Source organism: Rutidosis leptorrhynchoides, chromosome 6 (assembly GCF_046630445.1).
Source record: "Rutidosis leptorrhynchoides isolate AG116_Rl617_1_P2 chromosome 6, CSIRO_AGI_Rlap_v1, whole genome shotgun sequence".
In the NCBI taxonomy this organism is placed as follows: Eukaryota; Viridiplantae; Streptophyta; class Magnoliopsida; order Asterales; family Asteraceae; genus Rutidosis; species Rutidosis leptorrhynchoides.
The window spans coordinates 437,971,643-438,036,704 of record NC_092338.1 but is presented as its reverse complement, the minus strand read 5'-3'; the positions used below and the strand labels follow the sequence as shown (position 1 = coordinate 438,036,704).

At 31.9% G+C, this 65,062-nt stretch overlaps 1 long non-coding RNA gene and 1 pseudogene across 2 annotated transcripts; one reads left to right on the top strand and one right to left on the bottom strand.

The window, feature by feature from the left end:
• Window positions 1-8,955: 8,955 nt before the first annotated feature.
• LOC139855305 (uncharacterized) lies at window positions 8,956-57,881 on the bottom strand (annotated as a pseudogene).
• A 4,033-nt stretch (window positions 57,882-61,914) lies between these two features.
• On the top strand, window positions 61,915-64,790 carry LOC139855394 (uncharacterized). 2 transcript variants are annotated; one of them, XR_011761429.1, is made up of 8 exons: window positions 61,915-62,032; window positions 62,113-62,368; window positions 62,447-62,613; window positions 62,961-63,018; window positions 63,649-63,735; window positions 63,906-63,971; window positions 64,076-64,140; window positions 64,297-64,790. It is a non-coding gene; the product is annotated as an uncharacterized lncRNA (long non-coding RNA). The 2 variants fall into 2 exon arrangements; XR_011761430.1 differs by having other exon boundaries at window positions 63,893-63,971.
• Window positions 64,791-65,062: the final 272 nt, after the last annotated feature.

The window sequence follows — 65,062 nt, the reverse complement described above, 5'->3', positions numbered from 1 at the left end:
GTAACAGGATGATTTAAACAGCAGTTAACCGTGGTTATTGGTGGTGGTTATCTTTAGGTATTGAATAGTAATAGCATTTGAGCAATAGTAAAACCACAAATGGGTTTTGTTTTGTGTTGCAGATCGAATAACAAAGATAGAAGAGGGTTTGGATAACGCATAATGTAAAAACGAAAGACGGGCAATAATAACACCCAATAGTAACAACAATCGAGCAGTAGCAAGTAATCAACAATGTTTTTCAAAGTGGTAGTTTACGAAAGTGATGGTGATCGATGGGTGTTATCACAACTGAAACGAAGACATAGTTGCAGGTGGTTTGATTCGAGTTGGGTTCACAAAGGATTAAGAAACAAGAGAGATAAACAGCCATTCGAAAGTAGTAGCAGTGATGTTCGTTATTCATCTTTGAATATGGTGAAGGTGGTGGGTGAATGATGGTTAAATTGGTGTTCGAAGATGGTGGGTTGTGGTGATGATATGATTATGCATAACCGAAGGTAAGTGATGTGTTGCAAGATTCAAGTACACAACGATCTTGTAAGGGTTTGATTTAAAATGGGTGTTGGATGAATGGTCGATGCTTGACTCTCGAGATGGTTAGGGATCAGTGAGGCCAAATGATGGTAGTAGAAACAGAAAACATTAATTATTTAAAATTGTGATTTGGTAATCACATGAAGTAGTAGTCAAGTATGGGTTCTTGGTTATTGGTTCTTGATTCTTTGTTGATAGTATATATGTGTTGGTGTGGTTGCAGAAAAAGAAAATCAAATAGCAGTGCATGAGCAGGTTTGTGGTGGTGATATAGTGAAGGTGATGGCGGGCTGACGAGGTGGTAGTGGTTCTTGGTGATGGGTGTTCTTGAATAAGGAGTGAAGCAAGGAACTATGGTGTTTTATGTTAGTGTATATGTGCCTGACTATGTATATGTAATTTATATGTCTATATATATAATATGCTCTTGTTTGAGTAAATCAACAACAGTACAACCATATCACTTTACGGATGAATTAATTGACACAAGTGGATGTTTATTAATAATATTAATTAATAATAACTTTACTTTCACATGTCTAATGAAAATGAAATGAAACAGAACACACAATAAAGCAGCCTCATATTTGTAATCTTCTACCGACAGTTTTCACGGATTAAATTTCGTACTCCGTTGGTAATTAGTGGCGGATAAAAGTGTTCAGAAAAATTTCATATTTTTAAATTAACTATATTTACTTATTTTGGTCATTATGGTATAAAATTCGATCATTAAATATTAAATAAAAATTACATTAATTATTCACTCACAATCCCAAGTAAAATATAGTTAGTGTTAAAATTTATCAAATAACTTCTAAATATATTATTAATAAGCCTATAATTTATAAAACTCATTTTCGGATCACCGTTTATTTTAAAATCACATAAATTCCTTTTTAACTTGTTTACTATCAATCAAATGACACTTGAGCGTTACCGTCATTTACTAAATAGATTCGAAATTACAAAATATGTATTTAATATACTTTATTTATAGATATGTTTTAAATAATATTTATTATATATTTATTTTATTTTACATAATTAATTTTACTATCAACAACATATAACATTTCAAATTTTATTTTCAATTATTATTATTATATATATATATATATATATATATATATACACACATATTTATTTACAATTAATTGTTCGTGAATCGTCGAAAATGATCGAAGGGTAATTGAATATATGAAACAGTTCAAAAATTTTAAGACTCAACCTAACAGACATTTCTTATCGAGTCGAAAATATTACATCGTATCGAGAGTTTGGTTTAAAATTAGTCGAAATTTTCCGGGTCGTCACAATTGTCGGCTTTTAAAAGTTTAACGCAAAATCAACGTGTATGAAAAGCACCCCAAATATTTAGCATTTTTTAAAAAGCGTCTGTTTTGTGTATAGCTAGTGACATTGTGTTCCTAAAATTATTTCGAGTTTAACGATGATTTCATAAAAATTTATCTCGTTGCGAGCGAGAAGATATGACCCGTTAAAGATTTGGGTGGAGTTTATTTAAGATTTTTTTATGAGAATGGTTATTTGACACTTTAACTACCTGTTTGGGGGTCGATTTGATTTTTTCAAAAAATCGTGGGGGGCTTTGTTGGTAGAATGAAATTTAGATAAAATTAAAAAAAAAATGAAAAGTCAAAAATGCCCCTAGTTACTATTCATAACTTTTGTCTATTAGAAAATATGGTAATAACCATAATAATAATAATAATAATAATAATAATAATAATAATAATAATAATAATAATAATAATAATAGTAATAGTTATTAGATAGTAAAAATTATGTGGTCGATTATAAAGAGTGGGGAGTTTTATTGTTAAATTATTAAGTGTGAAAGGTTTGGGGTAAGTTTATAAAAGTTATAAAGTTAACTATTATGTAGGGTGGAGTTGAATTATAAAAAATTAAAAGTTTTGTGTAAATTTGTGAAGGTTATGAAGTATACTATTCATTTCAACTTTGTCAATAATAATAATAATAATAATAATAATAATAATAATAATAATAATAATAATAATAATAATAATAATAATAATAATAATGATGATAGTTATTAGATTGTAAAAATTAGGTTGTCGATTTATAAAGAGTGAGGAGTTTTATTGTTAAATTATTAAGTGTGAACGGTTTGAGATAAGTTTATAAAAATTATAAAGTTAACTATTATGTAGGGTGAGGTTGAATTATAAATAGGTAAAAGTTTGGTGTGAATTTGTGAAGGTTATGATGTTTACCATTCATTTCAACTTTGTCATTTAGATATATAGATAAATAAATATCTATCTAAAAATAATGAACATTCATGTTTATCTTATAAGTAGATACGATCTTAATTAAAGGTGTGAACAATAAAAAATTATGTTAGTTGATAATGATCATAGGTACAAGTAGTTAATAATGATCATAGGTACAAGTAGATAATCTTGACCTTAGGTTCGACCAAGAGGTTTTGATTATGATTGTGATTATTAAATGTTAAATAATTAAAACTTAAAGTCATATTATATTAACATTAATGGATAAAATATGAGTTCTTATTATATTTAAGTTATTTTTGGGATTTATTTTTATTTAATTCAGTTTAATTAAAAAAATGACACGTGAAATTATTTTAATTCAGTTTAATTGAGAAAATGACACGTATGATTATTTAATTTAGTTTAATTGAGAAATTGACACGTAGGCTTATTGACACGCGCTTTATAATAATGTATAGATGTATAGATGTATAGATATAAGTACTTAATGCATGATAACAAGTATGAATGGACTAATCAATTAAATAAGTGAAAATATCATTACCTCTTAATTACCATTTGTAATATAAAAATAAATAATAGGACATCAAATTTGATATTTGCATGACTTTAAAATGCTAAAAAGATAAAAATAAAAAAATAAAAATAAAAATCACTTTTATTGTTGTTTTGAAATAATTAAAGCACTGACAACCCAAACTTTATCTTATCTTAATCTTACTATGCATTACAAAAAGTTGCCGTGTTAAGCCAGTCTTATAACGCAATTAACACATACTTGTGTTGATCCATAGTTGATTTTACTTACGGCTAAAGTAAATATAAAGCACCATCGAGCTTTGGCTTGAGTGGTACCCCATGAGTTTACTCATGAGCTCGTGGAGTTGGCTTGTGTCCTTTTCAAGAGGTGTATGTTAGATTCCAAAAAATATTTTCTCATAGGAAAGTTGCACTCCTGCCCTCAGATGGATGCGTGGCCACTTAAGTTCATGTCTAACGCATGTGTATCGTGTGCCAAATGATCGAGAAGGTGGTTAATTCCCTTCTAGGTAATGCCGAATCGCCGTTAAAAAAAATAAATACAGAACTTCATTAATATACATGGAAATTAATATATTTTGGATTTAAACAATGTAACAAAAAACGGTGTTTGTGTACATCGTTTTGATGTGTAATGTAATGTTATGGTATCCTTTAACTAGAAATTATGACCGATAAATGAGACAAATACGATATTATAAACCTTACAAACAATCAATACGTTGTAAACGAATGAAATTTAAGAAGTATAATAATTCGACAGTAGGATTGTAATGTTCGTCTCAAAAAATGATCGGGTGGGTGAGTTTTCGAACCCCGTCAGTAACTTCTAACTGTCGTTAAAATAAAATAAGCAAAATAAAATTATTAATATTGACTTGCTTTTTTTAGAAAGAAAAAAGGTAAAAGAATGAAATTTAAGAAGTAAACAAAACTAAAATAAAGACCCCTTTATAACAAAAGAATGAAGAACAGAGTTGATGATCTTCTGTGATGTTGATTATTTTAAAAACATATGTTGCTTTAACCTTTGTGTCTACTTTATTTTCTTGAGAAATTAACAATCACCACCACCACCACCACCACCAATAATAACAATAACAATAACAATAATAAAAACAATAGTAATAAACTTTCAGTTATCTTACTCGACTAGAGGACCTAAAAAAACTTTATCAAGATAATGAAACCCCAAATTACAAACTGAATTCAACCAAAAGAACTTTCGAGCTCAACTAACATACATACTACTAAAATCAGTTCATGACCCAAAGAAGGAAAAAGGTGAAAACGAGAGGCGAAGCTATAATTTAAGAATAAGAGAGGCAACTTACACGATAAATAACCACACAGGCTTGCTTGAGCGGTCACCGAGTTGCCCAATGAAGCACACCATCCGGGTTCAATTCTTGGCTATGCCAAATTGTTCAAAAATGGAGTGTGACTAGAGGGTGCGCATAATGAGCAATTCACCCGGTACCAGGTCTTGCGCTCGGGGGGCTTGGTTACCCGAGGTTTTACCTTCTACGGGGGAGCCAATGTAATCGTTCATAGGAGAGTTTCCTCGCTTAAAAAAAAAAACTTACACGATAAATCGATAATTAAATATCAATAATAAATATTTCATATACACATCGTAACAGTTTATTTTTAGTGATGCTATCAGATAATTAATATCAGATAATTAATGGGTAGCTCATATATTATTAATTGATTGATAAAACTATTGTGAATACACTGTAAATGGTCCACTTGAGGGTATGAATGCGTTCACATGCCCTATCTCTACCTCTTGAAAACAACCTACAAACCAAAGACAGCATGAACGAACAAACAGCAACATGGAGGCAAAAAAGAGGGTGTTTGGAACAAGACTCCAAGGAACGATTAGAAATCATCTTCACGGTCTTTGATATTGCTCGGTTTATACATTTATATCTTCACAATATTGGGTTCCATTCGTGTTATTTTCGAGTTATAATTGAAGACTTATTGAAGATTTATAGTGAAGATAACGCCTTGTATGTTGAGGTGATGTTTGAGTTGCTACTTGAGGTAATTAAGGTGATTTAGAGGAGTTTGAAGCTAAAATTTCAAGAAAATCGATTTCCGTTCAAGCTACAAGTTCAAGACTTTTCTAGGCCAAAAACTAATGAAAAGGGCCTCCCTTTCGCGAGATCTATAGGGTAGTTTTCCTCCCTTTCGCGAGCTACTGATCAAGCCTTACTCATGTCGCGAAATAATTTAAAACAAACGCGACTTGTTGGATAGGGTATCCTCGCGGACGCGAGGCTCACAGGGCAAACACTCTCGTGAATGGGAGATAGGTCGGGGCAAGCCTTTTTTGCTGATTAAATCTGGATTTTGTTCATTATTAGGGGATTACGAATTTAGGCCGTTTGAAAGCAATACTTGAACGCTTTTGGAGCTTCAAAGACCAATCTTCACCGTATTGAAAGGGGATAAACATAAAGCATTGATATTTAGTTATCATTCATCATTGGTACTCTATTTTTCACTAGTTTTTGTGAGATTGTTATGGATTTTGTTATTTAAGGTGATTTAGAGGTAATTAAGGTGATTTAGAGGAGTTTGAAGTTAAAATTTCAAGAAAATCGATTTCCGTTCAAGCTACAAGTTCAAGACTTTTCTAGGCCAAAAACTAATGAAAAGGGCCTCCCTTTCGCGAGATCTATAGGGTAGTTTTCCTCCCTTTCGCGAGCTACTGATCAAGCCTTACTCATGTCGCGAAATAATTTAAAACAAACGCGACTTGTTGGATAGGGTATCCTCGCGAACGCGAGGCTCACAGGGCAAACACTCTCGTGAATGGGAGATAGGTCGGGGCAAGCCTTTTTTGCTGATTAAATCTGAATTTTGTTCATTATTAGGGGATTACGAATTTAGGCCGTTTGAAAGCAATACTTGAACGCTTTTGGAGCTTCAAAGACCAATCTTCACCGTATTGAAAGGGGATAAACATAAAGCATTGATATTTAGTTATCATTCATCATTGGTACTCTATTTTTCACTAGTTTTTGTGAGATTGTTATGGATTTTGTTATTTAAATTTTTTGAATGTTCTATCTATGAGTATGATAGGCTATAATCCTAGTATTTGCTTTGATGTGAAACATATAGTTCATGGATTGTTTTTTTATTCTATGAATTTAATTGTTTGATAGATTGAATTGTTATTGAGTTTGATCATAGAACCATTGTTGTGCTTGTTTATTACTCTAATTCAATTATACAATTTGTTGACTAGTTTATGTGAGTTTAATAGTGATAAACAACTTGTACTTCAATACTTAGGTGATCTAGATGATTACATGTGAGTGTAATTGGTAATTGAATGGTACATTGAACATCAGAGTCGTGTAATTGCATTGAGTGTCTCTGTAATTAGGATTTTATGTAAATTTAATCTAGGTTAAATTTCAACAGCTCAATAATAATACTCCGTACAGTTTAATCTTTTAAAGGAAATCAACGTGAGTTAATTAACTTTGATTGATCAATACTTTGTGAGGAGTATACGTTTATATTTTCAGATAATTAATCGGTTTTAAATGTTAAAGAGCAATCCACGTCATTTGTGAATCATCTGAGTGAACACTGTTTTGTCCATTGATTGTTATTCGTTTGTTTACTTTATTCTGCAATTTAGTATAATTATAAACCAACCAATCGAATCTTTTTATTAGAACAATTATTAGTTAATAAAATTCTGAACAACTACTCTCTATAGACAAACATGTACTTGCTTAAACTGAATATTATCGTTAATAAAAGATTTTTGCATTGTAATTGTATTATACATATTAGTAAAATATCAATACTAACGTTATCGAATACTAATTTGTACTAGAATATCATAAAATTAGGCTTCGTTTGGCTCACACAATTCAATGGGATTCTTGCGGAATTGGAATTGAATTTAGACACGACGCACGTCTAGATTCCATTCCAATTCTGCCGGAATCCCATTGGATTCCGTGAACCAAACGGGGCTTTAGTGTTATAAAGATAGATCTTACCAAATTCATTTATTTATATACTTTTAAGGAAAGTCTATTTGTCAAATCAACTCAATTATTTCCGTTGATATTTGGGAATTGTCTACCGTAGGGAAAAAATAAGTCAATTCTATGGGACGAGAACTACTAAAAAAATATTGACTATTGACCAATAACAGCAATTTCTTTAGGGGACTAAATGCGTACACACACTCTTTAATAACAAATTCGGATTCGGATATATATCATTCTCAAAGACTATATCATACTTTTTGTTGTATTGACAAATGATTTAAACAAGCACGTGATTAGTCGCGCATTGCAACGGCTTCTCATATGTTATTTACGGGAAAAAGTTAACAATAAACTATATATTTTTAATAAAAATATTTTAAAGTTAATGCCTTTAACGTAAATCAAAGAGACAATAACTCATTTTAACATACTAAACAATTATTACAACGTAAAAAAGCGTCCTATTATTTTCATTTTTCTCTTTTTAATTATATACTAACTAACTATTTATAAACAATACTGTATATAATGGGTAGTGTAAAATGTCCAAAAAGCACTTGCGACTGTTCATTCAGCTTGGCTGATATACTTATTTAAAATGGGTGATATGTTGGGATACACATACACAATTCCTTGGTTTATTGCATTATTTGCTCCTATAAATCTTGCATACCAACTGTAGTGATGGTAACGAATCGGATGAACCTATATATCCATATCAATATCATTTACTTTTTAAAATCCATATCTATATCTATATCTATATTCATTTAAAAATAATTTATCCATCCATATCCGTTAAATGAAGCGGGTAAACGAATATCCGTTGAATGTTAAGTTTTGCTAAAAAAAAATATTCCTATTATGAAATAGAATCATCAAATTATTGTTAACATATATATTGTTAACAAATATATGTATTATATGTACGAATTTAATGCTATTCACGTAGTTTTATCTTCATAACCTATATTTTTTAATAATACTTGAATAGGTTATAGTGTGTGTGTGTGTGTATATATATATATATATATATATACCAACGACAAAATCCAATCTCACAAAAGTGGGGTATGGGGGAGGTAAGATATAGACAAGCTTTCCTCAATCATAGAACAAAGAGAAGTCATTTCTTCACCCAAAGTGATACATCACAAGTGTAAAGAAGGTCTCATCTCTCAATGTTTAATGGATAGAGAGATTGCTTCTGAATGGACCTCCGGCCAATAAGAAGGTTAAAAAATAAAAAATAAGTGTGAGACGCCACGAAGATGGTAGAATCAAATTTTTTTCATGAGTTTTAAACATGCCCGAAGTTCAATTTAGGCTCTAAGCGGCAGTCAAGTCGCCAATAAATTGACGCTTGTTGTTGACTCGATTAATAGAGACATACAACATATATTTAAGTAAATGCATTTCGGGTGGTAAATGGATATATCATTGGATGAGAAATTATCATCCATATCCGTTCCACTACTTTTTCACAACATCCATATCCATATCCACTTATCAGCTATTTAGATCGTCCATATCATTTAAATGGATCCGATCGATGGATATCAGATAAATTGGACATCCATTGCCATCCTTAAATTACCAAGCGGCACATTTGTCATATAAACATCCTCAATAGTCAAAATGCAAACACTTGAGACACTGTAGACCTTTTTTAATATACAAACATTTATGAAGTCATTTCAGCTGATAAGCATCTCTTCTATATCCAATACTATAACTTATCTGCAGCATTTTTAAACTGTATGACACCAGGGTATATTAATCTTTTCACACACAGGGAGATCTGAAGAAGAAATAATAACTAGAAATTTCAAGTGGATGCAAAAAGAATAACATCTTACATCTACAACTTAAAAGACAAATAATTGGAGACCATATTTTTTACTCATACCACATCAGTAGAAATTATTAGTCAGTTTGCATCAAAAGAGAAACAACTTATGTTGGAACAAGTAGGAGCTTTGAAAATTTTAATCAATAGTTAACTGCAACCAAACATTAATAATTTAGTCATTTGATAGGTGACTAGTGTTGCTTACTAATATGAACAAGGAAAAGGCCTAAATGGTAGAAAAATAGACAAGTTAGGTCAAAAAAAATGTGTAAGTTTGACAGAGACACCCCGAATTTGTGTTTTCTATGGGAACCCACCAGCCCACCCCAAAAGGTTTGAATACCAGAAAATTGGCTCCACGGGGTCCCACACATGTGACGGGAGCAACCATCATCCCAATGCCACAAGAGTTGTAAATTTTTACCGCGAGTGGGGATCGAACCTGCTCTATCATTAGGTCCAAGCTTCCACATGTTGGGTCCCAGGCTCCCAACTTCAAAGGTATCGAGTACCACTGAGCTATTGCCAAAGGTGTAGACAATTTGGTACACTGATTTGGGATGATAAGAGCAATGGCCAATCCTTCATATAATTTACGCATATTCAATACAATTTGGGCTAGTTTTGACCCTTTCAACCTGTTTCATTTAATTTTTTACAAATGGAACATGTGATGGCAGGAAAAAAATGTTACTAGTATCAACCAACTCTGTGTAAATGGGTCAAATTTGATACCTCTAACTATAAAAACGGACACTTACTTAAGTCAATGGCCAGTCCTCCATATAATCTTTCAAAGACAGCAGTACGACCCGCCTCCAACTCTTGACCAACTACATTATGGCCCACGCGGTTTCAGCTAACCAAATCGGCTCGAGTGGCTAAAAGAAACTCACTTGTCAACGAGCAATCTAAACTTGATCCGTTTCTTAACAGTACCCATCCTCTCATACCCAATCCCGATTTTACTATGCATCAATTTCATCGCCATTTCTGAATTCCCCGCTTTCCTCAACGTATTAATCAAAACTGTACGAACCCTCCCAGGTACCTATCGTCCTCTATCAATAATCCCGTCCGCTAATTTACACGCTTGGTCAACACGCCCTGCTTTGACCAAAACATTAATCATATCTTACACGCTCGTGACACTTTACCCGACAAACAAACCCCAGTTGACAGAACGCAAAACGAAGCAGGTGTCGGAGTTATACCTTTATCGATCATCAAATCTCAAATCTTTAACGCTTCTTCATTTCTATGTTCGTTAAATAACCCGTTCATTATGATTGTGTATGTACAAACCGTTGCATCACAACCATCATTTTCCATTCGATTAAAAAGAGTCAAAGCTTGGTCAACCTTTTCATGTTTCACCAATGCATCGATCAACGCATTGTAACAATACGAATCACGACTACAAACATCATTAACCATTTCCTCAAACAACTTTTCGGCTTCATCTAATTTCCCACCTTTCCTAAATCCATCTATAAGACTTGAATAAAATTGCGTTAACCGCCACTTTATTCTCTTTACACAACTCAAAATACTTAATCGCCTCCTCTAATCTCCCTGTTTTGCATAAAACATTCACAATTACACCTTACGTGACCTCATCGGGCTTTAACCCGTCAATATTCGTCCTTTCGAAAAGCCTAATCACTTCATATATATGCCCGCTTTTAGCATACGCGTCCATTAAAGCCGTATACAATGAAATGTTACCTTTACGACCTGTTTGAATCATTTTTTAAACAATGTGTATCCTTCCATTGGCTTAGCATCTTTACAAAGACCACTAATCACTAAACTATAAGCATGTGGTGGGATTTCAACATTGTTAAAACTAATGCAGTTCTTGATGGGCTTAAATGATGAATATCAACCAATCAGAAGTAACCTATTAACTAGGGATCCTCTTCCTGATGTTAAGACTGCTTATGCAATCTTATCAAGGGAAGAGTCTCATAGGGGATTAGTTACTTCTGATATTCAAAAAGGAAGTCAAACTTCAAATTATTTGGCTAAAACTGTTAATAATAGTTTTAATAATAATTCTGGTTTAAAAAGAGGTACAAGAGGACCTAATACAATGTAACAACCCAACCCGTCGTATTTCCGGCCCATAATTTTTTTTTTTCCTTTTTATCATAATAATATATGCAATATGCAACATTAGTCCATTTACGTTTCTGAAAACATCATCATTACAATGTTAAGTTTAAACATCTTTAAAACATACAATATATAAATTAAGTTTACAAAACGGGAATACAACCCGGGACCCATTTGACGTATCCAAAATATAGGTCATGACCCGACTAGTTCACTTTACAACCAAAACTGAGCATGGTGATTGGGAACGCTATCCAATCCTAATCAAAAGTATAAAGCAATCCGTAAAGCCGCCACTTGCAACCTATAAAAATGTAAACAACGAGAGGGTAAACTAATTGCTTAGTGAGTAAAACATTTATACACATACATATATAGTTTACCTACACGCATACCCAACACACAACATGTATTCACGTATAAGCAATCTAGCATTACTACATACAACAATCAACAACATTAGTATATAAACCGCCACAATAATATACTAAATCATAACAATGCATAAACATACCAAACCATTCCCCGCTATGGCACTACCGACTTGTAGACGACCAATAACGTCGAGTCTCACTCGTATGATGTCACCGACTTGTGAATCATCATAAGGTGTCATCGACTTGTGAATCACCAAAGGGTGTCACCGACTTGTGAATCCCCCACCAATACATATGGGTCACTGACTTGTGAACGCCATGTAGTGTCACCGCCTTGTGAAGCACCACTAAGTGTCACCGGCTTGTGAAACACTATGAAGTGTCACCGACTTGTGAATCACTTCCCGGCATATGGTTTCACCGACTTGTGAATCACCATTAGGTGTCACCGACTTGTGAATCCCCTACCGAGACATTATCGACTCGTAGTTCTCATCCCATCATACCAACAAATAAGTCACCGACTTGTGACACATACCAACATAATACTCACGATGTGGCACCGAGGACCCACATCGCACACGAGTAAATAAACTACATACATACATGTATAAATATTTCACTCACCTCGATTACTTGAAGAAGCGCATCCCGCACTTGAACTTCTTCCACCAACTTCACGTAATTCACCTACGCAAATCATTCAAGCAAATAAGCTACAACTCAAGCTTACTCGACTTAAGACATCACAAGTGTAATTTCGACTATTACACTTGACCAACTTTGACTAAGTCAAATCTCGCCCGAACCACCCATAATCACAATCGAATAGTGATTATGTTCCACTAATACATTTTACACAAGGTTTGATCAACCGATCCCCCATTCGGACTCACGACCCGCCCAAATTGACATAAAGTGCAATATACTCCTTTTTGCACTTTTAACGATACTCGAACGTCCAAAACTAACGAGACCACTTCCCGCATTCCCGAAATACCAAAATACACCCATTTTAGGCTTTAAACGCATTTTAGATCAACATTTACACAAAAAATCCATTTTGACCTAAAAACTAGTCAAATCACCAAATTTGCATACTTACACCTCAAATCACTTTTAACACAAACTAACTAGCGATTTAAACTCTTAAACAAGATTATAAACTCACTAATTTCACCATCCAACCCTAAACCCACCAAAGTGGCCTTCCACACCATCTACTAGTTTAAGTCTTCAATTTAACAACTTGTGGGGTTTTGTTCAAGAACATACAATCAAAAGCCCTAAATATAACCATGAACACAAAAACGAAATTCGGAGTTAGGACTTATTGAATCACAAATCTTCACCTCAAATCTCACTTTGAATCTAAGAGGGTTTTGGGATTTGAGAGAAAAGAGAGAAAGAAAAAATAAAAGAAATGAAGAAAAAGAGATAAGTGGCTGGGATTTAGAGCCACAATCTCGCAAAAAGACAAAAATACCCTCGACCTACCCTTTTTAAAACTGAAAATCGAATCTGACCTGCAGGCAGGTCGTGGCGCGACCGCACTGAACCGCGGCACGGTTTTTGAGGTAAAACTTCGAACTGATTAAGTGCCCTCCTGATCTTGATTTGCTTGCATTCTCGCGGCGCGACCCCACAGGTCCACGACGCGACTAACAAGGTATTTTGTCCAATTTTCAGTTAACTAAGTCCAAGACTCGTAGCATGACTTGTACCCTTCATACTCGCTTCGTATATATACTTAAACACAACTACAATAACATGTTCGGTCCTATATCTTACATACATTACGCACGCCTTCATACCATGCATACATTTCCATACATAAATAACTCCATGCACATGTATATATATATACATACATATATATACGAACATGCTACATTCTTTTATCTCACACGTCGTACCAACCTTCTATCTACATATATATATATATATATATATATATATATATATATATATATATATATATATATATATATATATATATATATATATATAATGTATATATATATACATATATATCAATATATACATCTATTAACTTCGTGTACATATTTACATATATAAATATACTCGCTACGTGCACTTTACACCCGAGATAATTATTTGAAATATCCTGGTCTTACAACTCTCCCCCACTTAAACTCGATCACGTCCTTGTGATCTTCGTCACTTACCCAACCGGACCTACACTCCACGGTCCTTCAACTTACTTCCAACTTCGAAGTCTAACTAATTTTCCAAGAATCAGAAAATTTTACACAACTCCCTTGGCGACTTCACCCACTAAGTTGCCATTTCAAATTAAATCGCCACCCACGATCTGCCAACACTACAAATCCGAGCATTACGCCTCGCATCTTACCTTCCAATTTGTAAAAGTTCGACTAAAATCTCACACATAGCGACTCTTAGAGAGAATTTGGCACACTTATCTCTCATCTAGGGGACTTCATCCCGCTCGTCGGACTCAACCATTCGAATCTTAATGAATTCTTACCACATCCCTACCTCTAGTAGCAATTTAAATTCTCATAATCATGAAATTCAGTTCGAAACGGACTCTACATCAACCGATCAAATCTAGATCTCGACACAAATTTCCAAATCTATTACGAGCATCATCCGAAATCTTCAAACGTACACACTTCAGAGCGGGAGTGTAACTCCCCCACTTGGAACTTCGTTCCATAAATTCGCCTCCAAGATATCACCATATTGCGAAAATCACGTCATATAACACTACCGACCAATCTCTCCATCGGTCATTGTCTCCAGTTGTAACTACCCAGATTTTTCCGACTACTTGATTATACTATTTATATGATTTAATTATTCTGACTTGATAAGCAATGAATTTTAATAATTCTTAAACCTCCGAAAAGAGTTTTACATAAGCTTTTGGTCACCCTTTTATTCCGACGATTCACGAACGTCATAACTTGATTTAATTGTTTAATTGTTTAATTATTGTGTATATATATGGATTTATATATATTTAACTTGAAAATATGATAATTAAATATCTCATTAAGTATATTAAAAAAATATTTTATATATATTTTCATAATACTAATTTAAAGAGTTTTTGAACAATATATATGTTACTATTTAAACGACGTAATTAACTTATGTTAAAATGTATTTACATATATTATATTACGAGTGTAAATATATCCTTACAAGTATTAAATACACTTTATAATATACCAATACATATAAAGGATAGCTATACTCGTATTTCCGTTCAATTTCCTCAAGAATTCTACTCGCATTCGTATGGTATTTTTACCCGAATTATACACAGCTTCTAGAAGTATTTACTATTGGTATATACCAATAGAAATCTACAATTATTTATGTAATATGTCATCCATGACATAATTAATTTAATATTTCATCCATGACTTAATACATTTTGACTTATACTAGATGTTTTCACTAAAAACCAAATTTTCAAGCCTATAAATAAGCACCATTTCTAACTCATTTTTACACATTCATTTTCCAAATTTTACTTCCAATTTTCACACACAATTGCAAGAACTCTCTCAAGTTTTGTTCTACTACTTCTTTCTAGCAACTTTACATTCTAAATTTGAGGTAAAAACTCTACTTCAACTCTTGTTCAATTCATATGTATATAGCTATCTATATAAGAGTTTATAAACTAGAACATAGTTTAGTTAATTCTAAACTTGTTCACAAACAAAGTTAATCCTTCTAACTTGACTTTTAAAAACAACTTAATACATGTTTTATATCTATATGATATACTAACTTAATGAGTTAAAACTTGGAAACACGGAAGAACACCGTAAAACCGGACATACGTCGTCATAGTAAGACCGGGGGCTGTTTTGGGTTGGATAATTAAAAACTATCATAATCTTTGATTTAAAAGTTGTTCTTCTGGGAAAATGATATTTCATATTAACATGATACTATATCCAAAAATCATGGTTAAACTCAAAATTGAAGTATGTTTTTCAAAAATGGTCATCAAGATGTCGTTCTTTCGACGAAAATAACTACCTCTTTCAAATATGGATTTTAACTTGTAACTCCGACTATAAACCACCAATTTTTCAGTTTAATTTCACAATTTACATTTCGTTATGAAACCATAGCAATTTGATTCACTAAAAATGGATTTATAACGAAGAAATTATGGGCAAAACAATATTAGTTAGAAATAGATAATTTGATTACGGGATTAATTCGTTAAAATCTATACTAACCATATCCTATCTAACTTTTATTGTATTATACATGTATTCTAATATGTCATGGTTACACAATACATCAGATAAATTAAAAGACACCACATACACAATACGTGTAACTACAATAGCGGTATTGTGGGTCATGATTGAGTCTTATACAACACGTGTATACTATGTACTACTAACTGTGGACTACTAATTGTGGACTATTAACGTTGGACTACTAACTTGACAACTTAAACAATCACACGTGATTGAAAATATAAACTTAAATAATCACACGTGATTGAAAATATAAACTTAAACAATCACACGTGATTGAAAGTATGAACTTAAACAATCACATGTGATTGAATATATGATATAAACTTGCTATATATTAATTTTGTTCACATGTATTATTATCTGAATCGTTATTATCGTTATAGGTTCGTGAATCCAAGGACGACAGCCATATTTTTAATAAGTTGAAAACTTATTATTAATATACTTTTACTACCGTGAGTATATAGTCCCATTTTTAAACTCTAAAAATATTTTGGGATGAGAATACATGCATTTTATTTTTTACGCCATGGACACAAGTACTTAAAATATATTCTACGTTGAGTTGTACCACATTGCATATCTTCCCTAATAGCTTGGTAACTAATATTTACATGTTGTAAGAACATGTAAGCGCGAATCCTATTGATAGATCTATTGGGTTTGACAACCCCAACCGGGCTAGTCGCTCTAGTATCGTAAACGGTTGCATAGTACTTCGTTTTTACTACACTTGGTACAGTGTAGGGAGATTTCATAATAAAGGGAATATGCTACATTAATGGTTAAGTATGGTTACCGAAGCGCTCAACAACTTATAGAATACTTTTATACACTTGCGAGTGTACATATATTTATAACTATGAAATCTTGTAGTCTATATTTATATCGATGCTAAACCTATATATCTCACTAACCTTTGTGTTGACTGTTTAATTATGTTTATTCTCAGGTCCTTAAGAAAGTCTTCCGCTATTGCATTATCTGAGCAAGCTGTGCATGGAGTCTCATGTTTTTGTTTAAATGAAGTGTTGCATTCAATAAAACCTTTGTCATGTATTATATTCGACTTTTATGTCACGTGTGTAGTATTTGGAAACCGATGTATTATGTGGATTATTTCTTAAATAATCGACCACTTGTTTAAAACATGCATTATGTATAATAATGGCGTGCTTTTTATGAAACGAATGCAATATTTTCTAAAACGTATCATATAGAGGTCAAATACCTCGCTATGTGACCAATGAATAACGTACTGCGTTTATAGTGATATGAATGGGTTGTTTCAGTTGGTATCAGAGCGGTGGTCTTAGCGAACCAGGTCTTGCATTAGTGTGTCTAACTGATAGTTGTTAGGATGCATTAGTGAGTCTGGACTTCGGCCATGTCTACATGTCAAAAGTTTTGCTTATCATTTCTTGTCGAAAAATACCTGTATATCATCTTAAGTCTTGACGTGTCTTACTGCAATTATTGCATAGATAGTGTATAGACAAAATTCATATCTTAGTATATCTGCTAAATCATATCTTAGCGTATCTGTTACTGTAAACTTTGCCTGACATATTCCGTAAATTCTTCCGTAATCTACGAAATCTTTTGTTCTATATATATATATATAGATATTCTATGTAATTAGAATACCATCCAATAGCCAAAAATTATTTCATATCGAAAAATCCTTTATTCAATCGTACGAAATAGAACTCGCCGCTAGTTCAAGTCCCTCGAATTCCGATATGGAGTTTCACTCGAGCTCCGAAACCAGTGTGACTGGAATGGATCAACCAATTAACCATCATCTATTCTGGATGAATTGGGGATGTGTTCGCAGCCTACTTAATCATTGGAGACAAGAAGAAGGTGATCCCTTCCATCCACCACATTTCCCTCTTGGCGAAGAACCTGAAGCACTTACCGGCGAACCTGTCCGAAACACCATTTTCTCTCTCATTTCCAGAGTATCTCGTCACGATTATATACTATCTCACATTCTAGATCTTATTCATCCGCTCGTCCGAACCGACAATCATCCCGGTGTAATAGAAGAAGTCAACGAGCTTCGCACTCGGGTAGTGGCTTTGGAGAATATGGTGCAAAGGTTATAAGCACCAGCAGCATCACCAGCATCAACAGTACCACCATCAGCAACATCAACAGTACCATTACCACCATCAACAACAACATCAGCATCCCACACCTCAATGTCATAATCTGTACCTCGAGCATCAACGTCATACGCACCATAGATACCAAGGAGTACTAATAAAAATCAACGATGAAGTATTGATTCATAACTTCACTGGAGAAAAATTCTGCAGCGATTATGTAATCTCTAAAGTCTTAGAGATTATCTATTCCAACCTTAACCATAAATCAGATGAGTGGACCGAAATGATAGAAGAAAGAGCAGAAACCCTGCCAAGAATGGTGCGTGGTTTACAAGCTAGACTTATTATACAAGCACCACCGGTAGTACCACCAGCATCACCATCAGTATCATCAACACCGGCAAAATCTGTAGCACTACGAGCTCCGCCAATTCCATAATCATCAACATCATCACAAATCAACAACGCGTATATTGTATCAACGAGTTATGAAGTATTAACTCATTCCCCCTGAAGAAATTATATGTATATTTTATATATATATATATATGAATTTTGAGATCAAAATAAATCTTTTCGTACTAAGCTATTATGTATGAATTGAAAAAGGGTAGATACTACTCGGTTAAATTCATATTAATATGCTATGATGTACATCCGTCGTTAACAACTTAACCATCGTTAACTACAATCTTGTTTCAATTCAATGAATTCCATTTCATAATAAACCAAGTGTATTATTCAATTACATGTTTGATTTTACACTTTCATCTTCGATGTACTCGAAACTTTCTGGAAAATATCATTCGTGCTTTACAAAATTCACAAGAACTCCACAAACATCAACATCATTCACCGAAGAAATGTCAATAAGAATAAATAATGAAGTATTGACTACATTAGTGAAATACTCCGCGAATATTATGTAATCTCTAATGTTTTAGAGATTATTCATTCCTAGTTCCAGCCGAAAATCAAATGAGTTTAATATTATATTAACTCATTAAATCTATGTTACATCTGCAGAAAATATACATATATATATTTTCATAAAGGCTGTAATAAAATTTCTCTTGTACAAAATATTACTTGTGAAACTTTTAACGGGTAGGTAATACCCGAGAAATATATAAATTAACAATTAATATGTTACATTCTTCGATTCTGATTCAGCAAATCATCAACTATACTCACTACTTTCACAATGATATACATTCTTTTATAGAAATCAAAACAACCATTCTCATCCAAATTTGATTACATATTCTGCTTTTGACAAATCAAAATTTAAGTCAAGATTTAACAGAAGACATCACTCTTAGATCCCTACAGTTTTCAAAGCTATACTTTGACTACAAAACTGTGATAGAACATCACTTCTATTTATAAAACTCAGAAAAATAGTCATGTCGTCCAAAACTCTAGAATATTATATGTATATTAACGATTACAATCTGCGTTTAAACCCTTCATGAGTCTTGAAAACACCTCAATTAAGAAACAATCGAGAAGATGATCCAACCACACGTTATCTATGAAAAGAAGAACTTATGCATACAGTCATACACCTGGAAAACTCCTGAAACCCAAGTAGAAGTTTAACACGTATCCTTGTCAGATCCTTTGGCATTTATTACCAAAAATAACTTTTCAATTCCTTTTCAAAGTAGACAGTTTTGTCACAGCTCTAGCAAATCAACTATAATTTTTCATTCGAATAAGCCTTATTATAACGATTACCCCTTCATCATTGTTACCGGGGAACCTTTTATATCTCGCCACATTAGCAGTAAACTTACCAACAACTTCATTGATCTTTGACCTTCCGAAAAATCATTATACTCATTGAAACTGTATCATGTACTCATCCACATCTTGTAACAATAATTGCCATACCAAATACCAGGAATTAACAATCAGTATTTCGAATCTCACAACGTTTCTACATCAACAGTTATATGCATACCTATAACAATTATCTCTTAGAATTATGATCTTCCATTCTGAAATTCTTAAAAGCGCCTAACCTGTGAATCAGTTCTCGAAATTTTGAAAAATGCTGATGAAGCAGCAAAAACTGTAAACGACCTTAACAGCCAAAAGTTTGATGATAAAGAATAGTGCGTTGGCAAAGCTCAGTAAAGAGAAGGTTTGAAACTGGAAAACGGATTGAGCAAACCATGAAGGAGGCTGTGGACAAATCACAAAGACTAAACCTGCCTTCAAAGAATCCAAATGATTCAGTGTCTGCTGAAGTCAATAACGAATACCTTGCTCCTGACTCTAAACCTTTGCAGACAAATCTTCTTCATCACCTTTCGATCTTAGAAATTCTAAGATATCATCGTATCTTTCATTATAAATATCCTCGATATTTCTGAAGATATTTTCGTAACTATTATTATCTGAAATTATTCATTTCTGCACGCTATCTGTGTTATATCATAAAAGAAACTGTTTTTGTTTCTAAATTCTGAAGAAAAAAATTCGAATTTAAAATATGAATATTTTTGAAGTAGTGTTGGGGACTGAAGCATGAGTTAGTATAATATAATGACACTTGATCAATGTGATTATATTACAGTAAGTCATGCTGAGTTTCTAATGGAACATGATGATTCATAGGCTATACCGTCATCATGTGCCATGTTACATAACTTTTTCATTCTATTTAACCTCTAGAATTATCAAGAAAATATTTTTCTTGATGATTCGGTTTTTTTCCGTAATTTTTTGGTAATTTAACAAGTCAGATCGTGCTATTACCATTTCTTTCTTAGAATATTAGTATTGTTCATCCGAAGCTTCATACCTACGAATTCTGGACCATTACTCGCTTGACTAAAAGTCGGGAAGAGGAGACAAAAGCATGGAACTCTTAAATATAAAAGAAAATATAAAGCCCGACAACAATACATAAATTACAAACCGTGCATATCAATACGTATTGCAACGTAAAGGCACGGGAGAATTAAAAATACTATAACCCCAAGGTAATAGTAAAAGTAAATAAATTCCTCCGGTGGTAGATGAAAAAGAAGAATGAAAGATATGAAAATTAGGAGTATATCAAGAATCAGAACTGGATGGAGCATATTGACGAATGTTTTGGAAGTATGAATTAAGGAAGAAAGTATAGAAGATGAGAGATGTGGAAATAAGGAAACGAAGGGGGGGTGTTAATTTATAGCGAAATATTAGACATAGTAATCAAGGCAGATTACGCACTAATCGAAGAAAATTCTAATTTCCTTAATTACCGAAGAATCAAATCTTATTAAGATTACAAAGATTTTCTTTAATCCGAAAATCAACCGTGACGACGTCAAAAGTTAAGACGAATCTTTACTTTCCTCATTTCAATATTTTGCGATAGCTTCACTCATACACTTCACATAATCGAATTGTTTTATCCATATTACTCACTGATGATAAAACTCTAAATTTTCAACTCGTAATCGTCATGAAAACATACTTATGGTCAGCCATGACGATCTCGATCAAATTTCGGGACGAAATTTCTTTAACGGGTAGGTACTGTAACGACCCGGATTTTTCCGACTACTTGATTATACTATTTATATGATTTAATAATTCTGACTTGATAAGAAATGAATTTTAATAAGTCTTGAACCTCTGAAAAGAGTTTTACATAAGCTTTTGGTCACCCTTTTATTCCGATGATTCACGAACGTCATAACTTGATTTAATTATTTAATTATTGTGTATATATATGGATTTATATATATTTAACTTGAAAATATGATAATTAAATATCTCATTAAGTATATTAATAAAGTATTATATATATATAAAGTATTATATATATATTTTCATACTACTAATTTAAAGAGTTTTTGAACAATATATATGTTACTATTTAAACGACGTAATTAACTTATGCTAAAATGTATTTACATATAATGTATTACGAGTGTAAATACATCCTTACAAGTATTAAATACACTTTATAATATACCAATACATATAAAGGATAGCTATACTCGTATTTGCGTTCAATTTCTTCAAGAATTCTACTCGCATTCATATGGTATTTTTACCCGTATTATACACAGCTTCTAGAAGTATTTACTATTGGTATATATACTAATAGAAATCTGCAATTATTTGTGTAATATGTCATCCATGACCTAATCAATTTAATATGTCATCCATGACTTAATACATTTTAACTTATACTATATATTTTCACTAAAAACCAAATTTTCAAGCCTATAAATAAGCACCATTTCTAACTCATTTTTACACATTCATTTTCCAAATTTTACTTCCAATTTTCACACACACTTGCAAGAACTCTCTCAAGTTTTGTTCTACTACTTATTTCCAGCAATTTTACATTCTAAACTTGAGGTAAAAACTCTACTTCAACTCTTGTTCAATTCATATGTCTATAGCTATCTATATAAGAGTTTATAAACTAGAACATAGTTTAGTTAATTCTAAACTTGTTCACAAAAAAAGTTAATTCTTCTAACTTGACTTTTAAAAACAACTTAATACATATTTTATATCTATATGATATACTAACTTAATGAGTTAAAACTTGAAAACACGAAGAACACCATAAAACCGGACATACGCCGTCATAGTAAGACCGGGGGCTGTTTTGGGTTGGATAATTAAAAACTATCATAATCTTTGATTTAAAAGTTATTCTTCTGGGAAAATTATATTTCATATGAACATGATACTATATCCAAAAATCATGGTTAAACTCAAAATTGAAGTATGTTTTTCAAAATGGTCATCAAGATGTCGTTCTTTCGACGGAAATAACTACCTCTTTCAAATATGGATTATAACTTGTAACTCCGACTATAAACCACCACTTTTTCAGTTTAGTTTCACAATTTACATTTCGTTATGAAACCACAGTAATTTGATTCACTAAAAACGGATTTATAACGAAGAAATTATGGGCAAAACAATATTAGTTAGAAATGGATAATTTGATTACGGGATTAATTCATTAAAATCTATACTAACCATATCCTAACTAACTTTTATTGTATTATACATGTATTCTAACATGTCATGGTTACACAATACGTCGGATAAATCAAAAGACACCACATACACAATACGTGTAACTACAATAGCGGTATTGTGGGTCATGATTGAGTCTTATACAACACGTGTATACTATGTACTACTAACTGTGGACTACTAATTGTGGACTACTAACGTTGGACTACTAACTTGACAACTTAAACAATCACACATGATTGAAAATATAAACTTAAATAATCACACGTGATTGAAAATATAAACTTAAACAATCACACGTGATTGAAAGTATGAACTTAAACAATCACATGTGATTGAATATATGATATAAACTTGCTATATATTAATTTTGTTCACATGTATTATTATCCGAATCGTTATTATTGTTATAGGTTCGTGAATCCAAGGATGACGGCCATATTTTTAATAAGTTGAAAACTTATTATTAATATACTTTTACTACCGTGAGTATATAGTCTCATTTTTAAACTCTAAAAATATTTTGGGATGAGAATACATGCATTTTATATTTTACGCCATGGACACAAGTACTTAAAATATATTCTACGTTGAGTTGTACCACATTGCATATCTTCCCTAATAGCTTGGTAACTAATATTTACATGTTGTAAGAACATGTAAGCGCGAATCCTATTGATAGATCTATCGGGTTTGACAACCCCAACCGGGCTAGTCGCTCTAGTATCGTAAACGGTTGCATAGTACTTCATTTTTACTACACTTGGTACAGTGTAGGAAGATTTCATAATAAAGGGAATATGCTACATTAATGGTTAAGTATGGTTACCGAAGCGCTCAACAACTTATAGAATAATTTTATACACTTGCGAGTGTACATATATTCATAACTATGAAATCTTGTGGTCTATATTTATATCGATGCTAAACCTATATATCTCACCAACCTTTGTGTTGATTGTTTAAGCATGTTTATTCTCAGGTCCTTAAGAAAGTCTTCCGCTGTTGCATTATCTGAGCAAGCTGTGCATGGAGTCTCATGTTTTTGTTTAAATGAAGTGTTGCATTCAATAAAACCTTTGTCATGTATTATATTCGACTTTTTATGTCACGTGTGTAGTATTTGGAAACCGATGTATTATGGGGATTATTTCTTAAATAATCGCCCACTTGTTTAAAACATGCATTATGTATAATAATGGCGTGCTTTTTATGAAACGAATGCAATATTTTCTAAAACATAAATATAGAGGTCAAATACCTCGCTATGGGACCAATGAATAACGTACTGCATTTATAGTGATATGAATGGGTCGTTTCACCAGTTTTCACAAACTCGCTTCACTTCATGAAGCCGACACTCGCCGTCATTCCTTAGCTTCGTCAAAGCAATGACCTAAAGCCAACTTAACTCGTACCCTGTATATCAAATACCGCTACCCGCAAGGTAGACCTTTTCGAAACATTGGGTTCACCCGACCCATCACAACTAAAATCATCCGAATAATTTATGATCGTCCTTCATCACATCACACGAAGGAATTTTCTACTTAGCATACAAGCTTCACTATCGCAATCATCACGTTGCCATCACTTATCTGCTCACTTGGTCACCCATGCACTTAAGGGTTTCTTACTGGCACCCTGAGTACAACGTAACCTCACTAACATTGAAGTCAAATGTTATGTCCGCAGGCATGAAAAGGCACCTGACAACGTGTCATGTAGACTCCACAACCAACTTCCATCGGGATCAAATACTCTATCCACAAGGTTCCATCCGTTCGATGTCACCCATTCCGCAATATACTAACACGTGCCATAATTTACGGGTTTCACTCCCATGAACATCTCGACTTACGCATCTTCTTGCACGTCAACTCCCTTACCACGACATCATGTAATTGAAAGCAACACAAGTAACCACTTATCACCATACGGTTACACCCGACTCGTCTAGGCTCTCGATACTAAATGATTAATCCCAACTTGATTAATCAAACTCCCTTGGTCAACCCGACATAGCCAACCCTTAACATCTAATGGCTAACCTGACTTGGTTAAGTCAAACACATTTGGTCAACCCAACGTAGTCAACCCTCGACATCTAATGACTAACCCGACTTGGTTAAGTCAACTCACTTGGTCAACCCGACTTGGTCAAACCTCTAACAATTGTTAATTAACCCGACTCGGTTAAGTTAACTCACTTGGTCAACCCGACTTGGTCAACACCTAACAACAATTGATTAACCCGACTCGGTTAAGTCAAACACACACGGTCAACCCGCCTCGGTTAACACCTAACATCTAATGACTAACCCGACTGGGTTAAGTCAAACACACACGGTCAACCCGCCTCGGTCAACACCTAACATCTAATGACTAATCCGACTCGGTTAAGTCAAACACACACGGTCAACCCGCCTCGGTCAAACCCTAACAATTAATTAACCCGACTCGGCTAAATAAACCTCAATGAGCTAACTCGACCTAGCTAGTCATTACGTCACATGGTAAACCCACTTATTACCCAACATCACACATATAACAAAATAAAATAGGTACCGAATCGAATAGTACCTTAATCCCACGTCGCGAGGATCTCGTGCCTCGTCATCAACTCAACTCGGGACACTCTGACCTTCGGTGTCCATCCTTCTGGCACTTAAAACACGTGACTTTACCCGGACAATCACGAGACTTATGTCCCGTTTGCCCACAATTATAACACGCAAATTTAGAACCACCTGTGATGACCCGAAAAATCTCGACTTATTTTGAACCAAAACTATAAATGTTTCCGACATGATAAGTAATGAATTATGACAAGTTTTAAAACTTTTGAAAATGAGTTTTTATACAACGGTTGACCACCCTGTTTGTCCGACGATTCACGAACGTCGTAACTTATGATAATTATATATATATATATATATATATATATATATATATATATATATATATATATATATATATACGGAAACATGCGAATAATATTTATATACGAAATGATAAAAATTTACTATTGAATGATGCAGTTTCGAATTAAAAAATTTACGTATATAATCGTTTTATTTTTATGATGTATTTTTTTTTTAGTTTTTAAGAAGACACGAAGTTAAATCAAAGATGTACAAGTTGTAAAGCACAACGTACAACAACGTAACTTAAATAGTTGAATCGAAATTAATTCATTTACTATTCATATGAATAGTAAACGAAACGAAATTAATTAATTTACTATTCACATGAAAGTGACATGATAGAAATTATTAATTATAAATTACATAAAATACCCCTGAAGTATTTAATAAATATGACCTTTTAAAATATTAAAATTCGTTAATTCGATTGAATTAAACGAATTCAGTAATTTATGGTGGCACATAATGATCAGTAGACTAGTATGTACACTCTACGTCGAACGTATATAGTAATTTTATAAATAAATGAACCTTTTTACAACAAGTTTTATAAAGCTTAAGACCAAAATAAATATATGTATTCAATTATAAAAAGTGATATATTTTTTATTTATACTTTTACCCGTTAATTATTAGCAACTGAGTACGAAATACCGGTCTGCGAAAACTGTCGGCAGATATTATTGAATGTTAATTGTCACGTTTTAATTTTCTATATTATTATATGATATTTATATTATTATATTATATATATATATATATATATATATATATATATATATATATATATATATATATATATATATATATATATATATATTCGATCAATCCTGCCGAACCATTTCACAATTCAATCTATCTCTCTATCTAATTCACATACTCCATAGTATATTTATTTTTATTTATATTATTATTATTATTATTATTATTATAATTAAGATTAATATTATTATTAATCTTGTAGTTAGGAGTATTATTATTAGTAGTATTATACATAAAATACTACGACGAAGTTCTGCTCAAATGATTTCAAACCGAGTTTTCAAATAAGTCAAAGCTAAGGAAATTATGGGTTATAGCTATGGAGGTTATGGGTAATGTTCGTGGGTATTGTTCGCAAGTCAAACCTAGTGTTTATCATCTCCATTGGGTCTACGTTCTTTCCTGCAATATTGAATCACAATATTGATACTTGAGCATTCATATCTTATCTTTTATATATTTAATAGTGTATCCATGTCTAGTGCTCGAGTATATATGTTTATGCATACTTGTATGCTTTAATTTGGTCGTTAGATAGTTTATGATGAATCAAGAATTTGATACATATGTTATTGATATAAGGTAGATGATATACATGTCGTTGGAAAGCTGTCGAAAAATTAATAACTTTTCATTTAGAACTCGCGTGATTTTGATGAACGGATTAAAAGATATGGTCAACTGAATTATGTTTGACGTTAATTGAAATTGTGTTTGAAACTGTAAATTAATAATTAAACAAATTGTCTATGAGATTGATAAATTGGATTTTTAGATATTACTAATCGAGTAAATGAATTTCTATATAAGGCACGTCTCATTTTGATTGATCAATTGTCAAAGTTGACTGTCTTATCATGTTTTAAAACTTTATAAACACTATAATCTGATTTTACAAGTATTGGAAAACTATGTGAAATAATAAAATATGTTCGATTGCCATAATAATTCAAATATAATATAGCTCCTGAAATAAATAATATTTTGAGTTTGATAAACTATAAGTTCGTTCAATTATCAAAACTTATACTATGTTAATAAACATGTATAGATTTAAAGATCATATTGAGTCAGGTTGACTTTTGAAATGACTTTTGTTAACTTTTGCATGTCGGTCTCGAGCACTAGGATTGTGATACACTATGACCTGACCTAGCTTGTTATATGTTTTAATATATATATATATATATATATATATATATATATATATATATATATAACTATTATAGGTTCGTGAATCCGAGGTCAACCCTGCACTTGTTCAGTGCCGTCATATGAATAATTGCTATGAAATACAGTATGGTGAGTTTCATTTGCTCCCTTTTTAATTGCTTTTGCAATCTATATTTTTGGGCTGAGAATACATGCACTTTATTTTAAACGCAATGGATACAAGTACATACTAAATTCTACACCGAGTTTGAACCGAAAATCCCTTAGCTTTGGTAACTAGTAACTGCCGGTTATAAGAACTGGTGGGCGCGAGTAGTTATATATGGATCCATAGGGCTTGACATCCCCGTCTGTTCCAGGTATAGAAACCCTATTCTGAACTATAAAACAGACGTATGATATTTGAGTTTAGTACACGTTGGTTTGCGTGTATTGTACATGTTGGTTGCATGTATGTTAAAACATGGGTACTTATTATATAGACGTTAAGTTTAGTTACCCGGGTGCTCAATCTTGTAGAATATTTTGATAAACGTTTCTGGATGAAACAACTGAAATCTTGTGATCCACCTTTATATACAGATTATGTGCAACATTAAAACTATGAACTCACCAACCTTTGTGTTGACACTTTTAAGCATGTTTATTCTCAGGTTCCTAGAAGTCTTCCGCTGTTTGCTTATATGTGATACAAGCTATGTACATGGAGTCATACATGATTTATTCGAGAAAACGTTGCATTTACAAAATCATCACCATGTATCTTATTTTGACTGCATTATCAATGGATGTAGTATTGTAGACTATTAATTACGGTGATTGTCTATATGTAGAAATCATCAATCATCAAAAACCTTGGAATTTGATATTCAATTATGGTGTGCCTTTTCAAAAGAATGCAATATTTACAAAACGTATCATGTAGAGGTCAGTACCTCACTGTGAAATCGATGAATGATGTATTCGTCCTAATGGATTTGGACGGGTCATCACAGTTGGCATCAGAGCTTGAGGTCATAGGGAACCAGAATTTGCATTAGTGTGTTTAACTGGTAATTGTTATGATGCATTAGTGAGTTTGGACTATGATTGTATCTATTTTCACCGAGTTTTTCTTATCATTTCTTGTCAGAAATTACTTGTTTATCATTCTTAAGTCTAGACACATTTTCCTGAATTTATTGCATAGATAGTGTACAGACGAATTCATATCTTAGCATATCTGTTACTGTACACTTTGCCTGACATCTTTCGAAGATTCCTCCGTAATTTATGAGATCTTGGTATTATATATACATATGTAAATAATGTATTGAAGAATACCAAATCTAAGTTCTATAATCTATTTCACATCAAAAATCATTTCCCTGATTACACAAGATGGATCCCGTATCTAGTTCAAATTCCTTATATTCCGACCGCTATTCCGATATGGATTTTCACTCGAGCTCCGAAAGCAGTGTGACCAGAATGGATCAACCAATTAGCCATCATCTATTCTGGATGAATTGGTGATGGGTTCGTAATCTACTTAATCATTGGAGACAAGAAGAAGGTGATCCCTTCCATCCAACACATTCACCTCTTGGCGAAGAACCTGAAGCACTTACCGGCGAACCTGTTCAAAACACCCTTTTCTCTCTCATTTCCAGAGTATCTCGTCACGATTATATACTATCTCAAATTCTAGATCTTATTCATCCGCTCGTTCGAACCACCAATCATCCCGGTGTAATAGAAGAAGTCAACGAGCTTCGCGCTCGAGTAGTGGCTTTGGGGAATATGATGCACAACTTGCAGGCATCACAAGCACCACCAGCATCAATAGTACCACCGACAACAACACCAACAGTATCATTACCACCACCAACAACAACCGCATCGTAAACCTCAACTTCACAATCTGTCCCACGAGCATCAATGTCATACGCCCTGTAGATACCAAGGAATACCAACAACAACAAACGATGAAGTATTGATTCATAACTTCGTTAAAGAAATATTCTGCAGAGAATATGTAGTTTCTAAAAGTTTTAGAGATTATATATTCTAGTGCAAGTTGTAAATTAGATGAGTGGGCGGACAGAAATAATGAAGTGAAACCCTGACAGGAATGGTGCATGATTTACAAGCTAGACTTGTTATACAAGCAGCATCAACTGTACCGTCAGCATCGTCAGCACCAGCAACACCTATAACATCACATGCTCTGCCAGTTCCATAATCACCAACATCATAACAAATCAACAACGCGTATATTGTATCAACGAGTTATGAAGTATTAACTCATTTCCCCTTAAGAAATTATATGTGTGTGTGTATATATATATATATATATATATATATATATATATATATATATATATATATGTATGTATATATATATATATATATATATATATATATATATATATATATATGAATTTTGAAATCAAAATAAATCTTTTTGTACTAAGCTATTACGTGTGAATCTTAACTGGTTGGTACTACTCGGTTAATTCATGTTACTAATATGCCATGATGTACATCCTTCGTTAATGACTTAACAATCATTAACTATAATCTTTGCCTTGACTTAAAAGATTCAATTTCATAATAAATCAAGTGTATTATTCAAATACTTGTTTGATTTTACACTTTCATTTTCGATGTACTTGAAACTTTTCAGAAAACATCATTCGTACCTTGCGAAACTCACAAAAATTCCACGAGCATCAACATCATTCACCAAGGAATATCAATAAGAATAGATAATGAAGTATCGATTACATTAGTGAAATACTCTGCGAAGAATATGTAATCTCTAATGTTTTAGAGATTATTCATTTCTAGTTCCAGCCGGAAATCAAGTGAGTTTAATAGTATATTAACTTATTAAATCTGTATTACATCTGAAGAAAATATACATACATATATTTTCATAAAGACTGTAATAAAATTCTATTGTACAAAAATATTAATTGTGAAAATTTTTAACGGGTAGGTAATACCTGAGAAATATTTGAGTTCACAATTAATATGTTACACGGTACATCATTCGATTATTCAATAATCATTAACTATACTCACTACTTTCACAACGATATACATTTTTTCATAGAAATCTAAGCAACCATACTCATTCAAATCCAATTACATATTCTGATTTAAACAGATCAGAATCCAAATTGAAATATAACCGATATCATCACTCTTAGATCCCTATATCTTTCAAAGCTATACTTTAACTTCAAAACTGTGCTAGAACACCACTTCTATTCATAAAACGCAGAAAAATATTCGTATCATTCAAAGTTCTAGAACATCATATGTATATTGACGATTGCACTCTGCGTTCAAACCCTTCATGATTATTGAAAATACCTCAATTTAGAAACAATTGAGAGGATGATCCAACCACTTGTTATCTACGAAAAGAAAGATTTATGCATATAGTTATGCACCTGAAAACTCCCAGAATCTAAGTAAAGATTTAACATAAATCTGTGATCCATTGGCATTGTTATTACCGAAAATAACCTTGCAATTTTTTTTTAAAGTATCCAGTTTTATCACACTTCCAAATAGTCAACGTTGACTTTTCAGATTAGCCTTATCATAACCTGAATATGTACGTTTTTATTACCGGGGAACCTTTTATATCCCACCACATTAGTAGTAAACTTACCAGCAAATTCATTGCTCTTTGACGTAAATCTCTCCGAAAAACCACTATATTTATTCATTGAAACCCTATCATGTACTCATCGGCATCTTGTAACAGTAATTGCCATACCAAAAAGCTTCGATCATTATTCTTGAATTTCGCAGCGATTGTTCGCCAACAGTATTATATATACATATAACGTCTATCTCTTGGACTTACGTACTTCAATTCTGAAATTCTGAATAAGCACCCCAATTTACGAATCATTTCTCAGAACTTTGAAAAATGCTAATGAAGCAGCAAAAACTGTAAACGATCTTAACAATCGAAAGTTTGATGCTAAAGAATAGTGTGTTGGCAAAGCTCAAAAAAGTTGGAACTGAAAAATGGATTGAGCAAACCATGAAGGAGGCTGTGGACAAATCACAAAGACTAAACCTGCCTTCAAAGAATCCAAATGATTCAGTATCTGCTGAAGTAATTAACGAATACCTTGCTCCTGACTCTAAACCTTTACGGACAAATCTTCTTTATCATAATTCGATATTAGAAATTCTAAGATATCATAGTACCTTTCATCATAAATATCCTCGATATTTTTGAAGATATTTGAGACGACCCGTCCTAATCTATAAGGACGAATACAATATGATTACATTGCGAGGTATTTAACCTCTAAATGATACATTTTACAAACATTGCATTCGTTTTTAAAAGACAGACTTTCATCACATCGAAAGTTGACGGCATGCATAGCATTTCATAATATATCCAACTATAATTGACTTAATAATTTTCTTGATGAACTCAACGACTCGAATGCAACGTCTTTTAAAATATGCCATGAATGACTCCAAGTAATATCCCTGGAATGAGCAAATGCACAGCGGAAGATTTCTTTCATACCTGAGAATAAAAATGCTTTAAAGTGTCAACCAAAAGGTTGGTGAGTTCATTAGTTTATCAAAAATAATCATTTCCATTATTTTAATAGACCACAAGATTTTTATTTCCATTTCTAATAAATATACGTCCCATACATAGAGATAAAAATCATTCATATGGATTGAACACCTGGTAATCGACCTTAACAAGATGCATATAGAATATTCCCATCATTCCGAGACAACTTTGGACATGATAAATTCGCCATCATTCCGGGACAACTTCGGACATGATAAATTCGCCATCATTCTGGGACAACTTCGGACATGATAAATTCGCCATCATTCCGGGACATGATAAATTCGCCATCATTCCGGGACAACTTCGGATATGATAAATTCGCCATCATTCCGGGACAACTTCGTACATGATAAATTCGCCATCATTCCGGGACAACTTCGAACATGATAAAAAAGGCATATTTGATTTCGATAATTCCACCATAGAATGTAGTTTCGATTACTTGTGTCTATTTCGTAAAACAGTTATAAAAGTAGCGCATGTATTCTCAGTCCCAAAAATATATATTGCAAAAACATTTAAAAAGGGAGCAAATGAAACTCACTATACAATATTTTATAGTAAAAATATTCATTCGACAATACTGAACAATGCAGGGTTGGCCTCGGATTCACGAACCTATATCAGTTATACATATATTAAAACATATACTTGTAATTGAACAAATTTTATATATTACTAGTGATATATTTGTTATATTAATAAATTATATGTTTCATTAATAAATTAATTAGATGTATTTATTTTATATACTTTAAATAATTAACATTTATTATGAAAATATTAATATATTTTTGTTATATGTTATAAATTTATTTTTATATAAATAATATTTATTTTGGTAAAATAATATTAATAATAATAACTAAAAAGTTATATTTTGTTATAATAATAATGGTAATAATAATACTAATAATAATAATTGTAGTAATATTAATCATAATAATAATAATAATAATAATGTTAATAAAAATAATGATAATAAAATAATAATAATAATAATAATAATAATAATAATAATAATATTAATGATAAATGAGTCACATATATTTATACTTATCTTAATTTCCAATGTCCTCATTATTCTCATGATATGAATGTTCGTAGTCATAATATTGTCTTTTATCAATACCTATTTTTATATCTGTATTCATATCATATTTACATTTAATTATATTCAATTCATAATTCATAACTTAATTATTATTATCTTCCTCATATATGTGTTTATATTCAACTTAATATCTTATGATCATAATCAACTTCGTACTTAATATTTTTAATGATCATGACCATAATCATATTTATCCTAATACTATTTATATCAATACTTATTAATTCATATGGTTATCTTTTAGGCATAAGTAATTAATTAATATTGTATTATACATCTTATAAATGTATTAGCAAACACTTTAACCATCTTTTTCATAATTGCACCATGTTTGTACTTAACATATTTTAAATCATAAATTTAGTATTATCTTTATATTTAAATCGTAAGCTTGACATTTTTAATAACCTTTAATAATAATAATAATAATAATAATAATAATAATAATAATAATAATAATAATAATAATAATAATGAAAGTAATAAAAAAAATATACCGAAGGCTAAAACTAACGGTTTGTTAATAGGCCGCAGCCCACTTCCCCTTTTAAACAGACAGCCCACTTCCTCTTTAAACAAACAGCCCACTAGAGCTATTAACAATAGTCCACTTCAATATTTTTAACAGCCCACTTCAATATTTATAATAAATGATAAATGATGGTTCGATCCTGTAGGTTTCGTCGAGCAAAAAAAGAATTTACGCAGGCGTTCTTTATCATTATCATTCTATACATCACCATTATTGTCATTTGTTTCGTAATTATTCAACAGAAACCAAACGCAGCATCATCTATATCTAATTCTCATTGTGATCACTATTCCATCTTCTTGTTCACCATTAATTTCATTATTACAGTTCCACCTCAATTCCCAACTATCCATAATCATTATTATCATGTTCTCACAGCTGTAGTAACCGGTTGATTATAGAGGTGTTGTTCATCGATGAATAAACAGAAAAATAGAGGTGATCGTGGAAGAAAAAAAACGGTGTTTTGTTGGCGGTTAAAAGAAATAGAAGATAGCAGCGTAGCAGCAGGCTGTACAGTTGTGGGTTTTGGGTTTGTTGAACTGAAACAGAAAACAGTATAGCAGCGTGGTTAGTGATGATTCAAGGGTGATCAAGGATGGTGGTTGTGGAGGTGATGTAGTGGTATAGAGTCGATGAAGATGATAAAGGTGGTGGGTTGATGTGGGTTGATGTTTATGTAGCTAAATTGGGCATAAAGTATACAAAAGATGATGTCGAGCATATGCAGCAAGCAATATGATGGCCGTTTTTGTTTTTGAATCTTCAAAAAATAACAACAACGAGAAAGCGATAGATGGTGGGTTTGATGTTAATGACTATGGGTTGATCCAAAACAGGAAACATATGTAGTAAAAGGGTTTAGTAATGGTTAAAGGGGTGTTTATGAAGAGAAACTGCAGCAGTAAATGTTTTAGTGGTGTTATTGGTTGTCGACAAAATAGGGATGGAAACAATAGTGTGGCTGTAAATGGGGTTGTTCAACGATGGTGGTGAATGTTGTGGTGACAATGATGGGTGTTGTGCGGTTTGAAGATGGGTGACTATTGGGATGATAGATTCTCGAAGAAGAAAAGGAAAAGGAAACAGATTCTAAGGTTGTGGTGATGATGAGAGTGGAGGATGGTGCAAAGTGGTGGCCGGTTGTTTTGACTGTGGTTGGCTCGATGGATTGGAGAAGACAAGATGTCTGTGAGATTAGCCAAGTTGATCATCAATATGATACTAACATGCTTATATGTAAAGTATATGAATATTTATATATATAATAGATAATGTAAACAAAATTAGATACAGTAAAAAATATCACTCATATTCCAAATAGTAACATAATAGGAAAGCAGCTGTTTAATTTGGAGTATCCTACCGACAGTTTTTACGGACTGTGTATCGTGCTAAATCAGTGGCGGATAAAAGTGTTCAGAAAAATCTCATATTTTTAAATTAACTTTATTTATTTATTTTGGTCATTATGGTATAAAATTCGATCCTTATTTTGTTAAATAAAAATTACATCAACTGTCCCTCTCATTTCTGGGTAAAATATAAAAAGTGTTAAAACTTAACAAATAGTTCCTAAATACATTTTTAATAAGCCTAAAATTTATAGAACTCATTTTCGTATCACCGTTTATTTTAAAATCACATAAGTTCCTTTTTAACTCGTTTACTATCTATCGAATGACAATTGAGCGTTACCGTCTTTTATTAAATAACTTCGAAATCACAAAATATATATTCTATATACTTTTTATATATATATATATAATATATATATATATATATATATATATATATATATATATATATATATATATATATATATATATATATGTATATATATATATATACTCCTTAAATAATAATTATTATATATTATTATTATTTTTCAACATTGATTATAACAATTACAATATATAATATTTCTTTTTATAATATACATACATATATATATATATATATATATATATATATATTTAATTATATGCATATCTATATATTATATATTAAATTAATAATATTAAATATACTGATATTATTTTATATATTTATTTCCAATAATTAAATCATATATTATTTCAAATAATATTTCAAATAAAATTATATATATCTATTTACAAATTAGTTGTTCGTAAATCGTTCGGAAGTAGTCAAAGGTCAAATGATATTATGAATATAGTTTACAAACTTTGTTACTCAACATTACAGACTTTGCTCATCGTGTCGAAATCAAATACGAATTAAGTTTAAATTTGGTCGGAAATTTCCGGGTCATCACAGTACCTACCCGTTAAAGAAATTTCGTCCCGAAATTTGATTGGGATGGTCATGGCTGATAATAAGTATGTTTTCATGACTCATACGAGCTGATAAATTGAGTTTTATCATCATTGAGTAATATGGATAAAACAATTTGATTATGTGAAGAGTACGAGTGAAGCTATTGCAAAAGAGTGAAATGAGAAAATAATGTAGATTTGTCATATCTTTTGACGTAGATAGAATTGATTTCCAGAGTTCAAGGAATTTGGAGAAAATCTTCGTAATAAGATTTGATTCTTCGGTAATTAAGGAAATTAGGATCCTCTTTGGTTAAATGCGATAATTTGTCTCGATTGTTCTGTCGGATTTTTCGCTATAAATCCACTTCATTCGTTTTCTTATTTCCACAGCTCATACCTTCTATTCTTTCTCTCTCAATTCATACTATAAAGCATTCGTCAATATGTTCCATTCAGTTCTGATTCTTGATATACTCCTATCTTTTATATCTGTCATTCTTCTTTTTCATCTGCCGTCAGAAGGATCTATTTACTTCTACTATACCCTTGGGGTTATAGTGTTTTTAGTTCTCCCGTGTCTTTACATTGCTATATGTATCGATATACACGGCCTGTAATTTCTGAGTTATTGTTGGGCTTTATATCTTCCTTTATATTTCGAAGTCCCTGCTTCTGTCTTCTATAATCATTGTCATCCACAGTTAATGCTCTCTCCTATTGGCTGCGATTTATACTCCCATTTCTATTTCGAAGTTTCATTCTTTTGCTTTCTCTTCGCAAGTAATGGTCCAGAATTCGTAGATATGGAGTTTCGAATGAACATGACTAATGTTCTAAGAGAGAGATTGTAATAGCATGATCTTGAGTGGTTAAGTTATCAAAATTCAAGAAAAAAGATAGAACTATCAAGAAAATATATTCTTGATATGTTTATTGATTAGATAGAATGTAAGAGTCGTGTAACATGGCACATGATGACATTATGATCTGTGAATCATCATGTTTCATTAGAAACTCAGCATGACTTACTGTAATATAATCACGTTGATCAAGTGTCATTATATTATACTAACTCATGCTTCAGTTTCCAACACTTCTTCTAAAACATTCATATTTTAAATTCGAATTTTTAGAATTTAGAAACTAAAACAGTTTCCTTTCTGATGTAATACAGATAACACGAGGAGATAGATGATTTCAGATATGAATAGTTATGAAAATATCTTCAGAAATATCGAGGATATTTATAATGAAAGATACGATAATATCTTAGAATTTTAGAATCAAATTGTGATGAAAAAATTCATTCACGATGTTTTAGAGCGATTAAGGAGCAAGGTATTCGCTAAAGATTTCATTAGAAACAGAATCATCAGGATTCTTTATATACAAGTTTAGTCCTTGTGATTTGTTCAGAGTCTCCTTCATGGTTTGCTCAATCCGTTTTTCAGTATCAAATTTTTTTTATTTTTTTTTTAGCTTTTTCAACACTCTATTCTTTATCATCAACTTTTGACTGTTAAGGCAGTCTTCAGTTTTCACTGCTTCACCAGCTTTTTCAAAATTTGAGGTATTGATTCGTAGACTGGGTGCTCTTCAGAATTTCAGAATAGAAGATCATAATTCTAAGTGATAAATGTTATATGTATACATATAACTGTTGATGTAGTAACGCTGCGAGATTTCAAAATACTGATTGCTAGTTCTCGGTAATTGGTATGGCAATTCTCTTTATAAGATGCGGATAGGGTTTCGATAAATATAATGATTTTTTGGAAAGTCAAAGATCAACGAAGTTGTTGGTAAGTTTACTGCTAATGTGGTGAGATATAAACGGTTAAGGTAACGAATGCAAAAAGACAACGTATATATCAAGTTTATAATAAGGTTGTTTTGAACGAAAAGTTGAAGTTGACTTGCTGGAGCTGTGACAAAACTGGCTATCTCGAACAGGAGTTGCAAAGTTATTTTCGGTAATAATAACACTAACAGAATTAGCACAACTACGTGTTAAATGTTTACTCAGTTTTCGAGAATTTTTCAGGTGCATAACTATATGCATCAATCTTTTCTTTCGTAGATGAAGTGCAGTTGGTTCATCCCCTCGATTGAGGTGTTTTCAAGAATCATGAAAGGTTTGAACGCAGATTGTAATTATCAAGATACAAATGAGGTTAAAGATGAAATCAAGTGGTAAACTTGAAGAAATGTTTAGTTTCATATGTTATAATCAATATTTTAATTCATTTTAATTGTCCAATGTTATTAGTCCACGGTTATTAGTCCACAATTAGTAGTTCAACAATTCATATATAGTTTAATATATAATATTCGAATTCATTAATACGTGTCTTGACCCATTGTATACATGTCTCAGACTCGATCACAACTCAAAGTATATATATTATTTAGAATCAGCTTCAACCCTGTATAGTTAACTCGATCATTACCGCATATAGAGTGTCTATGGTTATTCCAAATAATATATATAGATGCGTCGATATGATATGTCAAAACCTTGTATATGTGTCCCGATATTTAAAATGCATAAATAACAGTATTTAAATGACGATAAATAAAGTGCGTAAAATAACTAACAGAAATTAAATGACGATAAATAAAATTGCGAGAATTAAAACTGCGATAAATAAATTGCGATAAATGTAATAAGGATTTAACAGTTAGCTAGGATTTTGTTAGCGTGGATTCTTAACAAAATTTCTCATAGTTAATTTGTTTGTTTCTAACAAATTTTATTTTTGTCCAATGTTTTCTTCATTATGCCACTTGTTGGATTCTGATAAGTCAAAATCCAAATATGAAATTGAATGAAAATGGTTATTCTGCGGTGAATGGTACGTATATCTGTGGATGTAAGTAGGATAGTAAATGACTGTTGAATCAGATTCGAAGAAGGTACAGTGTAACTTATTAATGTGAAATCTAAATATTCCTCGGGTATTACCTACCCGTTAAAATATTTTCACCATTAACAGTTTGTACCAAAAGAATTTTTAATTACAATCTTTATGAAAATATATATACATATATATTTTCTTCAGATGTAATCATGGATTTAATGAGTCAATATGATATTAAACTCATTTGATTTACCGTTAGAACAATAATATATAATCTCTAAAACATTAGAGATTACATAATCGTCATGTCGAACGAAGATAAATGATGTAGAACGATACGTAGAATGATGATTATACTCAAGGTACAGAATGAGATGTTGAGGCATAGATTGTTGATGGTACTGGTGCTGTTATTGATGGTACTGTTGGTGCCGGTGATGTTGTTGAAGCTGGTAAATTTTGCACCATATTCTCCAAATTGATTACTCGAGCGCGAAGTTCGTTGACTTCTTCTATTATTCCGGGATAATTGTAGGTCGGAACGAGTGGATGAATAAGGTTTAGAATTGTGGATAGAATATAATCGTGGCAAGATATTCGGGCAATGAGAGTGAAAATGGTGTTTCGAACAGGTTAGCCGGTAAGTGCTTCAGGTTCATCGTCATGAGGTGAATTCGGTTGATGGAATGGATCACCTTCTTCTTGTCTCCAATGATTAAGTAGACTACAAACGCATCTCCAATTCATCCAGAATAAATGATGGCTGATTGGTTGATTCATTCCGGTGACGCTGCTTTCGGAGCTCAAGTGTGTTTCCATATCGGAATAGCTGTCGGAATCCGAGGGAATTGAACTAGTGCCGATTTCCATTTCGTACGATTGAATAAAGGATTTTTCGATATGAAATGATTTTCGGCTATCAGTAATTACGTAGAATATCTAAATATATAGAGCAAAAGATTTCGTAGGTTACAGAGGAATTTACGGAATATGTCAGGCAAAGTTAACAATAACAGATACGCTGCGATATGAATTTTTTCTATACAGTATTTATGCAATCAATGCAGTAAGATGTGTCTAGACTACGAATGATAAGCAAGTGATTCCCTAAGAATGATAAGCAGGTAATTTTCGACACAAAATGATAAGCAAAACTTTTGACGTGCAGACACGGTCGAAGTCCAGACCCACTAATGCATCTAAAAAACTATCAGTTAGACACACTAATGCAAGACCTGATTCACTAAGACCACCGCTCTGATACCACATGAGATGACCCGTCCTAATCCATAAGGACGAATACAATAACATATGATTATATTGCGAGGTATTTGACCTCTAAATAATACATTTTACAAACATTTCATTGGTTTTTAAAAGACGGACTTTCATCACATCGAAAGTTGACGGCATGCATAGCATTTCATAATATATCTAACTATAATTGACTTAATAATATTCTTGATGAACTCAACGACTCGAATGCAACGTCTTTTGAAATATGCCATGAATGAATCCAAGTAATATCCCTAAAATGAGCAAATGCACAGCGGAAGATTTCTTTCATACCTGAGAATAAACATGCTTTAAAGTGTCAACCAAAAGGTTGGTGAGTTCATTAGTTTATCATAAACAATCATTTCCATTATTTTAATAGATCACAAGATTTTTATTTCCATTTCTCATAAATATACGTCTCATACATAGAGATAAAAATCATTCATATGGATTGAACACCTGGTAATCGACCTTAACAAGATGCATATATAATATTCCCACCATTCCGGGATAACTTCGAACATGATAAATTCACAATCATTTCGGGACAACTTCGGACATGATAAATTCGCCATCATTCCGGGACCACTTCGGACATGATAAATTCGCCATCATTCCGGGACAACTTCGGACATGATAAATTCGCCATCATTCCGGGACAACTTCGGACATGATAAAAAAAGGCATATTCGATTTCGATAATTCAACCATAGAATGTAGTTTCGATTACTTGTGTCTATTTCGTAAAACAGTTATAAAAGTAGCGCATGTATTCTCAGTCCCAAAATTATATATTACAAAAGCATTTAAAAAGGGAGCAAATGAAACTCACTATACAATATTTTGTAGTAAAAATATTCATTCGACAATACTGAACAATGCAGGGTTGGCCTCGGATTCACGAACCTATATGAGTTATACATATATTAAAACATATACTTGTAATTGAACAAATTTTATATATTACTAGTGATATATTTGTTATATTAATAAATTATATGTTTCATTAATAAATTAATTAGATGTATTTATTTTATATACTTTAAATAATTAACATTTATTATGAAAATATTAATATAGTTTTGTTATATGTTATAAATTTATTTTTATATAAATAATATTTATTTTGGTAGAATAATATTAATAATAATAACTAAAAAGTTATATTTTGTTATAATAATAATGGTAATAATAATACTAATAATAATAATTGTAGTAATATTGATCATAATAATAATAATGTTAATAAAAATAATGATAATAATAATGATAATAAAATAATAATAATAATAATATTAATGATAAATGAGTCACGTATATTTATACTTATCTTAATTTCCATTGTCCTCATTATTCTCATGATATGAATGTTCGTAGTCATAATATTGTCTTTTATCAATACCTATTTTTATATCTGTATTCATATCATATTTACATTTAATTATATTCAATTCATAATTCATAACTTAATTATTATTATCTTTCTCATACATGTGTTTATATTCAACTTAATATCTTATGATCATAATCAACTTCGTACTTAATATTTTTAATGATCATGACCATAATCATATTTATCCTAATACTATTTATATCAATACTTATTAATTCATATGGTTTAGACATAAGTAATTAATTAATATTGTATTATACATCTTATAAATGTATTAGCAAACACTTTAACCATCTTTTTCATAATTACACCATGTTTCTACTTAACATATTTTAAATCATAAATTTAGTGTTATCTTTCTATTTAAATCATAAGCTTGACATTTTTAATAACCTTTAATCATAATAATAATAATAATAATAATAATAATAATAATAATAATAATAATAATAATAATAATGAAAGTAATAAAAAAAATATACCGAAGGCTAAAACATATGTTTGTTAATAGGCCGCATCCCACTTCCCCTTTTAAACAGACAGCCCACTTCCTCTTTAAACAAACAGCCCACTAGAGCTGTTAACAATAGTCCACTTCAATATTTTTAACAGCCCACTTCAATATTTATAATAAATGATAAATGATGGTTCGATCCTGTAGGTTTCGTCGAGCAAAAAAAGAATTTACGCAGGCATTCTTTATCATTATCATTCTATACATAACCATTATTGTCATTTATTTCATAATTGTTCAACATAAACCAAACGCAACATCATCTATATCTAATCCTCATTGTGATCACTATTCCATCGTCTTGTTCACCATTAATTTCATTATTACAGTTCCACCTCAATTCCCAACTATCCATAATCATTATTATCGTGTTCTCATAGCTGTGGTAACCTGTTGATTATAGTGGTGTTGTTCATCAATGAATAAACAGAAAAATAGAGGTGATCGTGGAAGAAAAAAATGGTATTTTGTTGGCGGTTAAAATAAAAAGAAGATAGCAGCGTAGCAACAGGCTGTACAGTTGTGGGTTTTGGGTTTGTTGAACTGAAACAGAAAACAGTATAGCAGCGTGGTTAGTGATGATTCAAGGGTGATCAAGGATGGTGGTTGTGGAGGTGATGTAGTGGTATAGAGTCGATGAAGATGATAAAGGTGGTGGGTTGATGTGGGTTGATGTTTGTGTAGCTAAACTGGGCATAAAGTATACAAAAGATGATGTCGAGCATATGCAGCAAGCAATATGATGGCCGTTTTTGTTTTTGAATCTTCGAAAAATAACAACAACGAGAAAGCGATAGATGGTGGGTTTGATGTTAATGACTATGGGTCGTTCCAAAACAGGAAACATATGTAGTGAAAGGGTTTAGTAATGGTTAAAGGGGTGTTTATGAAGAGAAACTGCAGCAGTAAATTTTTTAGTGGTGTTATTGGTTGTCGACAAAACAGGAACAGAAACAATAGTGTGGCTGTAAATGGGGTTGTTCAACGATGGTGGTGAATATTGTGGTGACGACGATGGGTGTTGTGCGGTTTGACGATGGGTGACTATTGGGATGATAGATTCTCGAAGAAGAAAAGGAAAAGGAAACGGATTCTAAGGTTGTGGTGATGATGAGAGTGGAGGATGGTACAAAGTGGTGGCCGGTTGTTTGACTGTGGTTGGCTCGATGGATTGGAGAAGACAAGATGTCTGTGAGATTAGCCAAGTTGATCATCAATATGATACTAACATGCTTATATGTAAAGTATATGAATATTTATATATATAATAGATAATGTAAACAAAATTAGATACAGTAAAAAATATCACTCATATGCCAAATAGTAACATAATAGGAAAGCAGCCGTTTAATTTGGAGTATCCTAACGACAGTTTTTACGGACTGTGTATCGTGCTAAATCAGTGGCGGATAAAAGTGTTCAGAAAAATCCCATATTTTTAAATTAACTTTATTTATTTATTTATTTTGGTCATTATGGTATAAAATTCGATCCTTAATTTGTTAAATAAAAATTACATCAACTGTCCCTCTCATATCTGGGTAAAATATAAAAAATGTTAAAACTTAACAAATAGTTCCTAAATACATTTTTAATAAGCCTAAAATTTATAGAACTCATTTTCGTATCACCGTTTATTTTAAAATCACATAAGTTCCTTTTTAACTCGTTTACTATCTATCGAATGACAATTGAGCGTTACCGTCGTTTATTAAATAACTTCGAAATCACAAAATATATATTCTATATACTTTATATATATATATATATATATATATATATATATATATATATATATATACTCCTTAAATAATAATTATTATACATTATTACTATTTTTCAACATTGATTATAACAATTACAATATATAATATTTCTTTTTATAATATATATATATATATATATATATATATGCATATCTATATATTATATATTAAATTAATAATATTAAATATACTGATATTATTTTATATATTTATTTCCAACAATTAAATCATATATTATTTCAAAATATATTTCAAATAAAATTATATATATCTATTTACAAATTAGTTGTTCGTAAATCGTTCGGAAGTAGTCAAAGGTCAAATGATATTATGAATATAGTTTACAAACTTTGTTACTCAACATTACAGACTTTGTTCATCGTGTCGAAATCAAATACGAATTAAGTTTAAATTTGGTCAGAAATTTTCGGGTCGTCACAATATTTTCATAACTATTCTTATCTAAAATCATTTATCTCCTCGCGTTATCCGTATTACATCATAAAGGAAACTGTTTAGTTTCTATATTCTGTAACCTTCGAGTTTAAATTATGAATGTTTTTGAAGAAGTGTTGGGAATTGAAGCATGAGTTAGTATAATATAATGACACTTGATCAACGTGATTATATTATAGTAAGTCATGCTGAGTTTCTAATGGAATGTGATAAAGGTTCACAGATCATGCCCTCATCATGAACCATGTTACATAACTTTTTCATTATATTTAACCTCTAAACTATCAAGAAAATAGTTTTCTTGATGATTCGGTCTTTTCCGGATATTCTGGTAATTTAGCAAATCAAATTGTGCTATTACCTTTCCATTCTACTTTGTATATTATGATCATTCGAAACTCCATACCTACGAATTTTGGACCATTATTCGCTTGACTTGAAGTCGGGAAGAAGAAACAAAAACATGGAACTCCGAAATATAAAGGAAAATATAAAGCTCGACAACAACACCTAAATTACAAACCGTGTATATCAATACGTATTGCAATATAAAGACACGGGAGAATTAAAAACATTATAACCTCAAGGTAATAGTAGAAGAAAATAACTTCCTCGGGTGGCAAATAAAAAAGAAGAATGAAGGATACGATGGCCAGGAAAATATCAAGAATCAGAACTGGATTTAACATTTTCACAACCTATTAGGAAGTATGAAACGAGGAAGAAGATACAGGAGTGATGAAAATAATGGAAATGAAGAGGTTGATTTATAGCAAAATATCAGACAAATCAATCGAGGCAGATGACCGCATTTAATCAAATAGGATCCTGATTTCCTTAATTAACGAAGAATCAAATCTTATAAAGATTACTAAGATTTCTTCTAAATCCCTTGAATTTCGGAAATCAACCATGACTACGAAAAAAGTTAAGACGAATCTTTATTTCTCATTTCACTTTTTGTGATAGCTTCACTCGTACTCTTTGAGTAATCGAATTAATTTATCCATATTACTCTATGGTAATAACACTCTATCTATAAACTCCTATTCATCATGAAAACATTTTTATTGTTAACCATGACGATCTCTATCAAATTTCGGGACGAAATTTCTTTAACGGGTAGGTACTGTGATGACCCGAAAAATTTCGACTTATTTTGAACCAAAACTATAAATGTTACCGACATGATAAGTAATGAATTATGACAAGTTTTAAAACTTTTGAAAATGAGTTTTTATATAATGGATAATGAGTTGTCCGACGATTCAAGAATGTCGTAACTTATGATAATTATATAATTGTATATATATATATATATATATATATATATATATATATATATATATATATATATATATATATATATATATATATATATATATATATATATATATATATATATATATATATATACGAAAACATGCGAATAATATTCATATACGAAATGATAAAAATTTTCTATTGAATGATGCAGTTTCGAATTAAAAAGTTTAAGTATATAATCGTTTTATTTTTATGATGTATTTTTTTAGTTTTTAATAAGACACGAAGTTAAATCAAAGATGTACAAGTTGTAAAGCACAACGTACAACAACGTAACTTAAATAGTTGAATCGAAATTAATTCATTTACTATTCATATGAATAGTAAATGAAACGAATTAATTAATTTACTATTCACATGAAAGCGACATGATAGAAATTATTAATTATAAGTTACATAAAATACCCCTGAAGTATTTAATAAATACGACTTTTAAAAATATTAAAATTTGTTAATTCGATTGAATTAAATGAATTCAGTAATTTACAGTGGCACATAATGATCAGCAGACTAGTACGTACACTCTACGTCGAACGTATATAGTAATATTATAAATAAATGAACCTTTTTACAACTAGTTTTATAAAGCTTAAGACCAAAATAAATATATGTATTCAATTATAAAAAGTGAAATATTTTTTATTTATACCTTTACCCGTCAATTATTAGCAACAGAGTACAAAATACCGGTCCGCGAAAACTGTCGGCAGATATTATTGAATGTTAATTGTCACGTTTTTATTTTCTATATTATTATATTATATTTATATTATTATATTATATTTATATTATTATATTATATATATATATATATATATATATATTCGATCAATCCTGCCGAACCATTTCACAATTCAATCTATCTCTCTATCTAATTCACATACTCCATAGTATATTTATTTTTATTTATATTATTATTATTATTATAATTATAATTAAGATTAATATTATTATTAATCTTATAGTTAGGAGTATTATTATTAGTAGTATTATACATAAAATACTACGACGAAGTTCTGCTCAAATGATTTCAAACCGAGTTTTCAAATAAGTCAAAGCTAAGGAAATTACGGGTTATAGCTATGGAGGTTATGGGTAATGTTCGTGGTTATTGTTCGCAAGTCAAACCTAGTGTTTATCATCTCCGTTGGGTCTACGTACTTTCCTGCAATATTGAATCACAATATTGATACGTGAGCATTCATATCTTATCTTTTATATATTTAATAGTGTATCCATGTCTAGTGCTCGAGTATATATGTTTATGCATACTTGTATGCTTTAATTTGGTCGTTAGATAGTTTATGATGAATCACGAATTTGATACATATGTTATTGATATAAGGTATACGATATGCATGTTGTTGGAAAGCTATCGAAAAATTAATAACTTTTCATTTAGAAATCGCGTGATTTCGATGAACGGATTAAAAGATATGGTCAACTGAATTATGTTTGACGTTAATTGAAATTGTGTTTGAAACTGTAAATTAGTATTTAAACAACTTGTCTATGAGATTGATAAATTGAATTTTTAGATATTACTAATCGAGTAAATGAATTTCTATATAAGACACGTCTCATTTTTATTGATCAATTGTCAAAGTTGACTGTCTTATCATGTTTGAAAGCTTTATAAACACTATAATCTGATTTTACAAGTATTGGAAAACTATGTGAAATAATAAAATATGTTCGATTGCCATAATAATTCAAATATAATATAGCTCCTGAAATAAATAATATTTTAAGTTTGATAAACTATAAATTCGTTCAATTATCAAGACTTATACTATGTTAATAAACATGTATAGATTTAAAGATCATATTGGGTCAGGTTGACTTTTGAAATGACTTTTGTTAACTTTTGCATGTCGGTCTCGAGCATTAGGATTGTGATACACTATGACCTGACCTAGCTTGTTATATGTTTTAATATATATATATATATAACTATTATAGGTTCGTGAATCCGAGGTCAACCCTGCACTTGTTCAGTACCGTCATATGAATAATTGCTATGAAATACAGTATGGTGAGTTTCATTTGCTCCCTTTTTAATTGCTTTTGCAATCTATATTTTTGGGCTGAGAATACATGCACTTTATTTTAAACGCAATGGATACAAGTACATACTAAATTCTACACCGAGTTTGAACCGAAAATCCCTTAGCTTTGGTAACTAGTAACTGCCGGTTATAAGAACTGGTAGGCGCGAGTAGTTATATATGGATCCATAGGGCTTGACATCCCCGTCTGTTCCAGGTATAGAAACCCTAGCCTGAACTATAAAACAGACGTATGCTATTTGAGTTTAGTACATATTGGTTTGTGTGTATTGTACATGTTGGTTGCATGTATGTTAAAACATGGGTACTTATTATATAGACGTTAAAGTTTAGTTACCAGGGTGCTCAATCTTGTAGAATATTTTGATAAACGTTTCTGGATGAAACAACTGAAATCTTGTGATCCACATTTATATACAGATTATGTGCAACATTAAAACTATGAACTCACCAACCTTTGTGTTGACACTTTTAAGCATGTTTATTCTCAGGTTCCTAGAAGTCTTTCGTTGTTTTCTTATATGTGATACAAGCTATGTACATGGAGTCATACATGCTTTATTCGAGAAAACGTTGCATTCACAAAATCATCACCATGTATCTTATTTTGACTGCATTATCAACGGATGTAGTATTGTAAACTATTAATTACGGTGATTGTCTATATGTAGAAATCATCAATCGTCAAAAACCTTGGAATGTGATATTCAATTATGGCGTGCCTTTTCAAAAGAATGCAATGTTTACAAAACGTATCATGTAGAGGTCAGTACCTCACTGTGAAATCGATGAATGATGTATTAGTCCAAATGGATTTGGACGGGTCATAACACCACCCGTGCCACTCATCTTCACGCTTCTGACACCTTTGGTAGTACTTTTAATTTTCTTGTTCGAAAACATCGTCGCTTCGAACTTCCGCTTACTAACATTGGAACCGCTTCCTTTTGGAACGAGGGTCTCAAAACCCCTTGCCACCTCGAACAACCTCTCAAAAGAGTCCACCGACCCTCTACTAATTTTGTTTTTCAAATCATCGTTCAATGCTCTATAGAAATCTTTCATTAACATACGATCATTCCCGATATACTCCGGCCAAAATCGGGTCTTTGACAAAAAGGTGGACTTTAGTTCATTCAAGTCCATCGACCCTTGCTCTAAGTTTCGCAACTCATCTCTTATTCGAGAAAGATCAGCTTGAGTGCGATACTCTTTAAAGAATTCCTCCTTGAACTCTTCCCAAGTTAAACCCAAACATTGTTCTTCGCCATAAACTTGAACCTTTTCATCCCACCATAATTTTGCATTATCTCGCAACATACTACTACCATACCTCGTCTTCTTATTGAGAGGAAATTCACTCGTACGAAAAGCGCCCTCAATATCGGTGATCCAACACGTGCTCTTATGTGGATCTCGTTCGCCATGAAACATAGGAGGTTTAGATAATTTAAAGTTCTTGAAATGGAAGTCTCTTCTCCCAACATCACCCGTCAAACCCTCCACACTCCCCTCTTGAGAGTTAGGAAACCTTTTATCAAACTCCTCTTTTATAAGAGCACTCATTTGCTCCTTTATCATATCAGTCACTTGTTCATTGACCGATTATTGGAAGACCCTCCTAACGTCTGTAAGAAATTCCGCTTTGTGACTCTTCAAAATGGCCTCTACCTTGGCCGTGAAATCACTCTCGTCACCTTGGCCTTCGTTAACTGGTTCGTTACTTGTCGTCATTATAAGAAATGAACTCGGTCAGGAACGCAACACGAATAAATTACATACACCGTCACGATCTATATTCACAATCATATAAGTATATCACCGTTCGTACACCCCATCTAGTTCAATACTTGATGTACATTACTCACTTGACTTGGCTTGCAACCGTAATAAGGGTCGCAAAGCATTATTACGCTCACATGCCATGCCGAGCTCATAAATACAACAACCATCTCGCTAGATGTTCAACTCAAAATAACATGATTAGTAACAACATAATCAACACGTAGCTAATGCACCTATTCTCTAAGGCACTAACTAAAACCCGAACCGACTTGTAATCCTACAAGTCCCGCAACAATTAAGCACACACAAAAAGTCTAAGTCTAGGAGCCTATCTCAAGTCACCCAACCCGTCGTATTTCCGGCCCATATTTTTTTTCCTTTTTATCATAATAATATATGCAATATTAGTCCATTTACGATTCTGAAAACATCATGATTACAATGTTAAGTTTAAACATCTTTAAAACATAAAATATATAAATTAAGTTTACAAAACGGGAATACAACCCGGGACCCATTTGACGTATCCAAAATATAGTTCATGACCCGACTAGTTAACTTTACAACCAAAACCGAGCATGGTGATTGGGAATGCCCCAATTCTAATCAAAAGTATAAAGCAATTCGTAAAGCACTAGTCCCCAAGCAAACCCAATTCGCCACTTGCAACCTATAAAAATGTAAACAACGAGAGGGTAAGCTAATTGCTTAGTGAGTAAAACATTTATACACATACATATATAGTTTACCTACACGCATACCCAACACACAACACGTATTCACGTATAAGTAATCTAGCATTACCACATACAACAATCAACAACATTAGTATATAAACCGCCACAATAATATACTAAATCATAACAATGCATAAACATACCAAACCATTCCCCGCTATGACACTACCGACTTGTAGACGACCAATAACGTCGAGTCTCACTCGTATTATGTCACCGACTTGTGAATCATCATAAGGTGTCACCGACTTGTGAATCACCAAAGGGTGTCACCGACTTGTGAATCCCCCACCAATACATATGGGTCACTGACTTGTGAACGCCATGTGGTGTCACCGCCTTGTGAAGCACCACTAAGTGTCACCGGCTTGTGAAACACTATGAAGTGTCACCGACTTGTGAATCACTTCCGGACATATGGTGTCACCGACTTGTGAATCACCATTAGGTGTCACCGACTTGTGAATCACCTACCGAGACACTATCGACTCGTAGTTCTCATCCCATCATACCAACAAATAAGTCACCGACTTGTGACACATACCAACATAATACTCACGATGTGGCACCGAGGACCCACATCGCACACGAGTAAATAAACTACATACATATATGTATAAATATTCCACTCACCTCGATTACTTGAAGACGCGTATCCCGCACTTAAACTTCTTCCACCAACTTCACGTAATTCACCTACGCAAATCATTCAAGCAAATAAGCTACAACTCAAGCTTACTCGACTTAAGACATCACAAGTGTAATTTCGACTATTACACTTGACCAACTTTGACTAAGTCAAATCTCGCCCGAACCACCCATAATCACAATCAAATAGTGATTATGTTCCACTAATACATTTTACACAAGGTTTGATCAATCGATCCCCCATTCGGACTTACGACCCGCCCAAATTGACATAAAGTGCAATCTACTCCTTTTTGCACTTTTAACGATACTTGAAAGTCCAAAACTAACGAGACCACTTCCCGCATTCCCGAAATACCAAAATACACCCATTTTAGGCTTTAAACGCATTTTAGATCAACATTTACACAAAAACCCATTTTGACCTAAAAACTAATCAAATCACCAAATTTGCATACTTACACCTCAAATCACTTTTAACACAAACTAACTAGCGATTTAAACTCTTAAACACGATTATAAACTCACTAATTTCACCATCCAACCCTAAACCCACCAAAGTGGTCTTCCACACCATCTACTAGTTTAAATCTTCAATTTAACAACTAGTGGGGTTTTGTTCAAGAACATATAATCAAAAGCCCTAAATATAACCATGAACACAAAAACAAAATTCGGAGTTAGGACTTACCGCTAGTATCAACTTGTAGCTAAGAACGAGGAGAACGACTTTCCTTTACGCACCTAGAATCGAATCACAAATCTTCACCTTTAAATCTCACTTTGAATCTAAGAGGGTTTTGAGATTTGAGAGAAAAGAGAAAAAGAAAAGATAAAAGAAATGAAGAAAAAGAGATAAGTGGCTGGGATTTAGAGCCACAATCTGATTCACACGCGAAAAGACAAAAATACCCTCGACCTACCCTTTTTAAAACTGAAAATCGGATTAGACCTGCAGATAGGTCGCGGCGCGACCACACTGAACCGCGGCGCGGTTTTTGAGGTAAAACTTCAAACTGATTAAGTGCCATCCTGATCTTGATTTGCTTGCATTCTCGCGGCGCGACCCCACAGGTCCACGGCGCGACTAACAAAGCATTTTGTCCAATTTTCGGTTAACTAAGTCCAAGACTCGTAGCATGACTCGTACCCTTCATACTCGCTTCGTATATACACTTAAACACAACTACAATAACATGTTCGGTCCTATATCTTACATACACTATGCACGCCTTCATACCATGCATACATTTCCATACATAAATAACTCCATGCACATGCATAAATATACATATATATACGAACACGCTACATTCTTTTATCTCACACGTCGTACCAACCTTATATATATATATATATATATATATATATATATATATAATGTAGATATATATACATATATATCAATATATACATCTATTATCTTCGTGTACATAATTACATATATAAATATACTCGCTATGTGCACTTTACGCCCGAGATAATTATTCGAAATATCCGGGTCTTACATACAAACTTTCAATGTAAAAGTGTGGAATGAAGGGTCATACCATTGATAAATGTTTTGAAATAATTGGATATCCTCCTGGATATAAGTAGAAACGTTTTAACCAATATGCACCAAAGTTTGTGGCTAATAATAATAATTCTGTAACCAATAAAACATCTGATAATAATCAAGTATCTAGTTCTGGTTTCCCTTTTTTAGAAGAACAGATACAAAAGTTAATGAATCTTATAAGTAAAGATACTGAATCCTCCAATGATGCAAGTGCCAACATGGCAGGTTGGTTCTTTGGCTGTAATACACTATTTAATCAAAACTTTGAAAGATTTTTTTGTTCAAATCTTAACAACAAACCTTTAAGACATCTTAAACATTGGATTGTTGATTCTGGAGCAAATCAACATATGGTTTGTTCTGAAGAAAATCTATTTGATAAGATTGACTCACTAAATTCAATATTACTGTTGGACATCCCAATGGTACTAAGGCTAAAATTAGAAAGATTGGAAAGTATAAAATAAATGATAATCTAATTTTAAATAATGTTTATTAGTACTAGAATACTGTGTTAACTTGTTATCTGTTAACATATTAACAACTGATAATAATATTTTTATGGGATTTGACAAGTTTAAGTGTTATCTTCAGGACTTGAGAGTAAACAAAACTGTGGGGATTGGTGATGTGTCTGAAGGTTTATATTTGTTTAAGAAGGGTGAGAATATAATTGAACATAATCATATTAATAATTCAATTGAGTCCAATAATGTGTGTGCTAGGCTGTGGCATCACAGGCTAGGACACCCTGCACATCAAGTTTTAAATGTCTTAAAACCAAATTTAAACTTTAAAGATTCTTTTATGAACAATCCTTGTGATGTGTGTCATAAGGTCAAGCAAACTAGAGAACCATTTCCTTTAAGTGAACATAAAACAACAAAATTAGGTGAATTGATTCATCTTGATGTGTGGGGACTATATAGAATACAAAGTAGGGAAGGATATAAATCTTTTCTTACTATTGTTAATGACTTCTCTAGGGCTGTTTGGGTTTATCTTATAAAAGGAAAGGATTAGGTGTTTGATAATTTTTTTGAATTTTATAACCTAATCAAGAATCAGTTTAATGCAGATATTAAAACAATTAGGTCTGACAATGGTACTCAATTTTGTAATAATCAAATGGAAAGTTTTTATCATTCAAAAGGAATTATACATCAAACATCTTGTCCATATACACCCCAACAGAATGGGATTGCAGAAAGAAAACATAGACATCTGCTTAATGTAGTAAGAAGTCTTATGTTTCAAGGGGGATTACCTCTTAATTTCTAGACTGAGTGTGTTCTAACTGTTGTATATCTTGTAAATAGGTTACCCACTACTGTTCTGTCTGGAAAGTCCCCATTTGAGTGTATTTTTGTCATTAAGCCAAGTCTCTCTCATATTAGAGTTTTTGGTTGTCTTTGTTATGCTACTATTTTAAATGCAAATGATAAGTTTACTAGTAGAGCTGCTAAATGTGTTTTAATTGGTTATTCTTTAGTAAAAAAGGGTTATAAACTTTATAACCTTGAGTTAAAAACTATTTTGTTTACAAGAGATGTATATTTTTATGAAACTGTGTTTCCTTTTAAAATTTCTGGTTTGTCTAATGATACTTTGTTTGATACGAGTATTACACATTTAATTTTCTTTGATTTGTTTTCCGAAAATGATGTTGTTTTTCAAAACCAAAACTCTAAAAGACCGAATGATGAAGGGAGATACACTGAACTTAGTGATGGCACAAATGACTCACTTCAAGTTGACATCCATTGTGATGTTAACAAAGAAGGCAGTCAAAGTGCAACACTTGATGATAATGTTATCCCTGAGGGCACACTTTCACAAAATGAAAATATTAACACTCTTGAAAGTGGTGAGACTTCTACTGTTACAAGATCAGAAAGAACAGCAGGCCTTCCAAAAAGATTTGCAGACTATGTAATTGAGAGTAAAGTCAAATATAGTATAGAAAAGGTTGTCAATTATTCTTTTCTTAATCAAGAAAATTATTGTTTTGTGTCTAATCTTAACAAAAGCATTGAACCAAGTTCTTATCTTGAGGCTTCAAAAGATAAGAATTGGGTTAATGCTATGAATGATGAAATTAGTGCTTTAAACAGAAATCATACATGGGAAATGGTTGACCTACCTCCTGGTAGAAAGCCAATTGGGTGAAAATGGGTTTACAAGATTAAATACAAGTCAAATGGAGAAATTGAAAGATTTAAGGCTAGGTTAGTGGCTAAGGGGTTTAGTCAGAGATTAGGCATAGATTATGAAGAAACTTTTTCACCAGTTGTGAAAATGGTGACTGCTAGGTGTCTAATTAATCTGGCTATCAATAAAGGTTGGGTTTTACATCAATTAGATGTAAACGATGCATTTCTCTATGTGGAGATTGTTGAGGATGTGTACATGACACCTCTTGAAGGGTACTTTAATAAAGATAGTACTAGAGTTTATAAATTAATTAAATCTCTTTATGGTTTAAAACAAGCACCAAGAAAGTGGAATGAGAAACTGACCTCTGTTTTGAAAGATAATGGATTTGTCCAAAGTATTAATGATTCTTCATTATATACTAAATCTGAAAATGATGTTTTCTTGGTTATTTTGGTCTATGTAGATGATATCATTATCACTGAAAATAATGAACAAGAAATTAAAGATTTTAAATCATATTTAAGTAAAAACTTTATGATAAAAGATCTTGGGAAACTTAAGTATTTTCTGGGAATAGAAATACTTGATATTGATAATGGTGTTTGCATGAATCAAAGGAAATATTGTTTGGAGTTATTGCAAGATTTTGGTATGTTAGGTTGTAAACGTTTTTCAACACCAATGGAACAGAATATGGTTATTGATACTGAGTGCAGTGTTAAAAATAAGAAACTTGAAAATATTTCATATTATCAAAAACTTGTTGGAAAACTCATTTACTTAACAATGAATAGCCTGATATTGCATTTGCGGTTCATTGTCTAAGTCAATTTATGCATTCACCATTGGATTGTCATTTTAAGCTTGATTTCCATGTTCTAAGATATTTGAAGCAATCACCTGGAAAAGGTGTTTCAATTGTTAAGTCAACAAGTTTTGACTTAACTGCATTTGTTGATGTTGACTGGGCAAAGTCCATGTCATTTAGAAAATCTGTTAATGGATATTGTGTGTTTATGGGTGATTCTCTTATTTCATGGAAAAGTAAAAAACAGAATGTTGTTTCTAGATCATCTGCAGAGTCTGAATATAGAGGAATGAGTAAGGTTGCTTGTGAGATAATGTGGATATTAAAATTGTTAAAAGATCTGCACATTGAATCTGTTTTCCCTGTGTCATTATATTGTGATAGCAAGGCTGCAATACAGATTGCTGCCAATCCTGTTTTTCATGAAAAAACAAAACATCTAAAGGTTGATGTTCATTTCATAAGAGAGAAGGTAAGTTCAGGTATTATAAAAACTATAAAAATTGATTCTAGTGTGCAGATTGCAAATGTGTTCACAAAAGGATTAAGTTCAAAAACTCATAACTATTTGTGTGACAAACTTGGGCTTATTGACATATTCCAAGGTCAGATTGTGGGGGGATGTTCAAATGGTTAAAGGTATCATCAATCTAACTTGGAATATATTTTTTATACACTTGTTCTTTGTGTTTTGTATGAAACTTGCAGGGCAGTTTTATAATAAAAAAAGCAAAGTTTAGTGGCTGAAGTTTAGCACAAGTTCAGGGGCTATTTATGACAAGTTCATAAAGTGCAGATATTATATATAGTTTTTTAATTTATATTTATATATTATTGTATTGTAGACTCAATCGTTTTTTCTGTATTTTTTCTCTAAAATTAGGGTTAGAGTGTTGAAGAGTGTTTAATTATCTGTTGATGATTATTCACAATTGAAGTGGTGTTTTGTTTGTAAGAGTGAAGAATCGTTTATTTTCTATTTTAGTTTTGGACTTTGTCCGGTTGATTTTTGGGTTTAATGGAAGTATTTTGATCAAATTCTTCTTGTGTGTAATTCTGTTCATTCTTCTGGTTGATTGTTTATTTTTTACAAGTTTTAAACAAGAATCATAATCATTTTATGAATAATAAGCCTGCATCAAGGTTGAATATGTAATCTTATCAATCTCAATGTTCTTTTCCTTCAATTAAACTTCTCAATGGCTTTCTTAGTTTTATCACATTTACAATACCCTTTGATCATTGTATTATACGTTATCGTATCAGGTTTTACAAGTCCAGTTTCCATTACTTCAAATACCTGTTCAGCAGACTCGATAAACATCGAATTAACCAGACTATTTATTAAGAAATTAAATGTAAATAAACTCGATTCGATTCCGTTTTCTTTCATTTCTTTCCATACCCATAACAATTCTTCAACTAAACCATGATTCCCAAATGATTTTATCAATAAATTTGCATACTTTACATTCATCAAGAAACCCTTTTTCTTAACCTCAGTAAACACAAATTTAACCTTATCACAATCTTTACAATTACATAAAATATCAATCAAGAAAACATAACATTCAAGATTATGAGAATAATTATACCCACTACCTTTCTGCTTACCAGCCCATTTGAAAAACTGGAAAGCGAGTTCGGGTTTAGTAGAAGAAAAGCATTTTTTTTTCTTTCAGTCTTTCAATATTTCACTAAGCAATATAGACAAAGTACGAAAAGGAACTATAGGTTTGCTCATTTCGTTGTAATAATGAATGTCGTTGAAATAAATGATACACTGATGCAAAACTTGCCGTTCAAAAAAAGGTTTGCTCATTTCTACTTAAAGCCCGACAATACCAAGTAACTAACCACAGATGTAACTAAAAACATTCCCAAGTGTAAAACTAGTATAGTTAGATATATTGCATAATAGAAACATGCCATTAATTTGCAGTATGTACCTTACTAGGCTGATCCAACATTTTTTATAAGTAATCAATGTAACCCTTCATGATGTTCAGATAAGCAACTGAACAACTCTAGCTTTATAATCACAAAAAGGAATATTTAATATTGGGTGATGGATTCAACAAATTGGCACCGAAGTTAAGCCAAAGAGTCAAACTTCAGACCCTGTTACATAAAAAATGACTAGTGCAAATTTAACATCATAAATAAAAAAAATTATAAGTATAAGCACAAATTAAATTAAAAGAATAATTATAGCACTCAGGATGAAAAGGACTTTGTTGAATATAGTGAAATCAATGAAACTAATTCATATAACTAAAACCCTAAGTCATATAACTATATGAAACTAATTCATATAGCTAGCACTCAGGCTGATGCAACATTTATTAACCAGCACTCCCATTCAGCTAAAACCCTAAGTCATATATGATATAAGTATATAACTATATAAGACTAATTTGATTATGTTGACTAAAAGGTCAAAATAGGAAAAAACAAAATTCAGGCTTGTATATAAACTATTGTTATTAACTAGTTTTCGAACCCTCGCTTCGCGCCGGGGGTTCGGTTTTCAGTGTATTTTATTGCGTTTAGTTTGTAAAATTATTTCGTGGCTAACGATGATGTCGTTGAAGCGCAACTCGAGTCGAACTAAAAGGTATAACCCGTGAAAGATTTAAATGTTATTTTAAAGTAACAATATATGTGTATCTCCGCATTTCGCTATGGAATTGTCGACTTTTAAAAATTTAACGCAAAATCAACGTGTATGAAAAGTACCCCAAATATTTAGCATTTTTTAAAGGCGTCCGTTTTGCGTATAGTTAGTGACATTGTGTTCCTAAAATTATTTCGAGTTTAACGATGGTGTCGGAAAAATTTAAGTCGTTGCGAGTGAGAGGATATGACCCGTTGAATATTTGGGTGGAGTTTATTTAAGATTTTTTATGAAAATGGTTATTTGACACTTTGGGGGTCGATTTGATGATGTGAAAAAAAGTGTAAGTGTGTGTGTGTGTGGGGAGGGGGGGGGCCGCCCTTTGTAAGTGAAATGAAATTTAGGGGGAAAAAAAGAAGGTGAAAAGATGAAAACGCCCCTAGTTACTATTCATCATTTTTGTCTAATAGATAGTATAGTAACTAGAAAAGTGGCCCGAGCGATGCCGCGGTACCTTTCGGGTTACATAATCATAGTTGACGTAGCGTTATGTATTTACGGAAATAAAAACGCTTTGCTATGGGTGTTTTTGGATACACGTCGTTAGTACTTAGTATACCTAATGGCATATGCATTTTCAATGTCAGGAAGATTGTGTAAAAAATGCAAACATCACCATCGATATGATGTAGGTAGTTTGGGTTGTTTATTATAAGTGTATATATATGTATTGAAGATAGCCCGAGGTGTTTAGCGTTTTTTGAGAAGTTTCCGTTTCGCGTATAGTTAGTCCCGTTGGGTTCGTTAGATTTTTTGAGTTGAACGGTGGTCTCGGAAAAATTTAACTCACGTCGAACGAGAAGATAGGGCCCGTTATAAATTCGGGTGGAATTAGTTTCTTTTATTTTAATAAAATTATATATTTACACTTTCTATCCCTGGAAAAGTGTAAACTTGAGGGACCGTTGTGTAAATTGAGCCGAAGTTGAGGGGCCGATTGCAGTGTGAAAGCAAACTAAAAACGACAATCCAAAACAACTGAAACGACAAAAATTCGGGTGTGTTTTAGTATATAGGTATAATAGACAAAATTGCTGAAATAGTCCCCGTGGTTTGTACCAAAACGCTGGTTTAGTCCCTGTGCTTTTTTTTGATGGATTTGGTCCCGGTGGTTTATAAAAGTTGCTGATTTAGTCCCTCTGACCGACGGCCGTCAAAAAAGGCCGTTAAGTCCAGTCATGTGCCAGACATGTGAGGGTATTTTCGTCAGTTTCATTCATTTATTAGCAAAATTGCTGAAATGGTCCCTGTGGGTTGTACCAAAATTGCTGGAATAGTCCCTGTGGTTTGTAAAAAAATTGTTGAAATCAATTTACCTTATCTCCTTCCTCACCTTCATCTTTATCTTCAAAAAAGATGAACAAACCCTAATTTATTAATTTTCTTCAAACACTCTAATTAACATTAACATGGTAAAATCAAACCCACCAAAACTAAAATTAAATCGAAACCATTAAAATTAATCTCAAAACTAAATCCAACCTCAAACTAAAACTAAATCCAACTTCAAATACTCATTTTATACAATCTTTACACATATACAAACGTACCCTCTGAAATACAGATCTGAACGCACCCTACATACAAAAAACAGATGGGGCCTCTGCCGGAATCCGTTCGCCGAAATCAAATCACACCTCCGCTGGAATCAATTCGCTGTCAGATCTTGCTTCCAGTACAGATCTGAACGAACATGGTCACCGATTGCAGGTAACAATTTTACGGATAACGGCGATGGTTTTTTTTTGGCCAATTTCGTGGTAATGGTGGTGTTTGGGGTTTTAATTGAGTTAGTTTGATTTAATCTAATTTTATTTTTAATTTTAATTTGGAGTTTATTATATATATATATATATATATATATATATATATATATATATATATATATATATATATATATATATATATATATATATATATATGTGTGTGTGTGTGTGTGTGTGTGTGTGTGTGTGTGTGTGTGTGTGTAAAGAAGTCACTGTTATTAAATTTAAATTTAGTCAAAATATAGAGGATTGGGGAAGAAGATAAAGTATAGATTAGGGTTCATCATTTTTTTGGGTGGATAAGAAGGTTTAGAGAAGAGGAAGAAAGAGTTGAACAAACCACATGGACTATTCCAGGAATTTTTGTACAAACCACAGGGACCATTTCAGCAATTTTGCTAATAAATGAATGAAACTGACGAAAATACCCTCACATGTCTGGCACATGACTGGACTTAACGGCCTTTTTGACGGCCGTCGGTCAGAGGGACTAAATCAGCAACTTTTATAAACCACCGGGACCAAATCTATCAAAAAAAAGCACAGGGACTAAACTAGCGTTTTGGTACAAACCACATGGACTATTTCAGCAATTTTGTCGGTATAATATGAGTATGTTGACCAAAAAAGTCAAAATCAGAAGAGTAGACTATGTTCGACCTTCTGTAGTAGTAATTAGAAGGAACAACAGAGTTAACCAAAATCAATCTTCTAACATTGTAATAAAGTAAACATTGATAAAATTAGAACCCTAAATCAAGAGCCAAAATGAAGGATTGTATATACTTACAGAGCGTGTCAATTATGAGCTGATGTTCGACGCGTTAGTTGCGAAAAGAAAAACTAATTGGAGAAATTCCTAATTTAAATATCAAATCAAATGGTTAATAACTGAAAAACTTGGTCATTAAGCATATACATACTACAAGGAAAAACGATCATTAGTGACCATTTTTCAATGACAACTTATTTTTTAATCACTAATAATATTATTTAGTGACTATTAAAAAGTCGTTATTAAAAATTTTGGTCACAATATGATACTAATTACTTAAAAATAGTTGTCACTAAGATATGCATATATAGACTAAAAAGTTGTCACTAAGTTATACATATAGAGATCAAAAAATGGTCACTCAATTGAAAAATTAGAATATCATTGAATTTAGTTGGATAGTTGGTGAAAAAAAATCATTGATTTTAGAGTTGAATTTAAATCAAATAGTTAAATTTAATTATTACTACGTATTAATATAAAAAAAGGATTAAAAAGTTTATTTATTTGAAATAGACGTGAAGAAAGAAAAAAAAGGGTCAAAAAGTTTACTCTGTAATTCTTTTTCCTCGCAACTGTGTTATTACTATGCGTTAATACTTTAATTTTAGTTTTATTTTATTTTTAGATAAAAAAATAATAGAAAAACGCTAAACACATATCTCCCGCCCCAATCTCCCCCCTTTCGAATAGTCCTATACACACATTCTCATAAACCCTAATTTTACGTTTAATATTGCATTCCATTTTACTTTCATCGCCTGATCGGTTAGATTCTGACTCGTAAGAACAATTTCAATCCTTCTCATTAACTTAAGTCAGATACGATCAAATATGATCAATCGATCAATCATTCGTGCTTTTAAGAAAGTAACCTCAATTCTCCGGACTCAATTCAGTCAGGTATTCCTCAATCAATTATCGATTAAGTCTATATTATATGTTTATATGTACGTATTGAATCTATCGATTTTGATTTTCAGGGTCGATCTACGTTTGATATATCATATTAGGTTTCAGTGAGCTAAAAACATAAGATTAGGTTTGTTGCCATAATAATTTGTTATTTATTGATTTGATATATATTGGAGATATTCTTACTGTGATATATGTATAATAATTTGTTTGTTAATTGGCGAATGATTTTGCTAAGCAAGTGATTCTTAGAGTGGAGAGTTATTCGATGTTGAAAAATAAAACGTTTGCAGTATATTTTGGCTTCTTCCATTTCTCTTTAAGGTTTGTTGTTTCAAAAGTTTGTGTGCTTTAACAATTGTCAATATAGATATATGTGCTGACTTTTGTAGTCAACTGCAGTGCCATTTGATTCATGGATCAGATATTTTGGGAGACCATAAAAATCTGATTGAGGATGATGAACTAGCAGCAGCTCTCAGTTTGACTCATTGTTCATGGTGCATTATTCGGGTCATATATTAAAGTGTTCAATTGTTAAATTAAGAGTCATCAATCTAACAACACTGGTAAATTTTCAGTTTCACTGTCTCATATTTTACCTTCAACAGTAGAACATACTCTTTCTGCTTATAGGAATCGGAAGTTACAATATACCGAATAAAAATACAACACTGGTAATTTACTCATTGGCTAATGCTTCGTGTTTGTTCATTCGTAATGGAGGACTTGGCTTTCTATGACGTGGTTATTAGATGTTGTAGTAGACATTACTTTTAGTATACATAAGTCTAGTTATTGGAGATTGATTACTTGGATTGCTTGATTGTTTACTTTTTCATCAATGTGTGTTCTAATAAATGTATCATTTCAAAATCTGGTAAATAAGGGCGTTGACTATCTGAAATTGATCCAGGTCTGTTTAAAGCAAATGAAGCTGGATCATGTCAAATAATTTGAGTACTTCTTACCATGTAAGTACACATGCATGCAGATTCATTTACGGTTCTAGTTTCATGTATATGGAATTGCATGGGAAAAAAGTACTTTTGGTAGGCAAAAGGTCTTGGTACCTATTTTAACTAGTCCCTCATTTTCCATCATTACTGTTTATTGATTTCAGTCATTTTAAGATTACTGGTACAACGCATTGATTTTAAGCTTGGATACATTTACTTTTATAAATACAGAGTTAACTTGGAAATTGTGTACAAGGTGAACCTTCTCACGTTATTTAATTTTTGGTAGATTTAAACACATGGACAAATTTGGTTTTATATTAGTACTTTTTAGGCTTCATGAATGGCTCTAGAAGCTATTGCATGCTATCAGTGTGTTCTTCAGTGTAAACCAGGGTTACATGGCTTATGGTGAGTAATACTATGTGAATGTATGTATGCGTGTATGTGTGTATATATCTTATGTGTATATACATTATCTTCTACATGAACAACAAGTCATACTTATTACTTTTTTCGGGGAATTTAGCTAGCACATATTATGAGCAAGCAAAGTCAAACAAAAATGACACATTTAGTTCACCCTTATGGTGGATATTCTATTCTACTTGAAACTGACTTCCATGCTTTTGCTTTTCGCGCTAGGTAAATGCACTTAAGGATGCAAAGGATGCAAGCAGAGTTGAAGAAACAATTCATTGCCACCGTTACATCATGAAACTTTGTCATGAGGTACATTATGAAACTTCTTCCAGAAGAATCCATAGTTGCTTTCTAATGTTGCTCTATATAGAATATAAATGTCATTTATTCCCTGCACAACTCAAGGACATATCTGGCAAAGGCCTGCAGTCGTATTTATTCGGTATTATCCATGATATGTTTCTAGTGTTTTGAAGTAGATTACTAGTATTTAAGAAGATCAGGTCGTTCTTATTGGTCAGAGGTGGCTTCGAATAACAGAGATGGTGAGTGGATAATCTCTTTATATATATATATGCCAGTTGATCGCATTTTAAGCACTCGATTTGAAAATATATTTACTTTGTTTTGGTTATTGTTTTTGTTGAAGTGCAACTCTTACATCTTAAACAGATCAATGAAGATCCCCTTTCGGTCTAAGTGGATCATGTTAAGGTATCATCAACTTAACCTAGAACAATTGCCATTTGCTGCTCCTTTAATCAATTGAACACCTGATGTCGCGTCGAACAATCAAACACCATCATTTCGAACCAAACCCATTTTGTCTCGTTTATGTGGCTAATGAACAAGGTTATGATATCAATATAGGTGTGGATTCCACAACCGCTGGATGAAGCACTTGGTGAAGCTTGAAGAAGCACCTCAGGCAAGTTTGTATGTATTTCGTTAAATGCATTTTTGCCCACTCATTGTTATTGATCCTTTGAATGCAATCTTAAGTTATAGGGCATATGAAATTCTTAAAATAGTTAGCGTCTTGATGCCATATAGATATCACTCGATATGGTTTTTTATCGGGCATGTTTTCGGATTTCTCTAATCAATATGTTCCGCACTTTCATGTTGTTAATTGGTCCATGGTTGCTCTAATCAAATTCTTGTAAGAAGATGGTGTGGCTAAAGATTTGACCACGCGCAAAATTAAACTTGTTTCTTTAAGTTCGTAGCTATAGATTTAGGATTTATGTTTAAGAGTTTATTGGTGTGTGCATTGTGGTTAGATAGAAGCATGAAAGATCATATTGTTGGTACATTTTAGAAATGAGATATTTTTGTTTGATATATAAGTTAAGTATTAATTAAATGCGAAAATAATTATTGCATAATATTAGAATTTTGTATCATATTATGGTCATGTGAAGGATTAACAATTGTTACAATGTTTTGGTCTCTAATAGAAAAATAGTGACCACTTTTTGGTCTCTAAATTGTGACCACTCTTTGATCTCTAAATTGTGACCACTTTTTGGTCATTAACAAAAAAAATGTGACCACTTTTTCGTCACAAAGAGTAAATGTCAGTGACCAATTTTTTTCGTCACTGATATTAGTGACCATAATTAATTGGTCACTA